At 39.2% G+C, this 72089-nt stretch overlaps 1 protein-coding gene across 1 annotated transcript; it reads left to right on the top strand.

Annotated features, from left to right (window-relative positions):
* Positions 1-3171: 3171 nt before the first annotated feature.
* On the top strand, positions 3172-34332 carry LOC148041699 (hexokinase-1-like). Its single transcript, XM_087681433.1, has 9 exons — positions 3172-4104; positions 4647-4797; positions 5138-5320; positions 5420-5494; positions 5589-5744; positions 5829-5927; positions 6011-6141; positions 33299-33380; positions 33531-34332. Exons 1-9 carry the CDS (start codon positions 3833-3835, stop codon positions 33882-33884), a joined length of 1503 nt encoding a protein of 500 aa, XP_087537559.1. The 5' UTR covers positions 3172-3832; the 3' UTR covers positions 33885-34332.
* Positions 34333-72089: the final 37757 nt, after the last annotated feature.

Below are 72089 nucleotides of genomic sequence, written 5' to 3' on the forward strand. Positions count from 1 at the left end.
TAAAACTTAATGACATTGTTATGATTTTTGGAGTTTCTAGATATTCATTGGAAGCTTTGAAACATGTCACTTGTTGCTTATTTGGAGATTAACTAAGATCAATAGGGTGAACAAGCAACCTTTCTCTATAGCAATTAGGTGATAACATAAATGTTGCTACTACAACGAGGGGGAACAATGGCCTTGAAATGTTGTTGGGATTGTTTTAAAATGTGGTCTATATTAACCATAGAAAATGAATATGATTTACAACATTATATGGAAGCAATGCATCAAGGTCCTTGCCTACTTATGAGACTTGGCTAGGTGGTTACAAAAGACCAAATAGATCCATGCCTAAGGGCTCAACTTCTTGACAACAACCAAGATATATTCGTAGAAGTTTTGTAATGTGTGCCTTTTGGCATTTTATTAAAGGATTGGGATGTTGTCCAAACCTTGTAAGGGGCCATCATCTTGAAGGATAGTACATTGGAGAGCAACATAATTAAGGGGAATCGATTCAAAGACTACATTTAACCTACACGTCCCCCCCTACCAATTGAGCTACCACTCCTTCACAATATTTTCGTAGAAGTTGGAGGGCCTTACCCCTTATGTTGCTAGCATCACTGTCATCACAAAGAGAAGGATCAATCTTTTGGTATTCATATGTTATTATAGTGTGGAATAATAATTTCATAGCTTGTAAGCTTGTAATGTTGTACAAAAGGAGAATAGCCACTATTGAGCTTTTGATTAGGTTGACTTTTGACATGTTGTGATATCCTTCAAAATAGAAAGACTATGCTACAGAATATGTTTTTGTTTACTAGAAAATGCATGCAATGTCTCCTAAAACTTGGGCATGGTTGGTAATCCTACTAAGAAATGGTTACATTAACATTTGGGCTTGCCAAATGATGTTTGTATGGATAACTCAAACATTTAACATGATTGTCTTTGGAATGACATCTTTCCATGTCATTCATGTCCCATGAACATGAATGCACATCCTAATGTGCAAATGAGGGAATGATAAGGTATCCCATGAGCATTCTATATGCACTACTATTTTCTATCATGTTGATAATCTCATTTCTCTTTATAATTCTAAAATGGCCATTTGTCACTTTAATGTTCACATTTTATTGGTGAGAAAGGTAAAAATTCTCAAGATAATGAGACCCAAAGTTCTAACTTTAACTTACGACTAATTTTCAATGTGTGTGGATAAATTATTTCAGAGATAAGACACACTATTAACCTACAACTATGCTTCTGTCTGTAAGTCATCTACAAAGGTAAGCACCTCTCCCTTTTAGAATGGGCGTTCACAAAAATCCGAGGCTCATTGAAGGTAACTAGCGTTCCACTTCCGTGTGCACTTCACGTACACAGAATGCTAGGCCGCTTCACGGCAACTTTGTTGCCTCAAAGCGGCGAGCGAAGTTCAGATGCTATCGCACGACAACTTCACTCAACAATCCATTTTTCATCTTTCTCTCTCATCTTTTTCCTCTCTGTTTTCAAATTTTCAAAATTTTTAAATCTCTCTCTTTCTCTTCCCCCTTCCAAATTCCCTATGTTTAATTCTCTCTCTTTCTCTGCCTTCTATTTTAGTTTATTTTTTCTCCTCTCCTAGTTCTCTCTCTATCTCTCTCTCATTTTTTATCTCCTCACTTTTCTTCTCTCTCTCTCTCCTTTTATTCTCCCCCCTCTCTCCTCTCTTTTCCTTCTCTCCCTCTCATCTTTTTTCCTTTTTTTTCTTCTTCTTCTCTCTCTCTTTATTCTCTTTTTAAAAATTTTCTATTCTCTCTCTTTCTCTCTCTCTCGTTATCTTCTCTTTGCACTTTTCTTCTCTCTTTCTCCTCTATTTTTTATTCTCCCTCTTTTTAAATTTTATATTTTCTCTCTCTATAATTCTCTGTACATGTTCCCTCCTTATGTATCTGTTTGTCTCTCTCTCTCTTCTTTTTCCTCTTCTTCTTTCACTTTCTCCCCTCCCCCCTCCCCTCGGTCTCTCTTAAAGTACGTTAATTTTATATTTTTATATTTTTCTCCATCTCTCTTCCTCTTTTTTCTTCTCTCCCCCTATTCTCTTTTCCTTTTCTTTCTTATTTTTTCTTCTTCTCACTTTAAATTTTATATTTCCTCTCTCTATGTTCAAATTCTTTCTCTTATTCTTATTTTCTCTCTCTATCTCTCTCCCCCCTCTCTCATCTCTTTTCCCCTCTCTCTTTTTTAAATTTTATATTTTCTCTCTCTATAATTCTTTCTCTTTGTTTCTCCCCTCTCTCTCTCTCCCTCCCTCTCATCTTTCTTTTTTTGCCATTTGTATATTTCTCTCTCTTTCTCTCCCCTCCCTTATTTTAATTAAAAATAAAGTTTAAATTAAAAAGTTAGATTAAACTCTCTTTTTTAATTAAAATGAGAGAGAGAGAGAGAGAGAACCTAGGCTTTACACACATAACAGAGAAAGGGAATGGGGAGAATAAAAATGTTTAATTGAAAAAAAGACTATTCTCTTTCCTCTTTCCCTCCTCCTCTCCCTGTCTTCTTCTTTTTATCCTTCATCTCTCATCTTCTATCTCCTTATTAAAATGTGTGAAATATTATGTTCGAATATTTTTTTTTAAAATATTTAATTAAAAAAATTAATCTAATTGAGAGAGAGAGAGAGAGAGAGAGAAAGAGGGGGGTTTTAATTTAAAAAAAGGAAGTGGAGGGGGGAGGGGATGCTTTAATGAAAAAAGGAGGGGGAAAAGAAAATGAGAGATTAAAAAGGGAATAGGTTTGGGAAGCCCTTTGGAAATTCGAGGTTTTTCGAACCTATAGTGAAAATAATATTGTAATAAAAAGTAAGATGAAATAAATATAATAGTAAAATAAAATTATTAAATTTGAAAAAAACCTTAAAATTTCTTTTAAAAAAGTTAAAATTTCAAAGTGTCGGGAGCAAAACCTACACAAAGAAGAAATTTACAAATTGTCAAGGTTGGACGTTCTCGATGAAACAAAAACCGAATTCTGAGATATCACCACGAGAGCATGAGGCACTCCCAGGGTGTAATGGGAACAGCCTCTAAGAGCCCTGGGCAGGGCAGGTTAAGTGCACAAAATTTCCTGATTTTTATTAAAAGCAGAGAAAAAAGTTCCGTTTATAGCTGCCCTTTTTCAGTGTCTTTCTTTCTCTCTCTCTCTCATTCTCGCGACTTCAATGAAACTGTGTGTCCATCTGCGTGTGTGATATCTACATGCTTTGCTGCGCCATCAGCCATCATCACCAGATAAGCGAGAGAGAGGGAGAGAGGGATAAGCAGCAGCTCTCCCTTCGAAGCTCTGCTGCCTCCATTGCCTTCTGCCTAATCTGAGGTAGCTGCAAGCTCTGTCTCTCTCTCTCTCTCTCTCTCTCTTTCCATTACTCCTTCCTCCACTTTCCTCGCATCTCTTCACGTGCTTCGTCACTGCATTGATTGCTGCGCCTGCATCTCCCTGTCCCCCCCTCGCCCCCCCTCTTCCATGGCTTTCTCTTGTTCTCTCCCCGTTCTGCATCCTCGTCTCGCCTCGGCTTCGTACTTTTAGCACCGCAGCTTCTCTCCGAAACTCGAGGCTTCATTACTGCGACTAGCAGCTCGTGGAAAACATTTTTGAACATATTGCTAGACATCCTGTTTTGGAGCATTTTGCCAGACGTTGCAACATTTTGCCAGACATCCTTTAACAGGAGCTCATATTGCTACATCACCGGGCTTGCGGAAATTGCAGAAGACGCACAGATTACAGTAGCTGTACACGCCGACACTGTTTCCCGGATAAGGAAGGAATTGCGTCGCGGCTTCCTGCGGACAAGATGACCAAAATAGTGGTCGGGGTCGCCATTGTATCCGCGGCAGTGGCATGTGCCGCCGCGGCCTACGTTGTCAGCAGGCGCATACGGAACCGTAACAACTGGAACCGGACCCTTGCCATCCTCCACGAGTTCCAAACCGATTGCGCGACCCCTCTTCCGCGACTGCGGCAGGTCGTCGATGCTATGACTGTTGAGATGCATGCCGGGTTGGCATCCGAAGGTGGAAGCAAACTCAAAATGCTGCTCAGCTATGTCGACAATCTACCAACAGGGTGCGCATTTTTTTAGGCTTTGCAGCTGGATTCACGGAAGGATCTGGGATTCATGTGTAGTAAATGCTCACCTTTCTCATGTACGGTTGTTTCTATAAAAGCACCTGAATACTGTCAAGCAATGATTTCTCTTGAATCCAGGTGTCGCAGCCTTAATCGGCTCAGATTAACTCCTTTGTTTGTCTGTATTAGAGCTTCTTTCAGTTTTCGTACTGCCATGCGTTAGAGCTTCCTTTTTTCTTGCACTCGAAATGGAAAAGCGTTAGAGCATTCGGGAAAGAATTTCTATAATATCACTTAACGTGTGGCTTGTTCTGCCGCAATCTGCGTTGGTCACATAGGCAGTTCTGCCGGCGGTCAAAATGGACAACATTTCCAGAACTCGCAGGACAGGACTGGATCGTTCAATATCTTGTTGTTTGCTCAGATTTTTGATGCGCGGACGTTAGTTATTATTTATATTAATAATGTTATTATTAAGGCAATGTTTTGTGTCTATCTACTTGTGTATGGACTCAAGCTTTGCAGTGATATGGCTACAGGGATGAAGAGGGCTTGTACTATGCCCTGGACTTAGGTGGTACCAACTTCCGAGTCCTTCGTGTGCAGTTAGGTGGTAAAGAAGGCCGGGTGCTTAGACAGGAGTACGAAGAAGTTCCCATTCCTCCAAATCTTATGATTGGCAGTAACGAGGTATGTGTCATCGAGGTTGCCTGTTCAGGCTGAAACACCATAGACTTTGATATAAGAGAGTCTATTGTTTATAGGTTCACATGTCTAACTGTATGGATAGTTAAACTATACGTATAGCGAAATCTGATTTGCTGTTACAGGGGCTTTGGTGTCTCCATGTAACTTATATTCGCCTGGTCAGGCTGAAACATCACAGACTCTAATATAAGACAGGTTATCGTTTTAAGCTTCGCGTCTGGCTGTATGAATAGTTAAACCACATGCATAGTGAAATCTGGTTTGCTGTTACGGAGCCTTTGTTGTCCCATGTGACTTATATTTACACTTTTCTGTCGTACAGGAGTTAATGGATTATATAGCTCAAGAACTGGCAAGATTCGTTGAAACTGAGGGTGATGGCTATCATCCTAAGCCTGGTCGAGTGCGGGAGCTTGGATTTACATTTTCTTTTCCAGTGAAGCAGACATCCATTGATTCTGGTTTTCTCATCAAATGGACTAAAGGTTTTGCCATCTCTGATGGGGTGTGTAAGAAGCAGTATCTACATATGAAGTCAATAAACTTTTTAAAAGATATATAAGTAGATGTTGTTACATTTCTATAAATTCTTTCTTGTATGCAGGTTGGGAAAGATGTAGTTCAAGCTCTGCATGATGCCATACGAAGGCAAGGTCTAGAGATGAGGGTTGCAGCACTGGTATTGAGACCCATTCTTATTTTGAGCAACTGCTGGTGCATGAATTCACTAGGTCTCATGAGGTGTTGAAACATTTGATAGACCTGTGCTGCAGGTTAATGACACTGTTGGTACTCTGGCTGGGGGTCGCTACTGGAATGAGGATGTGATGGTGGCTGTGATATTGGGAACTGGAACAAATGCTTGCTATGTTGAACGAGCAGAAGCCATAACAAAGTACCAAGGAGTAACACCTAGATCCGGTTCAATGGTAATCATGCGTTTTCCAGGCTGCAGTTTGTTCTCATGTTCCGCTTTCACAAGGTGGTAAGGTCTGTGTTGGTGTCTTAAGCAGGTAATTAATATGGAGTGGGGAAACTTTTGGTCCTCACATCTTCCAAAAACGCAATATGATGAGGATCTTGATGCAGAAACTCTGAACCCTGGGGAGCAGGTATGTAGGTTTGATTTCTGCTTAGATGCTCCAATAAAGGATCTGTTGATCATGTGACATTGACAGCGTAGTTTTGATTTCAGGGGTTTGAAAAAATGGTGAGTGGCATGTACTTGGGTGATATAGTTCGGAGGGTTCTCCTGCGTATGACTGAAGACAGTTGTTTCTTTGGCACAGAAGTTCCAGGAAATCTGTATAAGCCCTTCATTTTGAGGCAAGGATCCCATTGTCATTACATTTCTTTGTCTTCGTTAACAAGTTTGCCAGTGTTTATATCTGAAAATATATGTTTAGGCAGTCCTGTTGAATATAAATCAAGTTTTGATGTTCTGATTCTTGTGCCCTTTGTCCTGATTTGCTTCTTATGCCTGCATTAAGGGAGGGAGGAAGGGTAAACATCGTGCTTGCCTGGATGTTCATTCCAGAAGCATGAAGGGTAAGTTTGTTGCAAGTTATGGTGGTTCAATTAGTGTAGTGCACTGCCAAAGGAAGGTAGCATAGAGAAAATGTTTTCATCATGTGTTGGGTGTTCACGGTCTGTCCTTTGTCAAATAACCTTCTTTGTTATCAGCCTTCATATTGTTAGTTGTACCAGGCAATGCAATGCAGTGCTGATAATGTTTGTCAGTTGCTGTTAGAAAAGACTGGAATGCTAAAACTGACACTTGGCAATTGTGGTGCTGAAGTGGTAGTAACGATTTTCAGTATGCTGGCTGAAATCATGCATGTGCATGCCATCAACAGTGGTGTTACAGGGGTGAAAGGCTCATGCCTACTGAAGTGGTAGTAATGACTTTCAGTATGCTGGCTGAAACATGCATGTGCATGCCATCAACAGTGGTGTTACAGGGGTGAAAGGCTCATGCCTAATGAATTCTAGTTAATCAATTTATACTGGCTTGTGCACAAGTTTCTGATGCCAGCGGTCCAGGATACACAGTATACTGCAAGCTAAAAGTATGAGACGGGAGGGCTTAGCATGCATGCTAAATTACTCTTTAATCAAAAGCTTAGTCAACAAGAGCAAGTGAACAAAATTGACTCAAGGCATGACACCAGCACCAGGTGGGGCGTCTCTCTCCTTCTCAGATGGCAGGAAAGAACAAGGCATGTCAACATGCCTGGATTCTCACAACAGGAAAAATGGCTGGGTAGTTAGGTTGTAGAGATGGGTTACTAGTTCTTGGCAGCTTCTATTGTTGTAAACTTTCCAAGGCTTGCAGTTCTTGCATCCATCTTATCAAGAATAATCTGGCCAAGAGTATTCTATGCTTTTGGTGCAGCCTGGATCTGAGTCGGAATGACTTGGTATTTTCTAATATGGTTATGGTAGCTTGGTAGTTTTTGGTGCTGCACAAAGTTATTGCAATAGTTTCTGGGGCCACGATTCCTTTTTAGTAGCAAGATTAAAAGCAGTTAGATTGGCAGGGGAACTCAATGACAAGGTTCTTGGGGAAACCTTTTACCAGTGACTAGTTGTGCAACAAGTCCTAGCTGTGGCTTGGCTAACAGCCTAGATTGCTTACCAACTCAAGGATTGAGGTTTGCTTTTGATTTTCACTTTATGATTCCCTTGATTTTTCTGTTATTCCACTTGTCTTTTATGGCTGTGATGTGCAAAGTTTAAGAACCAGCTTTGTCAGTGTGTGAAGTTATTTTTCTTAAAAGCAGGGGATGCTGCAAAAAAGGGCAAAACACAAACTGTTGTCCTAGAATTTCATGTATGGTGACTATGTGTTCACCTATGCTGGAATAACCTTGTTTAGTAACAAGAATAAGTATACAATTGGAATGTTTTACACTTGCCCAGCTTTGCACAACTCAAATTAAAGAAATGTAGGCATGGATTAAAGGACTCCAGCTTTGGAATCTACTGCAGTGAGGGCATGGATTAAAGGACTCCAGCTTTGGAATCTACTGCAGTGAGGGTATAAGTGTTGGGAACTGAGCCAAAAAGTGACAATCACTATCAATCGTGACAAGAACAATGCTAGCACTAGTAGTGCTGGATAGACCTGCTGCTTGTTAGGATTGACAGATTTGTTATCTACTGCAGTGGGGGAACAAATGTTGGAATTGAGTCATAAGAGCTACAATTCTTACTAATCATGACGGGAACACTGCTAGTACTAGCACTGCGGGATAGACCTACTGCTTGTTGGGATTTTGTGAGAGAGGGAGGGAGGCAATTTAACAAACCACTTGTACATAGCCATCACCCAATTGCTCCCTTGTGCAATGCTCACACACACACACACACACACACACACACACACACACACACACAGAGAGAGAGAGAGAGAGAGAGAGAGAGAGAGAGAGAGTTGAGTTGAATGACCAAACAAGTGTAGCTCAGTTGGTTAAGTTGAATAGGGTGGTGACTAGACGGCGGACTTCACCTACATTCTACATGGTCATTTGGTATAGGTCTTACCGAAAGGGAGATTTGAATCTTGGTTGGTGGTTTAATAAAACAAGTGACTTATTGCCAGGATAGCAGCTTGATTACGAAAAAGAAAAAAAGAATAAAGTTGAACAAATTGCCACCATAACCAAGTTCCTCCCTTGTGCTTAGGCTTCATTGCCTCGTGTATGAGAGAGAGAGAGAGAGAGAGAGAGAGAGAGAGAGAGTTGAGTTGAGTTGAACAAACCACCTGTCCCATACCGTCGTAGAATAGTGCATTCTTTGTAAGACCAAGGTGTGCTAAGCTAAAAAAAGGTGCATGACATGTGAAACCTTCATTAGTTCATTAAACAACCCAAAACTCAAATTCACTTGGTGTGTTTTAGTGCCCTCATCTATGTACCCCTATATTGGCTGTTTCCTCATCTATCTACCCCAATTCATCATCATTTGGTTGCTAGATCCTCCTGCTGTTGCCTACTAATTTATCATCGCATGTTGCGTCCATTTCCTTGGACATACTTTAGTTGCCTTTGTAAACACTTTGAACACCCCAGTTCATCATCATTTGGTTGCTAGCTCCTCTTGTTGCTACCCACTAATTTATCATTGCCTGTTGCGTCCATCTCCTTGGACATACTTTAGTTGCCTTTGTAAACACTTTGAACAATGTAGCAAGCTCAACAATTATAGTATTCACTTGTTTTTCAAAAATAATATTTCAAGAAAATGAAAAAAGAAACTTAATTTGAAAACTTATGGCCATGGAAAAGGAAAAGCAATGGAGATAAGATTGAAGGTTAAAGATGGGCAAGATTGAAGGTTGAAGATAAAGCAAGAGTTTGAAAGTCAAGATGGCAAAGTATTAGTAATTACTTTAGTTTTTGAACTTTGGTCCTTCATGCTAGATCATGGCTAGGTCACTTGGTTTTTATACAAATTGTTGTCTTAGTATTTCCGTTTCATGCAATGGTTTTTTTTTTGAGCCTCATTGTTGATGTTCAGTGAGTTTGAGTTTTAGCTCTTGTGTTATGCAGTTGCATGACCAAGTCCACAAAGAATCTCCTTTCCATGTGGGGGGTAGTGGGGGACTTGTTCTCTACCCCTTTGAAAATCAAGGAGTGTCCAAAACAACAAAAGAAAGGTAAGTTGCAAGAAGGAAAGTCTCTCTTGGACTCTTCCTTATTGGAGAGAGTGAAACTATAGTAACAACACAGTGCTAAAAAGAAAAGGTTTTGTACTTAATGATAAATGTGTGACCATATTAATGTCGAATGTACTGAACATCCAAGGAAGCAAAAAAGTGAATCAAATTTCTAGCCTAAATCAGACCTTGGTTCTACCTTTAGGTAGTATGATAGCCCTTCATTGTTGATTGAGGGGTTCATGAATCAACTCCTCCTAGATATCCTCATTCTATACAGAATCTTGTGGTCATGCAAGTTATGGGCTCTCCCTTCGTGAATTCCTTGCATCACTCTTGAAGGCTTGATTGACTTGCTCTTATTGCAGAGAGTGAAACTATAGTAACAACACATTGCTAAAGAGAAAATGTTTTGTACTTAATGCTAAATGTGTGACCATATTTATGTCGAACGTACCAAACATCAAAGGAAGCAAAAAGGTGAATCAAAATTTTAACCTAAATCAAGCCTTGGTCCTACCTCAAGATAGTATGACGACCCCTCATTGTTGGTTGAGGGGTTCATGAGTAAACTTCTCCTAGATACTCTCATTCTACATGGAATCTTGTGGTTATGCAAGTTATGGGCTCTCCCCTTCGTGAATTCCTTGCACTACTCTTGAAGGCTTGATTGACTTGCCCTTTGCACTCTCTATATACCTTGGCCTTCAGGTCCATCTAGCTATTGTTGTATATTTATATGCCTGGAGTGCACATTCATATGATAAGATCTTAGTTTTCACCTCTAAGCTACATTTGGATCCTCCGCAATAGTCAGTACGATCCTATTTCACTCTTGTAGCTATCTATTGAAATGGATTATGTGAGGCTTTTCCCTAGTATCTAACTTGCACTCAAGACACGACACAAGCCAAACTTACCATAAGATGGATTGGACATCAGACTCACTTCCTAGCTGTAGAGACAAACAGGCTCACCCTCGAGCCTGGGAGCTAGTAACACTGTGAGTCATGATCACATTCCAAGGGTTGGTATCCCATACTACCAGCCCACATTAGCATACACTACTATCCTGTCACCAATTCTGTAGCGTAGAAATAACCATGAATTCCCCTTCTTTGGCTAGATCGCCAAAGTATCCCCTCATGTAAGCTCCAAACGAAAGCAACCCATTCTTTGTCATGTAACCAATCCATCATGAACTTGGATGTCAATCCCAGCTCGAGGATTTGAATCTGCAAGACTTCGATCGATGTGTCAAGGACGTCCCTCATCCAATCTTGTGCATTTGTATAGAAATATAGATGAGGCATGCTTGCCCCATCTGACCACCTTTTTTACTCCCTATCTAGCACTGGAGAGTTGTGAGGGATGACCGCATCAACACCACTAGAAAGCAGTTAAGGAAGGGGCTACCAAGCCCTTCCCACGATCCGAAGAAGAGGATCCCTTCCGCGCCTTGGACCTTGCCTTGGCCGGAGAAGCTGAGTCAGAATTTGAGGCAGATGATGACTCGTCATTGGAGTCCGCATCCCGCTTCGTCTTTTGCTCCTTGTTCTTCTTAGAAGCCGCTAACTCGTTACAGTCCTTCCATAAATGATCCTTCTTGCCACAGTGGTAACACTGGGTTTTCAACTTCTTCATCTTCGAGTCCCTCTTTGAAGCTGCAAGAGCCTCATCTGAACCATCCATAATATGATGAAAGCCTCCCTTGTAGTCGCAAAATCGCCACATGCTTAAGTAGCATCGAGGACATATGAAGAAAACTGGCAGGAGTCGTAGATGTCTACGCCCTTAAAGCTCTCGTGGAAGCTTGTAGAGTACCGTACCAACAAGATGTGCGTCTAATAGGGCAGACTGCATATGCGAAGCTGGTCTTGGAGTTAGGTCTTTGGGTTCAAATTTCAGTTGTTGGAGCTGGCCATAGAGAGTAACGACCCTCATGGTGGAAGAGCCTCGTACATCAATTGCAACTTTGATCATATGTTTGAAGCTGTCCTGCAAGAGGTGACCGCTGGTAGGACTTCTTTGGAAATGCACCGAAGTAAGGTCAAATAAGCACATTCCATGTAAGCATTGCCTCCTCATGGTTATCTTCATCAAAATCAGATGGAACAAGAGAAGGCTTCGGCATAGCTCCACCAATGAAAGCCATGAAGCACAAGTAATTGTCAAAAGATGGTGTTTGCAGGGACCGCAAACATCATTGTGTATAAGTTGTGGTTTGTCAATAGCTCTCATTGAACCATCTTTTGAAAATGAAAAACATTGCATTTTACTCAATATGTAGCCTTTCACAAAATGTGTTTTCTAGGTGCCTCAAGAGTAGGTAATGAAGACACGGTATTAGATTTTCGCAGGTGCAACAAACTTTGCACTTAAACTTGTTTGCGAAATTCAAATGACCAAAACACATATACTAAAGTTTTGCACTTAAACTTGTTTGCGAATCTAAAATTGTATATGCCATGTCTTTTGCACATTTTCCTTAGCTATTGAGCTTATATAGCTCACGACAAAGTGAACTAGGTGTAATAATTGTATCACCACAAGAGAGATCATGAAATATACATTTGTCATCAACAAACTTCACAATCAAGCAAATCTTGGCAAGCGTAAAAATTAATAGTGAATTCTTTTTGATATTTGATACATATAAAAAGTATCTATAAGTGTGAAAGTACTATCATTAAAAGCAATCAACATAATTTGCCAACTCCTTTGATAGGATAAGAGGGGTTATTGGCACATGTTACAGTATTGCCCTTAAGGGCAGACTCGAGAAAGTGAATAGATTGCGCAGAGAAGTAATATGCTTCTTGGCACCATTGTTGAAGTACCATGCATATCTAGATCCACAAGAGATATGCAAGAATCATGTAAGGGAGAATCATAATTGTATTGGGCATTAAAGATCCATTCTATATCTTATTCAACATTTGCAGATTTTGACTTAGAAAAGGAGGCATTTGCAACAACCATACTAGCCTCTTTCTTCTTAGTCTCTTTCATAGCTAATTTAGGATAGTTTTTAATGACATGATCTTTCGCCTTACAATACATGCAAAATATTGAACTCTCTTTTTTTCTTCTCACTCTTATTAGTCTTATTTGTCTGAGCAGCATTTGCAAATTTCTACTTACTACTAGAAAATAAAGCTTTTTGCTGATCTTTTTGACTAGCCACAAAAGCTTGGTCTACAATATGCATAATAGACTTGTTTTGTCTAGATTGTACTTCTTGCAATAAAAGAGAAACCGGCTCATAAAATGACAAAGCATTTGTATAGCCTTCATCATCAAATGAAGAGTAGATGGAAAACTTTGATAAGAATCAAGAAGACCATCGAGACTAATTTGTAGTGCAAAATCTCATCTACGAAGGGTGTGAGCAGAAGTACCCAGGTAATGTCCACTTCAAAGGTGTATTCAGCTGTAGAGAGTGTGCAGAGAGTGTGGAGATTCGAGATGGGTATGTACGAGTGTGGTACACACAATGAATAAAAGCATGTATTTATATTAGGGTACGGTACACTTACACCTGCGAGGGTGTGTTCACATGTGCAAGTAAATATATGCATAGGAGTAGCGAAAGGGTCTTTACACCCAACAACGTGCCACTTAAAGGTCCTAAGCGAACCTTGAACCAACTCCCACTAGCCGAACGCAATGCTCATGTTGAGCCTTTGCAAGACTTTTAGTGAGAACATTTGCAGGGTTATCTTGTGTTTTGATCTTAGTCAATGTGACTAGACCATCGGCTAGAACTTGTTTGATAAAGTCATACTGCACATCAATATGTTTGGTATGCGTATGAAACATGTCTTTCTTAGCCATGAATACAACACTTAAGCTATCACATCCAAGTATAGGTGTTTTGGTGGGCAGCCCAAAATCCTTGACTAGATGACCAAGCCAAACAATTTCTTTCGAAGCTTCAGTGGTTGAAATATATTCATCCTCAGTAGTAGGAATTGCTATTATCTTTTGCAATCTAGAGCACCAAGAAACTCCCCACCAGTCAAGGTAAATATGTACCCGCTAGTAGACTTGCGAGTATCCAAGTGACCTGCCATGTTTGCATCACAATATCCTTGCAGATCTAATATATCCTTTGTTGAGCTCAAAATGCATTAGCTTCACTTAAACAGCCCCAAAACATGCTTAATTAAGGAAAAACCTTGTTCATTCAAAAGAAATGCATTCCTAGAGAGTGTTTTATCCCATAGGCACAAATCTTGCATCACAATATCCTTGCAGATCTAACATACCCTTTGTTGAGCTCAAAATGCATTAGCTTCACTTAAACAACCCCAAAACATGCTTAATTAAGGAAGAAACCTTGTTCATTCAAAAGAAATGCATTCCTAGAGTGTGTTTGTATCCCATAAGCACAAACCCACTTGGGAGGGTCCAAACTTTCTATAAATAGGTATTAGCTGCCCTCCATTCATCCTCAATCTCGTTTTTGTAGGTTTCAGGTGTTTTCAGTGTACTGCCCACACCCCATTCGCGGAAGACATCGCGGTCCAAGCTGTCCGTTGCAGTCTTCACTCATTTGGCGCTTGTTTCCAGCCCTCCATCATTAGTTTGTTGTTGTTTCCAGCCAGGCCATTGCTGATGTCCGTCATCCAGCTGTCTTACAGCCTGCCATATCTGCATATTGCTACATTTGCAAGCCCTAGCTGCCGCCTTGCAGATTTTCTCTCTCTAGTTTTTGCCATCATCTCCTCGACTTGACATTGTTGTTTTCTCTCTTACAGCTTGTTGTTTTCTCTCTCCTTTCAGATGTGTTCATTTGTTTCTCTCTTCCTTGGATGTGTTTGCCAGTGTTTGACATTCAAAGGGTGCCTTGTTGCGATTTGGGATCCGTTCGGAGTAAGACACACTCTCCAGTTGATTATCCCTGCCCTGTTCCTTGAGTACATGAGTTCGAGGTACAAAATTCATTCGCTGCATAGTGTGTTTGCTGCATGAGCATTGCATATTCAATAGTTGTATCATTTCATTCATTCTTTGTGTTCATTGTCTTTGAGTTACCCTAATCCTAACTGTGTTCTTCTATCAGTCTGTGCTTTGTCATACGGTGTTATTGTGTTATTGTGTTAGGGTATTTTCTTCACACTCTTTCCATTGCAAATACATTTTCTTTGTGTACCCTTAAGGTACTAGAAGATGCATTTCACAGTTTCCCATTGTGCTTTGTCAGGATTTGACATAAACGTGCTCAAACTTACATTGCATGAGCAATGTTAGGTCTAGTGGCAACCATAGCATACATGAGTGATCCACAAGCTAAAGCATAAGGAACATCCTTCATAGTGTTGGCTGCCTTATCATCTTTTGGGTAATTTACTTTGCTAAGCTTAAGGTATGGTGGTAAAGAAACACCTAGTGGCTTAGCATCTACCATAGAAAAACAATCAAGTACTTTGTTGATATACTTTTCTTGTGAGAGAAATAAGAGTTGTTGTGCTCTATCTCTTGTCGCACGCATGCCCAAAATGTGTTTAGCTAGACCCAAGCCCTTCATGGAAAAGGTTGAACTTAGCTGTCTTTTTAGGGCATTGATCTAGCTTTTATGCTTACTAGCAATAAGCATATCATCCACATAAAGCACAAGTATTATAAGTCTTCCATGTGAGAGCATGAAGGCATCAAATTTCTTATACCACTATCTAAGAGCCTGTTTTCTTTAAACCATACAAGCTTCTCTTAAGCCTGCTTACCAAATGCTCATTTCTTAGCATAACAAAGCCCTCCAGCTATTTCATGTACAAATCTTCTTCTAAATCACCATGGAGGAATGCATTTCTAACATCCATCTGATCAAGTTCAAGATCCATAGATGCTATGATAGCAAACAATACTTGAAGAGTGGTCATTTTGACAACAACTGAAAATACTTTTTGAAAGTCAATCCCCTCTTTTTGTTTATAACCCTTAGCCATAAGTATTTGGGTTTGCCATCCACACACTTGATTTTATAGAACCATTTGTTAGGAATAGCTTTCCTATCTCTGGGCAATGGAACCAAATTCCAAGTATCATTTTGATACAAAGATTTCATTTCTTCTTGCATAGTTGGTTCCCACTTTTTCTTTAACTCACATTATAATGCCTCTTTATATGTGAGAGGCTCACCCTCATCTATGAGTAAAATGCAGTCCAAAGAGGGATCAAACCTCTATATAGGTCCCTGACATGTGTAGACCTTCTCACCCAATAATTTGTGTTATGAGGCAATGGATCCATATCCAAAGGAATGTCAATGATCTCATTGTTTAGCTGCTGAATTGCATTTTCAGGTTGCTGTAATACATTTTCAGGCTGCTGTAATGTATTTTCAGCATGCTGATTTTGTTGCCCAAGCTGATTTTCAGCATTCCTTTGCTTCCCATTGTCATTTGGCTCAATAATGATACATTGTTTATCAAAACCAACATCACATGGAGCCGAACTTTCAGTGTCTGATGGCAATCCAAATGGTTGATCATGCTGAAATTTTACTTTCTCTTTGTCTAAATCACTAGGTGTAGCATTTTCAGCAGCTTTGACTCATTAAATACCACATGTTGGGTGCGTAGTACCTTTTTCATGCTTGGATCCCAAACTCTATAACCCATTTCACCTTCATCTTCATAACCCATGAAGATGTCTCCGTGGGATTTCATGTCAAGTTTGGTTCTGCTATCAAGTACATGTACACTGCATTCATAGCCAAAGACCCTTAAGTGGTCGTATGAAGCAAGTTTGTCAAGCCAAACCTTTTTAGGAATGCCACTTTCAAGGGTATGATGTGGAGATCGGTTGCAAATATGTCCTACGGTTTTAAGTGTCTTTTCCCAAAACGATTGCGGGAGATTAGTTGTGGATAGCATGAACCGATTCTTCTCACATAATGTGCGATTCATTTGCTTAGTCACACCATTAGATGATAGATTATAAGGAGCTGTAAGCTCTTGTTTAATCCCATTGTCATCACAAAACTTATTGAATTCTTTAGATACATACTCTCCCTCATTGTCTATTCTTATGCATTTTTATTTTAAACCTTTTTGAATACTAACAAATGCATGAAACCTTTTAAAGGCATCCAATGCCTCACTTTTCTGCTTAAGCAAGTAAATCCATAGCTTTTTTAGAATTGTAATCTATAAAATACAAAAAATAATGGAAATCACTATGAGTTTCTCATTGGCATGGTACATACATCAGAATGGACTAAATCCAAAATACATGCCTTCCTAGAGGCTCCATGAGAGTATGAACTCTTACATGTTTTCCCAAAACACAGTCATTGTGAAGAAAACTGTTAGGGTTTGCACTGAGGACACACAGACTGTATGATCACGACAAAAACACAAAGAGACAGACGCAGACACAGAGAGCTAAGCTCAAACCCTAAACGCAAAACTCAAAACTCAAACACACAAACTCAAACACAAAGAAAAGAAGGGAGAGAGAAAATATAACTCTAAAGTGAATGAATGCTGTAAATGAATGTAAGAGTGTATAGTGTGCTCAAGGGTAGAGCAATGTCAGAGTATGACGTCCATCGGAGACGGATCCCAAGTCTGTGACCACCAATCGGAGTGAGGAAGTAGAGGAACTACAAAGTGATGGTACTAGAGGTTGCTGAAGAACCAAACACAAGCAGTAGAGGATGCAGAGGGAAGAGGGCGGCCGCAGAAAGTTGCAAACCCTGATGGAGGAGAGTATCAACCAGCAGTCGCCTGGTTGTGGAGGGCCAAAACGTAGGGTATTGAAGGTCCCGTGATGGAGAAGAAGGTTTGCCTACTGTTGCCAACAATCAGAAGCTACAAACTTAAAGAGAGCAAATGAGGGTGGAGGCGCTGATGATGAGGAACATGGCCAAATACAACAGGAGGGATGGTGCCAGACATTGGGCGACAGCTGGAAGAAGGCGCGAGGGCACTGCGAGGCTGGAAGGAGAGGTGGCAGCAGTTGCGAAGATTGGATAGCCACGTGGAGGTAGATTGATGGCTAAAATCTGCATTGGAGAGTGTGAAACCCGCACAGACGGAATGAAGGTTGAATGGGGGTAGCCTGTCTATTTATAGATATAGAAGGGTGTCCTAAAAATTAGGGTTTTTGGAAGGCCATTGAAACTCTCTCAGATCGCTTCCCTTTTTAGGGTTTTTTATTAATTTAGTGTGTTTTGGGGCTGTTTAAGAATGCTAATTAGTTGAAAAGCATGTTTCAGTTCAAGAGTCATCATAAAAGTCAAGCTTTGAGTTTTTCACATGAACTCTTCTAAGTGAGAAAAGCACCTATAAACCCTTTTGGCTCATGTGTCCAAGATGCTTGTGCCATAACTCCATACGTGATTGATTGCACTTTTGCAACTACAACAAACTTTCCAAGAAGTGCCTTGTAGTGAAGATAATATAGAGTTCCCTTTTTACTGCCTCTAGTGACTAGCATGGATCCTTTTTGTATCATTTACATTCCACCACCAAAGGTAAAAAAGTAACCCCTGTTGTTTAACTGCCCAACAGAAAGCAAGCTCTTCTTAATGCTATATACATACCTAACATCATGAAGAATCAATTTCTGACCATTTTCAAGAGCTAGGTGTATGGTGCCTACCCCTTCAATATCACATGTATGGTTATTTGCTAGATAGACTTTCCCAAGGTTACCTCTTGCATACGAATAAAAACACTCCAAAGATGGAGTTACATGAAATGAAGCACTACTATCACAATCCATGATTGTGACAAACCATCACGAGTAGACAAGGCATCTATCACATCCCTTTTAGTGATATATATGTTTTCCACTTTCATAAGAGCGTGGATTTGAAGATGCAACAAAAAAATCAGCATCTTTATCTTCTTCTATCTCCTCAATAACAACATTAGATACCACATTTTCCTTCTCTATTTCTTTAGGGGGAGAGCTGCTATTGTTCTCATTTTTTTTTTGCCTTTTGCATTAGCCCGCTTCTTGTGTTCTTGCTCCTTTTTATAGCAACTTTAATCAGGTTTTTTATGCCCTTTGTGGCCACATTGATATAGCAAGTAACATCTTGCTGTTTTTCCTTGCTTTTGTTGCGATTTTTGTTCTTATTTGCAGCATTTGATCTCTTTTTAGGTCGTGCTCTTACTTTGTAGGCTGATCCATTGTTTTCCCCACTTGCCTTGCGTTTAATCTCCTCATTGAGAATAGAACCATGCACACCATCAAATGTCAAGTTGGGGTTGTTGCCCAATGACACAACCAATGCTTCCCATGAATCTGACAAAGTTATGAGCAAGAAGATAGCCCTCAGCTTAGGGTCAAAAGCCGGCAAGCTTGCATCTTGTAATTGACTCAAAATACTAGAAAAAGCATTTAAATGCTCTAAGGCTGGCTTAGACTTATCAAGCTTCAAGTTGACTAACTTTTGCATGAGATGGACCTGGTTGATAGGAGTTGTATGAGTTGTATTTTCATACGTAGCCTTGAGTTTCTCCCAAACTGCATAAGCAGTGGTGAGTCTCTTGATATCAACCAAGATATCATTTGTGATTGCCATTTTGATGTAAGTAAGGGCTTTCTTATTCATTTTAGCCCAATTTTCAGATTGATATCATCCATGATTGTCATTTTGATGTAAGTAATGGCTTTCTTATTCATTTTAGCTCAATCCTCATCTGACAAAGCAACAAGCTTATGTTCTACCAAGGCATCATCACAATCCTTCAGAAAAAGTATACTTTGCAAACAATCTTTCCAAAGATCAAAGCCATTGCCATCAAATTTATGAATCTCAAAAAGATTCTGTGTGCCAGATGTAGATGCATTGTCAGCCATCTCCAACATTAAAAAATTGCAATAAAATGTTGAATACTTTCAGCCAGTAGCAAGGTTGCTGAATATAACAGCAAGTACAGACACTTGTACTTCCGAAGGTGTCCAAGGAGCAGATATTTGACTGCAATTTCAATCCCAAGAGCTGATTACAGCATGTACATGAATCAAATCTGATGCATATGCATGAATGACAACTCCCACTTCAATAATACATCACCGTAACTCCCAAATGCAATAACCCAAGTGTTGTATGTACCATTGTTTCACTGCATAATGGGCATTCAACAGTACATGTACAAAGAGAAGCTGCCCTTTCTGCAACATTTAATACATCCCAAGTCCAAATTTCTTCCACTCAACAGTGAATCTGCTGTAATTTCATTGTCAAAAGCACAAATCGGCTAAAAATGCATCACTGATGCGAAAAGCCCCAAAATTTTTGCAATAAGTCTGTCCCAATTGCATTTATACATCATCCTATGTGTCAAATATGGGGAAATGTTACAGAAATTTCACAAATTTTACAAAGCCCCTAAATTTCGTGGTCCAAATGTGCACAAATTGTAGTGAAATTGGCTCCCTAAGCAAACTTTCACTTGTATAAGAAAAGGCCTAAATTTTTGAAGCAAAAATGCACACAATGTTTGCAATTTGTGGGTCAGATGTCACTTCTACACATAAACAATATCAAATAAAGGAAAAGCCCCAAATTGTTTGATACAAATCTGCACAAATCTAAGCCTTGTGCTCATGCATGTGAACCCCCCGGTCAATGAGCAGGGAATAGATTGTAGAAAATAATAAACTAAAAAAAATTGACGAGAAAAAATTAACAAACGTGTTGTCGTTGACTTGTAGGCGTCGCTTGCTGTTGCTTGTTGTTCATGGCTTGTGCTTGGTCATTGTAGACCTGTTCGTGCCTTACGTCTGTTGCCGACAGTTGGTCAAACCTTAGCCGTTAGATTGGCCACGCTTGCTTGTTGCCTGAAGAATACACGACCTAGGCTTCACTCTTTGTCATTTGGTCAAATTGACCACCGATTGGTCTCTCCTACCTATTGCGTGTACACCAAAGTAATGACTGACTTGTTTGCTTATGCACTCATGTAGAGATTGGCTTGCATAGTTCTGGGAAAACATGCACACTCTTGTCGAAGCTCTGATACCAGTTTGAAGAGCCTGAGTGGAAGTACTTAGGTAGTATGTGCTTCAAGGAAGGTGTATTCAGCTGTAGAGAGTGTACACACAAAGAATAAAAGAATGTATTCATACTTAGGATACGGTACACTTGTACCTGCAAGGGTGTGTTCATATGTGCAGGTAAATATATACATGAGAGTAGCAAAAGGACCTTTACATCCAACAATCTACAACAACCAATTGCTTGAGATCTTTGATCTTTGTTGAAAAATTGGCTATTTAGACACCTTCATCCATATGTTCACTCTTTGATTGCTTATGTAGGTAAGCAACTCGAGCTTTATTTTTCCTTGATACAAATGTGCAAGAGTATCCAAAGCATCATTAGTTGCCTTACACGAGTGAATATGTTGGATCATGGTATGCTTAACAGACAATGTAATCAAAGCACGAACATTTACATCTCTACTATATGTTTAACAGACAATGCAATCAAAGCATGAGCCTGTACATCTCTCAAGAATAGGTGATCGTATTATAGGATTAATTGGAGCAAAATTGGAATCTCTATCATCCTCAATATCACTTGTTTCTATTGCTTTTGCTACACTTGTAGCTTTTGAAAAACCATCGAGACATCTTTCAATTCTATGTACAATGTTGCAAAGTCCCTTTGTAGCCAATATTCAATGCATCATATAAACCCACCTTAGATAATTGGTTCCATTCAACTAGTCCTCAACAACCAACATATAGAATACATCATTGTTGCCAGCCATGGCCATTGATTGTATTTGATGCAAAAGTTGCTTCTATAAAGGAAAATATTCCAAAACCAACTTGTGATATGTAGTACACTATAAAGGAGGTTGTAAGGGCTTTTATCTGTAGAATTAGCTAATGTAGAAAATTTTGCACAAAAGGACGAAATAGCTTGCACAATACTGGTAGTAGTGGGAACAAATGCTGAAATGAACTTGAATAAAGAATCTCATAAGATCTCGCTCCAATTTGAGAAATCAAGCGGAGGGTGTTAACAACTCTGCATAAGAGATTGAAGCTTGCTCTAATACCAGTGGTTGGATTTAGGGTTGTAGGAATGACGTAACATAGCTTGGAGAAGTAGCAGCTTGAGAGAGAACTTGAATTGTATTGAGAGAGATCAATAGAGAAGATTTATAAGGCTAAGTATGCCTTAAAAGTGAATAGGCATATATACAAGACCGGGGGATAAAAATCTCCTAAAGAGGGAAAAAGTACCTCAGCAGTCCTAAGTGTATTCTCACACATCAGTACCAAAATATGGTTATAGAAGTTTCGGATTGTCTTCTTGTGTTTGACATTAACATTGTCTAAAGTGTGTTCACACACATCATTACCAAAATATGGTAACGGAAGTTTTGGATTATCTTCTTATGTTTGACATTAACATTGCATCATTCTTGATTGTAAAAGTTTGCTTCAACAAGTGAAGAATCCCCCTATGAGAACCTTGTCCAAGTGGCACCTTGTCGCATGAGCATGTCTGTATTGCATCATCTCTTTCAAGTTTGCATTATGTCTTTATGTTGGGCCTTGGACACGATGAAAAATCACGAGAATATCTCTTCAAGGTAATAACTCATGCATCATGTAGCATGCCTCATCAACTAGAGCATTCACGTGTATATTGCTCACCTAGGATCTTAGGCTACTACCACATCGCCTTTGTTCGTTTTCTACACCTTTATACCAACATCCTTGATTGTGGTTGTGTATGATTGACTCTAACCTTTGTATGAACTATGGTGCCAACTTAACAAAAAAAAAAGCACAAGACCCATTTGGGTGACTAAAAAAAGATGTCTATTGCCTTTGTGATCTTGGTAGGTCCTTGGGCAGTCTAGAGTGATACCCTTTTGGGTTGAGGTCGAGCCATTTTTTCTCTTTCCTTGTTCTCTCTTTTTGGGTCTAAGAGGGGCTGAAACTTGCCTCCTTAATTATGATATTTTTCTGGCCTATTAAATTGCGCCAAACAAGCGTTTTTTACTTTTAAATGAGACTTTTCCATCTCCAACATGTTTCATAAAAGGAAATTAGTGTGCACACTAGTGACCACTTTCATTCTTGTACCGCTTTTCCTCTTCCACAACTGCAGCAAGTACTTAGCTTGCCACATGGCACTCAACTGTTTCAATTACATGAGGTATAGGTGATTTAGCTCTTGAACATCATTTTCGGATCTGCATTTTTGCTGCTATTGCATCCATGAAATTAAATTTCAGTGTTCTTCGGCATTAACTAGTCCTTGGCTGCTGCCTCTTATCATCCTCAGCTTCAGACTACTTTGTCTACATCATTCTTGCCCCAAAGCTTGGTGCCCATTATGGTGTTTCTTAAGATTATTGGAGTTGTTCATAATGTGTACAAAGTAGTAGATCATGCTTTGAAACTCTTAAGTTTCAGCCAATATAGCAATCACTAACTAGCAACTTGTTCTTGTATTTGCTCTTTATAGATCGGTCTAGTCTTGCTTGCTCACTAATCACAAGTTGCGCTCACCAATTGTGATTAATAACATCCAATGTAGAATGTACTTACAACAATCTCTATTTCCTTTGCAGAGAGAGAGAGAGTGTTACATACAACTTGCATGCAACCCTAGATAGTAGGTCTAAATTGAATAGAGAAGCTTTATGTTGATGCCAGTGCGAGGCGCTTCAACTCAAGTTTTGTCCCTTGCTAGAGAAGGGAGAATATGACCCATCTTTCATGAGAAACTAAAGGAGAAGAGAGAGAGGATGTTGGTGATGCATGAAAGATAGCCACGATTGCTATTTCCATTGCTACAATTGCAAGGAAAGTTGCCACTCTTTCTTCAAGTTTGCTATGATTGCTGAAAATGGATCCATGACTCATGCAAAAGTGTTAGCCAGTCATTTCCTAGACAGTGAGTACGACAGTGCCACGTCAACACCTGCAGTCGGATAATTTTTTACTGCAATCAGCTGAATTTAATGTAGCCAACTTGGTGAAGTTATTTCCTATTTTTTGGCTATTTATAGCCAGTTCGTGGCACACTTAAGCATTCATTATTTTAGATTCTGATCTTGAGATCTGTTGGCCGAGACAGACTGTGCTCGGGCTGATGGAGATCGAGGTCATCAAGTTGGAGATATACGCAGATATTTCCCCTGCCCCCTTGTGTATTTCTGCACTCTTAGACAGCATACTGTACCACAGATTTTCTGCGTTTACACTGTCTCCTTTTCTCTCTCTCTCTTCTCTCTTTGTTCACTCTCTCTTAGTCTTTGTCCTACGCTTCCGTATCGCTGCACTCTCACATGGTATCAGAGCGGTGAAGATGGATTGATTGAGGGCTGAACCTATCTGAAGAGGAGATTTCAGCGCGACACAAGGCTGTGTTTCCAGGATTCGAGGGTGAGCGGGAGGGCTGCATATCAGATCAAGCCTGAAGGTGAGCGGGAGGGCTGCACATCAAATCAAGGCTGAAGCGAGCGTGGGTGTGCAAGAAAGGAGTCTAATTGGTGAATTTGATGTAGGTTATTGCTGTTCGAAGGGGAGGAAGGTTGCGTTTGAGGCCCTCCATTGCAGATTTTACCTTTTCATCGCCCTCGGCGGGTGAAGAAGGTTTGGGTAGCGGAGGAACCAGCCCTAGAAGGCTGCGTTTTCACAGTCAGAGGGGGCTGATTTTGCATTGGTGCAGGTATTTCAGGTTAATATGTCTACAAAGACTGATTTGGAGTTCCAGGCAATCATGGACGGGAAGGTGCTTGTCCTACTGACTCTTTCATCGGATCAAAAGCTTGATGGTGACAATTACTGCATCTGGCGGGTGATGATGTTGGCCATGTTGGAGTCTTACGATTTGGCAAAATTGATAATGGAGGAGATTAACAGGTCCTCGGTGAGGGATGAGTCCAAACTCTCTTCCAATGCTCGCGCGGAGTTGACCAAGGCCCAGTCTCATTGGGACAAACTGAATGCCAGGATTTGATCTTTTCTTTTTTTGTCTTGTACCACAACCGTGATCGCTCACATTGAGCACTTGATAGTGGCTCGAGAGATATGGTTGGAGCTCAATCAGATATTGGTCTCTTGGTGGAGTTTGACAGTGATATTGTTGGAGTCCTTGATCATGGATCGAGAAAGGTTCTCTCTACAGGGTATGAGGAGAATGGCGTCTACAAATTGAAGTCTTCTTCAGCTCTTACTTCTCTTCTTTTTACTTCTCAGACACAGTCCGAGCTATGGTGTGCTCGGTTTGGCCATCTGAACTACGAGTACCTTCGGAAGGCGTCGCGAGGGTCATTTGTTCGAGGATTGCCGAAGAAAGTGGTGAGCCATCAGCCATGTGTCTTTTGCATTGGTGGAAAACTGCATCGGGGTGCGATTCACAACAAAGCTTCTAGGCAGTCTACTTCACCCATGGAGCTTGTATCCATGGATCTTTGTGGCCCGATGAGGATTGAGTCTTTGAAGGGGAGCTTGTACTTCATGTTGATCGTAGATGACTACAGCAGGATGACTTGGGCCTATTTCTTGACTTTGAAGTCGGAGGCTTTCTCTCACTTCAAGGATTGGCTTCTCTTTGAAGAGAACCGTTGTGGTCGGCGGCGGAAGACCTTGCGTTTAGAGAAGGGAGGTGAATTTATGTCTAATGAGTTTGCTCTTTTTTGTGCAGATAGGGGCATTCACCAGCAATTTGCTAACACCAACACTCCCCAAGAGAATGGCATTTTGGAGCGGAAGAACCGAAGTGTGATTGAGATGGCACACAACATGATGGAGCACTGACAGACACCTCAGTTTCTGTGGGCCGAGGTAGTGGCTATTGCAGTTCACATCCTTAATCGATCTCCCACTTCAGCCGTTGACAGGATGACACCTTTTGAGGCTTACTTCGGGACTAAGCATGATGTCTCTTATTTCAGGATCTTTGGGTGTGACGCTTATGTGCACATTTCGAAGACGCAACGTGATAAATCTGTGTCAGCTTTCCGACGACAGGTTTTTGTTGGCTATAGCTCCCAATCCCAGGGTTATCATTTGTTTGATCCCGTCAAGCGGGATATCTATACGAGCCAAGATGTGCGGTTCGTGGAAGTACCGGCCACAGAAGGGGGTGAGGAGCACCCCATCCTTGGAGATCCAGGGGAGAGTTGGGCTCCCGAGACACTTTCTTTGGAGCCAAAGCCTCTTGATGGAGATTCTTCTTCTGATTCAGAGTCTCCTCTTCCACCGGCCACCCCCAGGAGTTTCCGCCGGTGGATGTTTTTGAGTCTTTAGTAGATGGAGAGCAACGGGGAGGGGTTTGTCCACCTCCTCGTTGGGTCCTTGACACACTCCGAGATTCAGGGATCGAGAGGGTCTCCGAGGAGTGGGAATTGCAGGATGGACTGCGGAGGTCACAGAAGACCCAGGCACATTCTTCGGAGCTTGTTTGCTCCAACTATTGTTTGCTGACCCGTGTTATGTAGGATTGTGAGCCCACTTCAGTGAAGGAGGCTTTGCAGTTTGATCATTGGCGGAAGGCCATGGAAGCCGAGTTGGAGGCTATTGAGAGGAATGGCACTTGGTCTCTTATGCCTCGTCCTTTTCATTAAGAAGGTGATTGGTGTCAAGTGGGTCTTCAAGTCCAAGTACCTTAGCGATGGTTCTTTGGATAAGCACAAGGCTCACCTTGTTGCTAAAGGTTTTGCTCAGCGCCTAGGTATTGATTTCCATGATACTTTTGCCCCCACTGCTCGTATGGAGACTATTCAAGCTGTTCTTGCCTTCACTGGCCATAGGAGATGGCCTGTCTAGGCCTGTCTATCAGTTGGATGTGAAGTCGGCCTTTCTGAATGGTGACTTGCAGGAGGAGATCTATGTTGAGCAGCCTCTTGGCTTTGGATCCTTGGATGGGAAAGTTTACAGGTTAAAGAAGGCCTTGTATGGCCTCAAGCATGCTCCGCGTGCATGGAACGAGAAGATTGACTCGTTTCTTCAGTCGAAGCCTTGTATGGCCTTAAGCATGCTTCGTGTGCATGGAACGAGAAGATTGATTCGTTTCTTCAGTTGAAGTTGGGATATCGGGCTCCAAGGCTTTATGTGCACACTCTCGAGGTTGGTTGTGTGTTGTTTGTGTTATATGTTGATGATTTGATTCTGATAGGGCTCATGCACAGAAGGTCCGAGAGACCAACACAACTTTACATTAGGTATTCAAGATGACAGATTTGGGGCTTCTACATTTCTTCTTGGGTCATGAGATCTATTAGCCTCAGAGGGGGATTTTCATCTCTCAGCAGAGGTACTGAAACCAGCCTTCCTTCTTGGAATGGGTGGTGATAACCTGATTTAAGAGTTAATTACAACAATAAATAAATGCACATAAAATGAAATATACACTTTACCATAACATTCTTGGACAGTAGACACCCTGTTGGTCCCAAAATTGGCGCCCCTTGAGATTCTTCAATCTCCTCTTGCTAACCAATTGCTCTTGCTGTCATAAATGTCCAGCAAGCCTTTTAGGTCATTTGCCCCTTGTTTCACCCAGGACTTCTTTTCCAATTTGACCCTTGGCTGGCCAAATGCTGCCCCAAATCAATTCGGGATGTGCTGGCTCTTGAAATTCCTTGATAATCTTCAATTATCAGCTGCTAATTTCAGTCCCCTGAGCCTTCAATCTTTGGAACGGATCTCGAGGTGGCTGCTAAACCCTAATTTCTGCTGTGAATTAGGGTTTACTGCAGAAATTACAGATCAGCCCACCAAAAATGGTTGAGATCTCCTTCGAATGGCTGAGAATTGTTGAGAATGGTTGAGCATATACTGAAGATGAGAGAATGCTGTAGAGAGAGAATTTTGAGATTTGTCGCGAAGAATTGATCAAAATCAGCTGTTGCCCTGCTGTACCAGCCCCAAACGGATGCACCAACAACAATAGGAGTATTAGAGACTGTGATCTTCAGGAGAAAGTGCATCAGCAGCAATTGTTAGCTTCCCAAGGTCAAGAATATGCAATCTCCATCACCAAAATGGTCTCCAATGGTTGGGAAATGGCCCCAAAAGCTGGCCGCAACAATCCAACACCTCTTTCCAACAACTCCAAAATGAAAAAACGAGATTTCCCTCTCCCTTCAGCCCTATTTAGCCTTTCCCCCACTTGCATGGGAAAGTTTTGCCAAGTGGCAGCTTTCTTAATCCATTTTCAGCAATTTGCAGCCTTTTAATTAATTTTAATTCAGCCTTTAATCCATGCCCAAAAAATTGACCTTGCCCATCCAAAAATTAATTGGCTAGGCCATTTGCAACCCAAACTGGTCCCATGCATTAATTGACCCTTGGACAAGCTTTAATCCATTAATTAATGCCTAGTCCCTAGTGTCACCACTGACACTTAATGGCCAATTAATGGTCCTAGGGGCAAACTGACACCAAAATTCACCTAGAATCTAACAAGTGTAACTTGTTACAACTTTTACCTTTGACACCCATCTTTTTCACGAGGTCCTTGGGCCTTCAACTGTGAAAAAGTAGCTTGCACCTCAGATATGCAACATGTGTGCATCTTTTAATTGCATATTTGTTTAATCCTTTAATCAAATGTCAATTAAACATAAGCAAAGCATCAAATTTTCACGTCCTCGTGACAGGTACATTTAGGATCTCTTGGTGACTTTTGAGATGGAGACTTGTCGGCCCATTACTACTCCTATGGATCCGAATTGGAAGGCCACTTTACACTCAGACTCTCCCTGATAAATGCTTTACACTACCGTCAGTTGATTGGATCCTTGATTTGGCTTTTCAACACTTGTGTTGATCTTTGTTTTGCTGTGGGTCTTTTAGCAAGGTTCATGATTGAACCCAAACAGGTGCATTGGCAAGCTGCCTTGAGGATTATTCGGTATTTGAGGGTGGCCTCTAACCTAGCGATTTATTATCTTGCAGGTTCATATGCTTCCGATTTGGTTCTTGCAAGTTGGAGTGACTCGGATTGGGCTGGTGATGTGGACCATCGATGGTCTACTACAGGCTACTGTTTTACCTTGGGTACAAGTGTTATCTCTTGGAGTAGTAAGAAGCAGCCCACGGACGCCCTTTCTTCTACTAAGGCAGAGTATTGGGCTGTGTCTTCCACCACATGTGAGGTTGTGTGCCTTCTGAGATTGTTGGAGGAGCTTGGCTGTCCCAAGACTCGTTCTACTCTTTTGCGGTGTGACAATGAGAGTTGTATTGCCTTGGTACAGAATCTTGTATTCCATGCCTGGACGAAGCACATTGAGATCCACTATCCCTTCATTCGGGAGAAGCTTTTGGATGGGACCATTGATGTGGAGTATAATCTGCAGATTTGTTTACGAAGGCTCTTCCCCAGGATCTTCTTCGGCAGCGTTCCAGATCCCTTAGTCTTTTGACCCGTCCAGGATATGAGAGGGGGTGTTAGCCAGTCATTTCCTAGACAGTGAGTACGGCAGTGCCACGTCAGCAAGCGCCACGTCAACACTTGCAGTCGGATAGTTTTTTACTGCAGTCGGCTGCATTAAATGCAGCCGACCTGGTGCAGTTATTTCCTATTTTTTGGCTATTTATAGCCGGTTCGTGGCACACTCCAGCATTCATTATTTCAGATTTTGATCTTGAGATCTGTTGGCTGAGATAGACTGTGCTCGGGCTGAGGGAGATCGAGGTCATCAAGTTGGAGACATACACAGATATTTCCCCTGCCCCCTTGTGTATTTCTGCACTCTTAAACAGCATACTACACCGCAGATTTTTTGCGTTTACACTGTCTCCTTTTCTCTCTTTCTCTTCTCTTTGTGTTCACTCTCTCTCAGTCTTTGTCCTACGCTTCTGCATCGCTGCACTCTGACAAAAAGGTGCACAATCTCTTTACTCATGTTTTTGCGTAAAAGGTTATTAAAAAAAAATGAAAAATTTTATATTTAGTTGTTCTAGGCCCAAATTGTAAGGAAATACTCAACAATAGAAAAAAAACATAATCGTATGACAAACACAAAGACTGATATGGAAACACAATTAGGGTTAGGGTAACTTAGAGACAATGAACATGATGAATAATGAAATGAATGAATCTGAATAGAATACAATGCTTAATGCAGCAAACACTATGGAATGATGAGTATTGAATCTTAAACTCCCCTTATCTTAGGGACTAGGGCAAAGATAATTAGGCTTGAATTGCTTTCTAAGAACTTGCATACTAAGCCAAAGTACTATATGGTATCATCAAACGATACAAACAGTTACAAATATTAAAAACAGACCTTATGTTGACGGCCAACCAAAGTGCAGGCACTTATTTTGTTAGTGCATGCCATTTATGACTATATGCTATCAGCAAACTATACAAACAGTTATAAATATAAAAAACAGAACTTATGTTGACAGCCAATTGTCAATAAAAGTTATTGGAATGTGCTGTTAGCCTCTTTTTTTAAAAAAGACTAAAGTGAACAAAATGTAAATTAATCGGCCATATATGAGAAAGGAGCTGGAGAGTGTGTCATACTCTTGACTGATCTCAAAACATTGCAGGCTGCCTCGGAAGGTGTTTAGTAGCAGCATATGCAGCTCAAGTGTGATTCGATCAGTGATGATAGACGAGCAAAATCAGGGCAGAATCAGCAAAATGCAGATGTTGTGATGATGTGGCAGCACTAGTGACTAGTGGTGTAAGAAACAAATAAAATGCTGAGCTGGCAGGTGATGTCAGCATCAAACGCAGGCTGCTCTGCAGTAAATGCAGGCTGCACAGGGGTAGACAGCAAAAAATGTGGCCTTCTAGGGCTGGAGGCAGCAGGCAGCAGGCAGCAGCTGGTACCACAGTAGACAGCAGTCGCCTTCCTGTACAGCAATGAGAGAATAGTTGGAAAGAGAAAAATGGTGAGAAAAGGCCGCCAGCAAGCACCAATTGATGGACAACAATGATGGGCAGCTCCTATTGAGATCTCTGTGAACGGGGTGTGGATAGCAAAGCTCTAGCACCTACAATATGCAAAAATGAGATTGGGCTGAATGGTGGGCGACTTGTCTATTTATAGAAAGTTTGGGCCTTCCCAAATTACGGTTTGCATGTGGGACACTCTCTCTAGGATCACGTTTCTTTTCATAAAGTTTGCTTAAATTAATTAATTAAGCATGTTTTGGGGGTGTTTTAAAGAAGCTAATGTAATTTTAGCTCAACAAAAACATAGGCCAAGTACCCAAATTTAATAATTTTAATGAAACATCTCGCATTATTATTCAAAAATCCATGAATTATTTAAATGTGCACTTTCACTTGTACATTAACTAATTAATTAATTATGTGGCTCTCACTAGTAAACCTCGACTTGTCCATGTCTTGCACAACTTATGTATTGCATGGCCAACTAGTCAAGAGTTAATCACCTATTAATCCCGAGCTTGGAAAAACTCATCTTGGTGATATATCTCCCTCTTGAAAAACTACAAGTGTTCTGGATTGTATGTAAGTATGACCGAAAGGCATCTAAAACTAAAATTAATTGAGGTAAGTTATAGTTGTAACATTGGTCATTGTTGTTGCCATTTACTTGTTCATACATGTAGTCCTACTACAATTACCGAAAACTACAAATTACAATGATACACATGCTAAATACCACATATAGTATTGCATGTGAAGATATGCTAGGGTTTGCATAGAGAAAACACAAAATGTATGAGCACGGCTAAAACACAATAACTTAGACAGTAATGCAATAAAGGCAAACCCTAAATGCAAAATGCAAGAATACAAAAAATGCAAATAGAGAAGAAAGATAGCTTTGACTACTGAATGAGAGAATGTAGAGAATGCTCAAGGGCAGAGCTGTCCAATAGCTGATGGCTTTCATGGGAGTATGTTGAGGGAGGTGTTGATGTGTGTTGACCATTGGAGACGGATATTGAGTGCAATAACCATTGGTTGGAGTATAGTTTGATAAAGAAAATTGCTAGAAATGGAAGGGTACAAGGTTGGAAACCACAATGTAGTAGTCTGTGGGGCTAGAACTAGGAAACACAGTAATGTAACCTTTTGAAGATGATAGTAGCTGATCATTGGTAGTAGTGGGAGGCTAGGCGATTGCTGTAGAACACATAGCAACAATAGCTGGGGGTTTGGACAACTAGTGGAAGAGGACTGATGGGCCGAAACTTGCAAGATAGGGATGGATTGAATGGTGGGCAGCTTGTCTATTTATGGATGTAGAAGGGTCCTCCCAAATTAGGGTTTTGCTTATGGGACACAAAAACTCACTCGGACCGCGCACTATTTAATGAATCTTTTGGTAATTTACGTGTGTTGGGGCTGTTTTAAAAAGGTAATGCATTTTTAACTCAACACTGCATATGATACTTGGTATTCGGGTAAGCTTCCATATAGTAACACCAAACTAATGTGTGTACATCACTGAACATAGAAGTCCCAAACAAATATATTGTTAGTAAATAGTACCTTGAATGGATGTATAGGATTGATTAGTGACTTGTAGATCTTTGAGCCCATCTCTACTAAGGGTGAGATGCTACCCTCTTGTTGTCTTAAGTTACCTTCCTCCATTCACTTCACATGCATCTTTGGTAATTTTGAAACTTCACTAGATATTGATGGGAATTTAACTCTTATCTTCCTTTCCTTATGTGTGAAGATTTGTTTTGGAACTAGTATTCAATGTAGTTCCTCAACTTTAGGTTGAACCTTATCATGCATATCCTTTGGTACATTACCTTGAAGGCGTCCCAAAAGACTCATATGAAAGGCATCATGGATCCTCCAATGGTTTGGTAATTTCAACCTGTTTGGCACATCATTGATCTTCTCTATCATCTAAAAGGTCCATAATACATACTTTTTGCCTCAAAAGATCTTATCCTTAGTATGCAAGATAGGTGGAACTTTCTTTCCTCCTTCAACTACCCCCATCAGTGATGACAAAACGAGACATGCTATAATACTTACTATAATACTTAGAAGATGTTCTGCATGAACAACCTTGCCATATGATTTGCTTTTGTCTTCTCCTTGACTAGAATGATGTTTGCTTGCTTGCTGAACCTGCCAATGACTATCCAGATACCAAAAGTGTTTTGCAACACTTTTATTTTATTTTTGGGACGGGGCGGGGGGTAGTCCATAGCAACACTTGCCACGGCCTATCAAGAATAGGTGGAGAATGTAACAATCTTGGTGATTTTAACTTTTCTGACTAACTATGCATGTACGCACAAATGCATCTACATCTTGTCGTAAAGCTGGCCAATAAAAGAAAATCTCCATTGCTTTAACTGCAGCATCATACCTCAAACCCTGCATATGGGGTGCATGACTTTCAATTGTAGCCTTTGGCCTCAATTGCTTTGTTACACACAGATGACTATGTGAGTAAAGGGCTCATTGCGTCTGACCATCAGACAGCTGATCAGAGACGCTAGCTAAATCCTCATTCTGAGCATATTGTGCCTTCACCTCCTCTATGATATGCAATGGACACTGCTGAAACCTGATGTTACCTTGATGCAACCATATTTATCTTACCCTCCTCATGCCCCTTCTGAAAGTGAAACATGGATAATAAATTTTCAAGTAACTTAGATGGGGATGGAAGCTTTAAAGGGAATTGCGCCTGGTGCAAAATAGTCCTTTTTTTGTAACAACCTTGTGTAAATAGAAGATACTTTTGTTTCAGCCCTTTCTTCTGTAGTTAGTTTGTCCTTTTCTGTGAATAATGCAGTGAATGAGTGATTATACGGAACCGAGTGAAGCTGATCTGGTTGTGCTGTCCCTGAATTCTTGATAAGTTCCTTTGTTGAAAATGAGATTTGACTTCAGCTTTTTGAATGCAGGACTCCTGATATGTCAGTTATGCATCAAGATGAGTCTGCTGATTTACAAGATGTGGCAAGGATTTTGAAGGACATTTTGGGGGTAAGAAAAAGGGAGTTTTAAGCATCAACTCTTATATTTGTGATCCAACCGATGTTGGTGTTTTCTGAACTTATTTCTGTATGTAGGACTGAACTCATATAGTTGTGATTCTGATACATAGTGTACCCATCTCACTTTGGTGGTTAGCAGATCCCAAATGCACCATTGAAAGTTCGGAAAATTGTGGTTGAAGTTTGTGACCTGGTTTGTGAGCGTGGTGCTCGGTTAGCAGCAGCAGGCATTGTTGGTATACTTAAAAAAATAGGAAGGGATGGTAGTTCAACAGGTGGTAGATCAAAAACGGACAGGAAACACACTGTTGTTGCTCTGGATGGGGGCCTTTATGAGCACTATCCGAAGTTCAGGAAATATATGCATACAACAGTATCAGAGCTATTAGGAGAGGAAGCAGCGGCATATGTTACAGTAGAGCTATCAAAAGATGGATCAGGGATTGGAGCTGCCCTTCTTGCGGCATCTCATTCACTTTACTTAAACATGTGAAGCATATACTGGAATTTGCAGCAACAAGCTGAGCTACAGCTATTGACTGTTGCAGTGGAACAGCAGGAATGTATGTATATGTGATATGAGTCAGTTGGCATATCTCCTCCCTTGATCTGTTGTAGCAGGGGAAGATCCTCATATCTGTGGATTCTATTCAAATTCCAGACTTGACTAGTGAATAATATATTTATTGCGGTATTTGCAGCATGAAGAGTGGAGCTTACAGCAGGGCTGTAATTGCTTACAAGACTAATGCTAACAAAGTCGTCCATTTTAGTCAACAGGTAACTTCAATGTTGCTCTTTTCATATCAAACTTGAAATTTAGTAGACAGCAAACTGCAATTTAATGCTGCTGGTTTATGGTGAGGGAGCAGTGCATGCCTCACTTGTGTTGGAGTGTCCTCTGAAAGGAAATTAAATGGCTTGTTAATTACATTCCTGGGTAGTGCATAATGGAGTTTTATCTGAAGTGTCTTAACTTTGTTAAAGCTACTGCAGTTTATTGCCACTATCTCAATGTAGTTTGTTGCCATTCTATGTCAGTCCACATAGTTGTGCAACTTTTAGTGGCCTGTTTAGAGCCCCATGTGCAAATGGCACGCGGGAAATGTTCCTTGTTCTTACGGTACCAACTAACCAAACTAATCGCTTTCACAAATGCACATAATAATCTCTTTCATAAAATGGCACCGTTTTTGATTAATAGTATTCATTCTTCTCATATTTTCAATTTGAAGAGCTCTCTCTTTGACACATCCACTTACCTACTTACCTTCACTCTTGATCTAGGTTCATGTTTTGTCATGCCATACCGTTTCTTTTGGCTTATGGGAATAGTACTAGAATATCATCTTGATGCATGTTTTTACATGGTCCAACACTAGCTTGACTTGAGAGTTAATTTAAAGCTACGGTTGTAATACTCGACTTGGGAATAGTACTAGAATATCATCTTGATGCATGTTTTTACATGGTCCAACACTAGCTTGACTTGAGAGTTAATTTAAAGCTACGGTTGTAATACTCGACTAGTAAGACAAATGATCGATTACGGGCCCTATGGATTACGGGGATTTTCCCTTTGGCTAAAAATATAGACCTTTTTTAGGACTCCATTACTTTTAGAAAAATAAGGAGAGTCTACAATTATATACATCCTTGTTCATTGCTTGTTGGGTTAAAATTGAAAGTTAATTATCATCTTGATTGGGGATATGCCATTGTCTTAAGAAAGCATTGAGCATAAAAGTCTTTAAGAAACCTGAAATTGATGAAAGAAGGAAAGACTAAAGATGATATGCCTTAATGCATTTATGATTGCCAACTTACGGCTTGATACAATGGTTAGCTAGACTAATGCATTTATGATTGCCAACCGACAGTTTGATACAATGGTTAACTAGTAGGCTAATGCAAGTGCAAAGGTTTAAAATCCTTCTAAGGTTTTATAACTTTAATCGATGAAAGAAATAAAGAAAAGATTATATGCCTTTATTCATTTGTGATTGACAATTTGTGGCTTGATGCAGCAATCAGTCAAGCATGCATAGTCATTTTATAAAGATTATATGTCTTTTATTCATTTGTGATTGACAATTTGTGGCTTGATGCAGCAATCAGTCAAGCATGCATAGCCATTTTATAAAGATTATATGCCTTTTATTCATTTCAGGCAAGCATGCATAGCCATTTTATAAATGCCTTTTATTCATTTGTGATTGACAATTTGTGGCTTGATGCAACAATCATCATGAGTGGTTATGAGGGAGGGATTACATGGTTGTGATCATGGGCATCCCTAGGCTAAAACATCATGATGTTCAATACTTCCTAATAAAAGAAGATAAGACAAGAGCTCCTTTCCTCATAGAGAAAATTTAAACACACTAGAAAAATGTATTGTAGAAAAGTATACACAAATTAAGGATAGGTGAATTCTCAAAATTGGGGAGTTATCCCATTTTTCTAGGAAGTTGAAAAAAGAGCAAGATAAGAAAATCAAGCCACAAGTTAAAATTGTATCTTCATAGCTTTTGATTGCATTGACATAGATTGTAACATCTTTTTCCTTTGTTTCAATAGCAAGGAGGTTGGAGTGTATCAAATGAGGAGTTGCTTGCTTGCTCTAGAGAGAATTGGTGATCAGAAGAAGGGATAAAATTATTTCTGAGAGTGAAGGCTCCTCTTAGGATCCAACAATTGTGGCCAAAATAATCACTACTATTTCAACATGGTCCACATCTTAAAATTTAGTCCTAACTTGGAAGTTTGTTGGAGATGGTACTCACTAGAGTAAAGGTATCGGAACAAAAGGGCTTTGAGAGGGTGGTAAGGAAGGTAGTTGATAAACATGAGTTCAGAGACACATTTTGATAAAGGTTGCTAGCTTCATTGCTTTGCTAGATACCACACTTTGAAATAACATAAGGTGAAGCATCAAACACATTGAATTTCCAATAGTAGTGGAAAAATATAAGATAAGGAGCTATATTACCCTACAACTTGTAGCCATGTAAAATGGGGGTTGCTTGTTGGGTCCAAAATCCTTTGAATCATGTATGGTTAAAGAATTGGATGCTAAATAGTAGAAGTGTGCTAGTGTGTAGATACTTTGGTCAAGTTATAGATACTTTGGTTAGCTTGGTAAATACGCTAAACAATATTAATTCGCTAGCTTGTGGATGCTTTTTTAAGCTTGGTGAATATTGGCTACTTGTGTATTTCCACATTTCATGTTGATACTATAACACAAACAACACATATCTCATGGAGTCCATGTGGCATGACCTCATTGGCTTGAGTTTGTAATTGATGTGTGGGAGAACCATGAAGTCCATACAACACATGCCTCCATAACACCACACCAATGTGGGTCACTAGCCTTGTTTTTTAGTTGCTCAAACCGAGCTATGCGAGCACAAGTGGGATTTAGGTTGCTAGGCAAGAGTCCTCATGTACATTGCATGCACTTTTGCCTTGTATTCTTTCTTCTCTTCTTATGTGCATGCATATTCATTTCTATCTCATATGTGATACAATTCTTGTTTCTAAGGCTAGCTTATATATATGTTTGAGCATACCAATAGAGTTCCACAATGTAAAATTTAAGGTTCTTGTGATAGGAGAGAAACAAAGAGAAGGGAGACAAGATTGAAACCAAAGTTAGGAAAGAAGATGTAGACAAGGAGAAGGATGAACATAAAAGCAAATAGAAAGAGAACTACTCAAGACAAAGACTCTAAGCATTGAGGTGAGACTTTAATATTATGATGAAAAGGTGAATACAAGTTGACATTCATTAGAAACTCTCGGAATCAAGATGTGTAATGAATACCACATGGACTTGCAAGTATAATTTCAAAAAGGATCAAAGATAATCGGATTAAAGGTACACCTTGGCCCAGTTTAAGAAGGTCTTCATCATGCTTGGCAATGTTGTCAAAGAGGCCCCACCACCATAGCCTTCATGGCCATAATTTGGATAGCAAATCAACATGCTTAAACTTGACTCCATGAAAACATGCTTACAAATCCTTGATGAAATTGCTCTCAGACATTTGATTTATACTTAATTTTTGGCTTGAATGGATTGCCATGAAAATTGCTTACAAAGCCTCAGTGAAATTACTCACACATTTGATTTATACTCAAATTGTGGATGCTAGTCATGTTTGATAGTGGCCTCAAGGAGGCTACATAGACATAGCCTCCTTACTAGCACTAATTTATTGGATTGGTTGTGTCCACAATCTACATTAAAAAATCAACCTCAAAGTGACTCCTACAATTGAATTTCACTACACACAATAGTAAGAATGGCATCATGTTTAGGGTTTGCCACAACATAGAAGAGAAGCATAGAGCTTATTTGCCAATGGCAATGAAGAAGGAAGAGCTTCAGGTTATGGGAATGCTTCAATTTTTATTATGAAGTCGAGGAGGAGGCAAGTAGTGCGTTGGAGTTGACATAATAGTAAGAATGGCATCATGTTTAGGGTTTGCCACAACATAGAAGAGAAGCATAGAGCTTATTTGCCAATGGCAATTGAGAAGGAAGAGCTTAAGGTTATGGGAAAGCTTCAAATTTTATTGTGAAGTCGAGGAGGAGGCAAGTAGTGCGTTGGAGTTGATCTTCCAAGCAGCATTAAGGAGCAACAAGTTTGTGAAAAAGAAAAGAAAACTTGTGGAGTAACAAGTTTTAACTAATTTTGGAAATAGAGACAACTAGATCTATTTTGCAACTTGGGAAAAATGCATAAATTGTTTCATTGAGCACAATTATTTGCACAACGAGCTAGTGTAGAAGATTTTAGATAGTATCGCTAAATAGTTCAGATGCGTATACATAATTTTTTCGGCTAATGCAATTAAATATGAAACAAGGTCAGGTATGTAATAGTTTACTTCCAATGCCATCTATGGCGAAGAGTATCATAGAAAGAGTTAAAAGTGATGGAAGTTTTCGGTGAGCCTTTCCAGATCAAAGCTAGCTTTGAGGACAAGAAAAAAGAGGTTCTTTTCAATGGATAACATTTTTCTTGGCTTGCCTACTCTACAATGCTTGATGATCAGATTTTATTATTTGCCTCTAGAAGAGGGAACAAGGAGTAGTTGGTTTGTGATTAAACTTGATGAGAGTGAGAGTATAAAATTAGAGAGGGTCTTATACCTTAATGAATTGAGCATTTTTATCAAGACGTAGTGATTCAATGATATTTATTGTTCAATTTGAACACAATATTTGATGATTAGGAGATTTTGAAGTGGATAATATAAAAGTTAGAATACAAATGAATATGGTACTTTAATATCTTCATTCTGTAAGTCCATCCTTACTTGATGTAGTGTGCATTGATGATATAACCTTTAGGATTGTAGTAAATCCTCATTGAATCAAACATAAAGATCCACTATAGGGTAATTGCTAAAATCATTAAGATTCTGATCCAAAATAACTAGACTGCCACTAAAATAATGCCATCTATTGTAATACAATTTGAGGATGAAAATTTGAGTAGCAACCATGCATTTACAAGCAAAAAATTCCTGATCTATCTTACAAGTTACCTTCCCTTCTATCATGGTATTCCATCATCAACAGATTGTAAGACATGATCATATGCCAATCTGTTCATTGAGAGTATGCCCTTTGATATTCTTATCTTAGCATTGAAAAAAAAAACATTAATAGACATGAAAACAATAATCTTGCTTAGCCTAGTTGAGAGATTAAGTTTTAATGCTCTCTGTCTCTCAAAAAATATTTTATACTTGTAGCTTTTGCTAGTGGCTAGACTTGGCAAAGGCCACTCAAAGCTTGAAAAAGCTTGTGAATGAAGGAGGGATATTACTCAGTTGGTAGTGCTGCATGGGAACAATATAAGAATTGTCATTAAAAAAAAATCAATTCTTTACAAATTGTGTGTTTTTTTTTCTTTACACATTTCCTCTCCAATCAAACCATACATAACATTCATAACATCAACAATAAACTCGATCGGTTGCCATTCCTCAAGATTAGATAGGCAGATATGTACAAGACAAATAATATTTATCATAATAAAACCAAATATAATGTTTAAGAAGAGAAAAACATTGAGGATTCAATATTTACAATTTAGCCTTTGCATTAGAAGGTTTGAAGTTTTGGGTTCCAAACATAACTCTCTTTGCTTAAACACATGTTGCATTAGTATCTCTTTTATTTTATGCTATTCTTATTTGCTCTTTGAGTTGAAATCTCTAATTCTAACCTTCCAAGAGCAGAGATGAGTGAGCTCTCACATCTCTCTTTTTTCTTACATTTTGCATACTACATGGTGATCTAGCTATCTTTGCTGATGATCCATCTTCCATCTATTTAAAATGAATTAAACACCAATATGGATGTGATTTGGGAGCTTGGGCATCTTATTGAAGGCCAAATTTCTATATTCGTGGCAAAGAGAGAGGGAGAGAGGGGAACAAGCCACCATAAAAGAAAAAAAGAGACGAGGAATAAAAAAAAGGAGAGAAAAAAGACAAGCACTAAGCTTTTGGTAATTTGAATTTAGATTCAATCATCATTATCATAAAATCCCAAATATATCATCAATGTAAAGTAGCCAAGACCTTAAGCCATTAATATAAAGGATATCACAATCACAATTATCGGAGGCTAAAAAAATATACTCATAACAAAAATGAATAATAATATTATATTTATATATTTTTGTAAAATGAAAATTTAAATTTTCAAGGAAAAAATATTAAGGAGGGTTTACTCCCATTGGTCTAGAGCACTCTCTCTCTACATCCTAAAAGGCACTTTCAAAACCTCATTACTTCCCTAATGAAGATTTTTCTAATGATATGAAGAATCCAACATTTACGCTAATACATGATTGCATGTTGAGGGCTAGGAGGAAGCTTTTAGGTCCTCCTTTTGGTGGCATTCTTCATGGAGGTGATCCTTGTCTCCCATGGGATCAATCGTATGAGGATCATGTGCATTAGAGAATTGCTCTAGCTGCCTTCACATTGGAAAAATATGGCTAGTTATTGGTTATGGGATCCTTTGTAGGTATTTGCATTGGTGATGACTCCCATTCTTTTGTCATTGGTGATGAGACGCATGAGAGAGAAAGTGAAAACCTTTATGACTAGTGAGCATCTAGTCCTTTTCGTTCATGTCACATATTCTATGATGTCTCTTTTGATTTCTTTAAATAGCCATGTCATTGGGCCATGATCAACTAATCATGTTGCATGTTTAACCAGATTAATATATCCATTATGCTTATAATGAAAGAGAGCATGATGATAAAAGTTACTTTAGGGCTTGTCACAATTATAATTTATGGAAATTCAGGGAGACAATTTAGTGTTTGCCTTGGGTTTAAAATTACTACTTTTTTGCTTGGCTTTAGACTTTAAAATAAATTATCTTTATATGTGTTCTTGCTCTATTTCTAGAAGCATGTTCTCCATATATGGGGAAGAAATGACAACAAGAATGGCCGATGAGCCATGTTTAGATGTGAACTATCCGAAATCCATGCAAACTAGATTGAAGTTGTAACTATTGTCACTTTCTTTGATTTGGAGCTCATTATAAATATATGAAAAAATAACTTTCATGCTATCCTTATAGCATTTTCCAAATATGATATTTTTGAAAATAGAATTTTGTTGCTATTCTTTTGGAATTTGCATTAGCCAAAGTTCTACTGATTATCTATATATACAAAATACTTTGCTTTTGATACTACATCTTTGATAAGAGTGAGCAAGAGGATTTAGGTCATGCTTAGCTCTAGCATTACTAATGAGAATAAGAAAACGTGGTTAGTTTTATAAGCCAATGAGTGATGCTTTGCCACGTGTTGCTTGGTTTTCTAGTATTGCCCAAAAAATTTTGCTCAGAGAAAGGAAAAACCCTATTTGATGTTTGTAAGAACTTTGGAACTATATTTTGATGTCCTTGTGTAACTTGACACACTGGTTTTTAAATTTAAGTATGGCATTGGTTGCCCACTTGACTCCCTAGACTTTAATCATCTAAGAACTCATAGTTATAGCTGTGGATGCCACTTTATTTGAGTAAATGATATGTCAAGGTAGGTTTTAATGCATATGGCAATTTGTACATATGATCAATAGAACCAAAAATTTAGAACTCAAGACCTTGAAAGAGACGTAAAAGGGGAAGGCATCGAACAATTCAATGGGAAACATAATAAATAAATACTTCCCTCTAAGATATTATCTACATGAACCACTTATGATTGAGCTTAACATCCTTATGAAAGCCATCACAGTATCAAGGAAAACTTGATATGAGCAGATCAAACAAGAAGCTAAACTCGCTTGACAATCTTATTTAGCCCATGTGAGTTATGCGTTATGAACTAGCACTTCAAACTTCCATATTAGGGTCACCATGAGGACCTAGTCATCCTTTGTATCATACATTTGTGCCAAATTGACTATGATGAAGGAAGTCAAAGCAGATGCTTTCATAGACAAAGGCTTTGACTTTAATACCTTACCATATTGACACAAACTACACCCCTATGGTGGCAGGCCCTATTCTTTAGTAGGAAATGTAATCTCATGGTCACAATGGATATAGAAAGTACTCGTCCACTCTTATACATTCTCCTAGACTGCAAAGATACGGAGAAAGAAATCCTTCTAGGTCTCCCATTTAAGTATCAAGTATAACACAATATTAACTATGTCAGGTAAGCACATTCGCTTGATATTTCCTAGGGCCAAGGTGATTTTTTCCTTTCAACTTAGAACTCAATGTGAGAAGCACTCAGAAACTACTAAGCCAACACCACTGCTTTTGAATAGGAAGGGGGGGGGGGGGGGGGGGGGAGGGGGGGTGATGCCTTGCTATAAGAGCACTAAAAAACTATTAGGCCAACACCACTGCCTTTGAATAGCAAGCGGGGGGGGGGGGGGGGGTGATGCCTCACTATAGAAGGTATTAGATGCTCGAGTTAAAAACTTGCAACTAATAAGTCAAACTAAGTCCACTTACAAAATAAGAAAAATGGCAACCATCAATGCCATGCTATTGCAATTGTTGGACATTCAAGCTAAAAACTTGCAACAAATTAGCTTGACTAAGCCCACTTCACAAAACAAGAAAAATGGCAAGCATCACCATTAGCAACCTTAGAAACAATCTAAGAAACTCAAGGATACCATACTATATGTACAAAGCCAATCTAACAAAATAGGAATCATAAATGGGCAAGTGCCTCATTTAGATGGGTGCCCAAAACCTTGCTTATGGCACAAGGATATTACAAAGGAAACCACTGACTCTAAATTTCCAAATGCACCAATGCTACCCATAAACACTCCAAAACAATTACAAGACCACACTTCTCAGACCCACACTAGCTTCTGAAAGATCTTAGCTCATAACACCTAATATTGTGCATAAGACAAAGGATTCAAATCCCACCACTAATCACTACTTTGCCACCATAGCCACAAAAACAAGAAAATCTCTTGACCATGCCAAATGTAGAACAATACTAGTTCTTGGTGGATGTTGCCCATAAAAAGGAAAAGACATCTAACATGGTGACAACAAGTTTTAGACCTATAAACATAGAAGTTAAAGAAGCTTTTTCTACAATCACAACCCCAATATTCCACTAATCACTAAAGGAGGAAAGAAGAAACCAAGGAAACACTTAGAGAACTTTCTAGAAACCAAGGATAAGAGCCAATACCAAAACAAAATGACAAAGCCACTTTCCTGAGTTGACCCAAAATGAATAGATCACAATAGATGATGTGTTTATAAAATGGCAATTGCATTAGACATGTAGATGAATCTCCCCACTATTGAATGCTTTGTACAACTCAACACAACATTCAAAGCCCTTGATTGAGCCCACAAAATGATAAATATGGGTACAAATGATCAGATGATTGCAGTCATCTCCCACTAGGACACCACATATGAAGACCACGAACACGTTTGGTAAAAGCACATCAATATAGTAGAATACGACCTTAAAAACCTTAACAAAGAAAGATGCAAGATTTTTGTGCCTCGTCCCCAATTAGGTTCTCATTGTCACTAAAGTTTAGGACCAATCTGAGATTATGGAGGTCAAATAGAAAAGTGACTTGTTGTGCCTATTCTTGCCAAAAAGATGTGCATATAGGGTTAAGTTCACATGTGCTAGCAATGATCTCATGTCAAAAGTCCAATAGCGCTCTGTCATAAAGACATTTCGATATCACCCCACCCAATGTGAAATGATATCTTTTTGATTAATCTCATTATCTTGAAAAATCTCAACTATCTAGCAAATATACAGCATCATCCTCTCTTGGATACAATTCTACTCAAGGAGTTACATATTGCTAGCCATTTTAAGGAATTGTCATTGCTTTATGACATGCTTACCTACATTGCTATGATAGCTCATAGAACTTTTTGACCTAGACCCTCTAAATATAATCCTTAGTTCTACGATTTATGGCTTTCCAAACCCCCTAACACCTATATATAAATAGCTTTAGTAACTTTCATGTACATAGCAATAATTTTCATTTTTACTTCAAAACACTATGCACACATAGATAGGCGAAACTTTCTCATTCTAGTGTTAGGAAGTTGTGCAACTCTTTTTCTATGGGAGGGAGGGGGAACACAAGATGAATGGAACAATTAGAACTGACAAAGATAAATGATAATAGAACATAAGCTTCATGGTTTTGTTTGACAATTCAATTGAATTTTCTATTTAAAAAGACATTGTCTTATGTCTAGATGGTAGGACAATGACCAACCCCCATTAGAGACACCAAGAATGAGGACAAATTTATATTTACCATGGAGCATTAGCTTGAGTTCAATATTTGACCCCAGATGTGGAGCATTGGAGATCTAGAGTTTTGCGTATTGACTAATTTGGACATAATAATTAAGAGCAATGTCATGACAAGAGGATTACTGGAGCAATGCGGGCTTACAAGTTATGTAAAAGCAATTTGTGGGGCCAATCTATGACATGTAGCTCTCATCAAAACCTTCAAACCAAGATCCAAGCCTATTTTAGCTAGGTTCATAGTGGGCAATGATAGAAAAAGGTGTATAGTTGCACTCATGCCATAGTTGGTGGAACATGCCTTAAGATTGAAGCAACACAAGTCGATAAGTATGATAAGACCAAGAAAGCTCAAACTATCTCAAGCATGTAGTAAGATAAACTGAAAAGAAACCAAGATGGCTTGTTCTTTAGTGATATTCTTGAGGTAGACTTGTGGGTTACAATGCAAGTTTTTCATGCCATGTTTATCTACATCAAACCCATCTTAGATATGCCAATACCATTTCAATTAGAGGAGGATTCGACTATTAATTTAATTTAGTGACTTCAGCAGCAATAAGCCACTATTGTTACACTTGTACAAGAAATATGGTATCATCCAATACCATTGAGCTTTTGAATAGGATTCAATGCTCCATTGGGAACAAATTGAATTCCATAGTTAAGTTATATTCCAATAGGTGAGTTCATTATTTAACAATCTATGCTTATATTATACCCAAGATAAAACTATTTAGCTTATCATGTCCCCTATTATGATGTGAAATACTGATCAAAAGTAAGGATATGCTATAAGATCCATTAGCTACTCAGCCAAAAACCTTTTGTGATAGAGAACCGTTATTATATGCATAGGAACCTACTTTAAGTATCAATAGCCAAAAATCTGTTTTGATAGAGAACCATTTCCATATGCTTTCAAATCCTTCACCTACTCAATAGTGAAAAATATTTTGTGATAGACGGTAAGGTCTAAGGTCTTTGATATTTCCTTTATCAAAGGATATTTGTTGCACATGTTTGTCAAACCAGGCCTTTTGTTAGGCCTTTTTAATGTTTGACACATGGTAGTGAAGAGGTGTGGTTTAGTTAGTCCATCTAGTTTTGTTAAGATATTGGTCCAAAATTTATCAAGTAGTGATGAGATGTGTTTTAGTGAGTTACTCTAGTTTTGTTAGGAAATTGGTCCAAGATTTATTACCTTTTCATTATTTCTACATGGCTATGCACAAATTAGGAATGAGAGAATCCAATGTAATGATAGAATTTTTCTGCATGTTAGCATAAATGGAGTTTGGTTTGTTGCTATTTTGTATGCTATTCTATATTCCATAAAGTTACCATGAGCTTGTTCAAATTAGTTCGACGCGAAAAAACCATCTTGGACAAGATGCTTATCAACGTTTTATTAGCGGTTTCAACTTGGCCATTTTCTCATGGTTATTATGGGATTTATTTCCTACCAATGACCAAGACCATCGAAAGAAAATGCTCTACCACTTCATTAATGAAGTGAGTCCCATGGTTGTTGAAAATTTCAACGGGGCAATAGAATCAAGAGGTGTTATTCTTGTGAGTGGATCTAGTCTTTGTCTAATTCATCATATAGTCAATCACAACGAGTTTTGGTATCATTCTTGCAAGTAGCTTTGGACTTTGCCTACTTTGTCATATAGTCAATTGCAATGATAATGCATTGTGATGTACTGGGATACAAGGCTAATGGGCACTATGAAGTAAATGCCCCATTTTTTGAAGGATTTATGGGAAAGTACCATGCCTTTAAATAGGATAGGCGACCAAAGCTATACTCATAATACCTTTTGAGTTGTGGTATTGGCATCAAAGTGGATGCTTGCTATCCCTTTGTGTGCTTCTTGTAGCACATCCTTGAGGCATCTCATGCTCACTCTTATTAGTAGACAATTTTTTTTGGGATCTCAATCGTATGTTTATGAAGTTTACTTAGAATGGCCAGTGAGTAACACTCAATGGCATAGAGAGGAAACAAATGGAAATAATCAAGAAGAAGAAGATAAAAAGAAAATCAATGCTATGTCTTGCATTTTCACACTTCTCTTGGATGAAAATTAGCAGTCTTCTTCACCCAAGAAGTAAGATCCATGTTTATGTAATGGATGAGTTTAAGGGCATATTTCAGCCTCCTACATCATTACCTCCTAAGCGAGAGTGAATCATCCTATTGAATTGGCACCTCACACTAAACCTATCAACAAGCTATCTTATAGGTTGTCAAATTATGAGAGAAAAGAAGTTGAGAAATAGGTTAAAACTTGCTAGAAATGGGATTTATTTAGCCTAGTTAGTCACCTTTTTCTTCTCCCGTATTACTTGTTAAAAAGAAACATGGCTCCTTTAGGATGTGCATTGATTGTAAATATCTTAACAAGAGCAGCGTAAAGAATATGTACTCAAACCCCTGTATTGATGCTTTATTGGATGAACTCTAGGATCCAAAAATGTTCACCAATATTGACTTTAGGTTAGGTTACTATCAAATTAGGATGAAGGAAGGTGATGAGTACAATACAATTTTTAGGATAGAAAGGGGTCTCTATCACTTCTTGGTTATGCCATTTGGGCTTTCTAATACATCTGCAACTTTCCAAGCTCTCATGAACAAGATTTTATAGTCATTCTTGTATAGATGAGTCTTAGAGTTCTTTGATGATATCGTTAGAGAAGTCCTCCTCACGTTGAGAAAACATAAGCTTTTTGCAAAGGAAAGCAAGAGCACTTTTATTGCTAGTGAGGTAGAATATTTGGGTCACATAGTTGGTGAGAAGGGGATCACGGTGGACCCAAAGAAGGTACAATGCATCAAGGATTGGCTCATACCACAAAATTCTACTTCATTGAGAGGATTTCTAAGACCATCCTCTTTTTATGAGAGATTCATCAATAATTATGTGCATGTAGTAGCTCCTCTCTCACTGATAGATTGAAGAAAGCAACTTTCTCTTGGGATGCTATAGCCACAAAGAGCTTCAATGAGCTAAAAAGTCTTCTTATTTCAACACCTATTTTAGTGTGCCCAAACTTTTCCAAGGAGTTCACCACATTTGCTAATGCTAGTGGTCGTGGTATTGGTGCTGTTCTATGCCATGATCATGGTGTTATTACCTACTATGAAAGCACAAAGTTGGATGATAAAGAAAAAGAAATCCATGTCTATGAGCAGGAAATGTTAGCCATTCTTCATGCCATTAGGAAGTGGCATCCCTACATTTATGGCAACCATTTCAAAGTTAAGTGACCATCTAGTGCTAAATTATTTTCTTTCATGGACTAATCTTTCTCCCAAATAAAGAAGTTTTTAAGCTACACTACAAGGCTATGACTTTGATATTTTCCATATGGCAGGCAAAGATAATGTACTTGTAGATGCATTATCTAGGATGTGGGCATGTTCCATTTTTACTATTTCTATCTTACATAAATATTGGATCCATGATATTTAGGAAGAATATTTGCTGGATGAGCATACTACCAATATAATGAAGAAATTACAACAAGATAACAAATCTAAATTTCTCAAATTTAAGTGGCAAAATGGAATTCTTTAGTTGAAAGGAAGAGTGTACTTGACTTCTTAGACATCACTTAAGCAACACATATTATAAAAGATGCATTCTTCTTCGTTGGTAGGGCATACTAGATTGTTTAAGACCTTTGATAAGATCCATAGATTATGTGATATAGTGCTTACCATGCTAGTAGAATAAAGACTCCAATTGGTTGCCTACTAGTCTACTTCAGCTATTAGCCATTCCACATGGTAAATGGACTAATATAAGCACGAATTTTATTACAAGACTTCCTATCACTAAGCAAGGTTGGAATAGTATTTTTTTTGTGGTTGATCATCTTACCAAACCAGTTGACTTCTTATCTACCAACGTTTAGTATTTAGCCAAACAAGTAGCAGATCAGTTCATGGAAATAATTTTCAAACTTCATGGGTTACCTATGAAGATGATCTCTAACAGGGATAGAAAATTCATGGGAAATTTTAGGAAAAGCCTCTTTACTTCCATGGGAACCAAGTTAACTCCAAGCACTGCCTATCATCCAGAGATAGATGGGCAAACTAAAAGGGTCAATAAATGTGGCTAGAGGTTTATCTATGAGAGTTTTTTCATGATACACAGAATGCATGGAATCATTTGATTCATCTTACAGAGTTTTTTCACAATAATGCTTATTACATGAGTTTAGGTGGTGCCCCCTTTTGGGCCATTGTATGGCTACAAGGTCCAAGTACCTTTAATTTTGTTTCATGATGAAGTGAACCCTAGATGGAGACCTTATTGAAGCAATGCAAGTAAAATATAAAAAAGGAACAAGAGACTGTGAGATCCCATGTGGATGATAAATGAAGTCATGTGGATTTTGAAGAGGGAGAATGGATATTCTTAAAAGTACCTAAGTCTTGTTATGCATCTCTTAAGGGAGGATGTAATAAGCTTCCTCATCGTTATTATGGCCCATACCAAATCACAAGGAAAGTTGGAGGATGGGTTGATCATTTATGAGCCCAAAAGGATTGTTTGGCAAGAGGGAGAAGGTTTTAAGGAACCATATTGTCATGGAATATATTGTTAAGTGGAAGGTTTGTCCATGGAAGCATCTTTTTGGCAACATGCTTCTTATTTGGATCAATTTTCATGGTTTCTTCAAGAAGATACTTAATTTAATGAGTAGTGGACAGCTTGTTGTTATACGTTTTTGTGCTGCAAATAATTGGCGTATTGACATCACAATTGAACTTTGATAATGTGGATGGATACCTTATGAAGTCTATTTCATTTCTATATCTCATATGCACCAATCTGACATTTCTATCCATAATTATGGGTTATTTTCTATTGCTACCCCATGCATGACATCATTTCAAATTTCCACTATTTGAACTTTTAATGATGATTCTACAAGGCTATTGTAGCATTGGAATCTCACTTCTTCATTTTCACCATCCATTTGACATTTGAGTCTTGAAAGGTTTGAGGACAAAACTTTTGGATAGGGATGGACTATAATAAAACAAAATTTTCATACCCTTTTTGTTTGGTTAATTTGCTTATTTTAGGCTTGAGAATAAAAGGCAAGGGTGCGGGTGCTAATGTAACACATCTTTCACAATCATTTATAAACTTCTCCATTCTTGGAGCTTGAGGGTTTCATACCTCCTCACTATCATTGAGAGTGGATAGTCAATGCCCACATTGCAAGAGATGGATTTCTTGTAGTAGCCTTTCAAGGTTGATTCTTATTTTATTTGATTCAATTTAGCTATGGCTACCTTATATTGTAGTTTAATGCAAAGTTCAGCTATGGCATGGCTATGGCTAGTTGTTTTATGTGTGGTTTCTTGTTTTTCTTAGTTTTGAAGAGTATTTAATTCAAGTTAGATATGGTTCATTTCATTGTATCTGTGTAACCATGCAAGTGCAATGGTACATCTACTACAAAGAACAAGGCACAACATAGTGGAATGTGTATAGCAGCATCCAAATGTTGCTTACATGAAAACTTCATGAAATGACTCCAAACTAGTTGTGTAGTTTAGATCTAGCCTAGTGATCATCAAGTAAATAAGGATACCCTTTCTATGCATAGTGATATCCTCAATCACATCATCATCATGTGCATTAAGCTTAGCATTGACATCCAGAGGTATTGAGATTGGCTTACAATTAGCCGTGCCCTACTTTTTAAACATATCCAAAGCATATTGTCTTTGTGACAACCATATATCCTTTGGAGTTTTGATTATCTCTATACTAAGAAAAGAATGCAGCTCTCCCAAATCCTTTATTTCAAACTCAACCTTGAGAAGATATTCACATGGTCAAATCTTTATCTCATTGTCACTCAGAAGAATTGACTCATCTCCATGTATAGTAATGATTACAATACCACATCACTCTCACATACATAAAATGAGTGATAAACATGTACTTTGAAAAATCCAATGCTGAAAAGATATTCAATAATCCTATCATGCTATGCCTAGGTACTTGCTATAGCCCATATAAGGCCTTACAAAGCTTGCAGACCCAATCATGATAACTGCATTCACGTAATTAGAATAATTGTCATCCACATAACCAAGTGGCTACTCAATATGAGCTTCTTCTTGCAATTCCCTATGCAAGAAGACATTTGTAACATCCATCTAATGCATGACCTAACCTCTTAATGCAACCATTACTATGAAATTCCTCATAGTAGCCATTTTTGCCACTAAAGGGAGAAGTCTTCTCATAATTGAAACTATGAGTTTGTACATATGCTTTGGTTAACTAGCCGTGCCTTCTAGCACTCAAATGATAAATCAGACTCATGTTTCACCTTGTAAACATATTTGCAGCTAATAGCTTTCTTCCCTTTTGGTAAAGGAAAAAAATCCCATGTATCATTTGTCTGAAGTGGCACTATTTCTTCATTGATAGCATTATCCCAATGCTCTTTAACCATTGCATCCTCAAAATTAGTTGGCTGGGTTTTCAAAAACCCGAGAGGTTATGGGTGAATAAGGCTTATGGAAGCCTTATTGGAAGCTTCCAATTAGAAGATTCTAAGCTTATGTTACCAGAATGACGTGGAGAGAGAAATGATTGGTAGAGGAGGAAGATGACGATGAGTACGAAGATGATGATGATAACGATTAGATGATGATGGTTGTGAGGATGGAGCTAGCGTAGCAGGCTAGCGGTAGCACCGCGACGATGGCGGGCAGCACGACAGCCTGGCGACGATCCTTTCTCTCTCCCCTCCCTCAAGCTTGGGGAGGGGGTGTTCTTATAGTGTGGAAGGGGGGGAAATAGCCACACATGTGGCTAGTTGCATGCTTCGCCCCCCCCCCCCCCCCCCCCCCCCCTTCCCCATGCTCTCCTACTCCACACCCACTCCTCTCACACTCTCTCTCCCCCGCCATGCAATGGCTGAAGGGGAGGGGGTTATTATAAAAAAATTTCCGAAAATTTATCCATTATCCCTCTTCCCCCCCTTGAAGGGGTGTTCTTGCGTAGGCCTACGGTGGCTCGTGGTTTTCAAGCCACGGCTTCTACACACGATGCGGGCTTGAGTTTGCTAGTACACGTGGAGGGAGTACTTAGCCAAAATTTTTATTGTTGTGGGAGATTACTTTTAGTTGCTATTGCGCAGGATGTGTGGGGTCTAGGATCATTAATATTTCATGCGGAAATATTACAATACAGAGTGACCTCTCACCATTGAGGTCGGTCCAAAACCTCTCCATGTGGTGGCAATTTGTTTTTCCCTTGGGAGAAAGGACCCACACCTAGCTTTGTGGGAGGTCTAGTGTGCTTTCCTTTTTATCCTATTTGTAGACTTAGTGTATTAGGATTTTTTGATTACTCAATCAATTTTCTAAATGTGTTGAGTCAAAGTTGTATGCATTGCTACAAATACAATAAATTTCCTTCAAGTGATTTCTTAACCAAAAGGGAAATTGAGCATGATCTTAACTTGGAGGCAACCCTTTCCAACTTGATTTTTATTCCAACTCTTAAGTTTTTCCAAATTTCCATCGGCTTTGATTTTCTAAATTTCCTTTCCCTTAACCCTCACTTAATTTTTCTCTCTATGATCATTTTTCTTAATTATCATAGATCTTTGAGTTTGACGGCCTTTCATTCATAATTCTTGTTAAGGATTGGTCGTTAATCCCATCAAGAATTATAGAGATTATTCTAAATTGGAAAAATTGATTAGATTTTTATTTTTATAGTAGGGCTTAGGTCTCTTTTCTTGTAAGAAGTACCCTAGTCGATAGGCTTGATAATCTATTTTATCCTTCTTAATTCACATAACACATGCCAAAGTTATTCTTCTTTGTTTATAAATACTAAGGGGAGATTAAAAAAATATAGTTAAGAATGTTGTAAGCATAAAGAGTGTTGGAGATATATATAGCTCACCCTATGTAGACTAGGTCTCATATGTGTGTGTGTGTGTGTGTGTGTGTGTGTGTGTGTGTGTGTGTGATCAATATGAAATAGTCTTTGGGAGTGCACATGGTCTCTCTCTCTCTCTCTCTCTCTCTCATCTCTCATCTCTCTCTCTCTCTCTCATCTCTCATCTCTCATCTCTCTCTCTCTCTCTCTCTCTCTCTCTCTCTCTCTCTCTCTCTCTCTCTCTCTCTCATCTCTACTACATATATTCTCTCTATACATCTCAACATGGTATCAGAGCTATCACGATTGACTACAACCAATTCCTTGAAGAAAACAACCAGGGAGTATACTTATGTAGTGTCTCTTCAATTCTTGATTCATGTTCTTTTCATGCTTAAATTTGATGTATTGTGTATGTTATGAGCATCTTATGTTATGAATTTTAAGCATAGAAGAAGTTTAGTGTAGAAACTATTATTAATGGAACCTTCACTTATCCTAGTTTTATGAAATTTATAAATATAATTTTTTTTTCTCAATACAGCTTTTATCTTTCTAATGTTTTCATGCAAAAGGAAATTATTCTCAATGCAAGTTTTTATCTTTCCAATGTTTTCATGCAAAAAGAAATTATTCTCAATGTAACTTTTTATATTTCTAACATTTTCATGCAAAAAGAAATTATTCTCAATGTAATTTTTATCTTTCTATGATTTATACATGTACAAGAATTAAGCTTAATGCTACTTTCATCTTTTCATGATTTTTAACATGATTTATAACTAAGATAAGAGCTTTATTCTTGATGCAACTATTTGGCTATAAGGAGCCTAAGATAATTGTTTAATATGATATTATAAATTTACCCTAGCTTCGAATTTTGACTTAATAATCCTTATCTATCCTATTTTTTAAATTCTTACCATGTAATTTATTTGAACGAATGATCTTCACATAATGAGCAATGAGCATAAAATTACAAAGAAACGTGATCTTGTGCCGTGTGAGGTGGTGTGTCAACCACATTTGTGATTGTGTTTATAGCTTCCACTCTCCTCACTCCAGAATATCTCCTCTTGGGGGCCATTGTGGGAAGGCATCCATAGTACTAGTCCCGAACTTGGGTAGTCTTGAGCTCCAAATGGATTTTGTGGTTCCTAATGGGATCACAATCTTGTTAGGGAGGAAGGACTTGTGTCAAAAATGTTAGAGTGGTACTCCTCTTGTGCTTCAGGGATGTCTTGTTTGTTCTCACTTCCCCTCTATCTTTACTCTCCCTTCCCTCTATCCTTCTCTACCCCTTCAACTCCCTTCCTTCTCTTCTTTTCTCCTCATCTCTTCCACTTTCCTTCTTCTCTTATTCTTTTCTACACCTCTTCTACTTTCCTCCTTCTCTTCTTCTTTTCTACACCTCTTCTATTATCCTTCCTTTCTCCTCTCTCTCACCCCTCTCTCACCCCTCTATTCTTGCTCCTTCCTTCTTCCCCTTCTCTTCTCTTCCTTTTCACTTCTTCTTCTCTTCTTCTTCTTCTTCTTCTTCTTCTTTACTCCTCCTCTCTCTCTCTCTCTCTCTCTCTCTCTCTCTCTCTCTCTCTCTCTCTCTCTCTCTCTCTCTCTCTCTCTCTCTCTCTCTCTCTCTCTCTCTAGCACAATAGTAGCAACTGGGTGTAAAGAAGAAGGCTACGCATTATTCGAGAAGGTGGATTAGTAGCTCCCAAAATATTCATTATTTTATTTTTATCTTTTCATTATAAGGTGTAGTCTATCCCCTCACAACTTGGAAAGACCAAGAATATGTTTCCTTGAAAAATATTCTAAAGTAAGAAGGATTCCTCAAAATCTTGACCAAGAATGAGGTAAGAAATCTGTGAATAAAACCTATGTATAGATCTTTAATGAATATTAACTATGAATCTAAAATTGAGGAGCTAAAATGAACATTGAATTAAAAAAACCCCTTCATAAAAGAGTAATATAAACATTAGGTGCACTTGCACAAGCAATTGTCTCACAACCAATATCTAGTATTGAAGGATCATTAAAATGCCTCAATATGACCCCACATTTGTGTACAACTACTTCTCTATGGTTCAGTATCCTCACTTTAGATATGCTCTTTCTAGTAGTATTTCAGTACTATGCTTTACTTGACAAGATCCTAATGGAAGAAGAGCTTAATATCATAGGTCATTTTGGTGGATCTAAATTTATATCAGACATCATAACATGTCTTTGTGTATTAGCGTGCCGACCATTCAACTCATACTCCTTAGCAAAACTTCAATACAACCCACCCATGCTTCTATTTTGACTAGTGGATGCCTAAGGCCTACGATGAACAATTTTTAATACATAAATAAAAGCACCCTTATGACCATACATAAATAGCTTTTAAATAAAAAAAAGACATTGCACATTTACAAAGAGAAATCAAGCCATCAACCATGCCATGCCCTTGCAATATTAGGAAGCATTGCAACCCCTTTTATGCATGGGGAGTTAAGTAGTTAAAGGTAGAGATAAAATAGCTCAAGTTTTTCATTCTATATTTCTTAAATGATAATGTTTAATTCTTTTTGTGATGTGAGAAGATTTTCCAATACATGGGGTTTGACGAGCTAAAATACCAATTACCTAGATAAGGTGATTGAGTGTAACATACCCACCCCTAGCTAAGCCATGAGAGGGAAGCAAGAGTGGATGCGAAGTAGAAGTAATAGAGTGCAAGAGGGTTTAGAGAGAGAGAAGCACACAAGAGAGTTTAGTGGGAAAAATCAATGATACCCTTATTCTTTATTATCTTGGCTTTTATATGTTAAATAGTGTCTACTTATACAAGAGGTGCCCACCTAGTTATTCTGCAATAGCCTTTATCCCAATGACCTCTCACCACACACTTAAAGGCCAATGTGCCTTTCTCCAATGTCTACTTATACAAGGAGTGCCCACCTAGTTATTCTCCAATAGCCTTTAGCCCACTAACCTCTCACTTAAAGGCGAATGTGCCTTTATGGGAGTATAATAAGAAAGGGAAGATATTATGTGATGTTTGTTAGCACTTTGCAGTGTACAATGTGCTTGGAAGGTAAACTCTTCATGAGAAGGTATACATGGTTATCATTTTTATAGACCTTGACAAACTCAATGCGCTTGTGATGAAGTGATACTTCACCTCGTTCTCTTTGCATGAAAGGCATAATTTTGTGCCGATTGAATGGCTTTCTTAGTAGCACAATGCAATGTAGGCACCTCTCTTGCAATATCCAAATCCCCCTAGATGAGTATTCCATATAGCTTCCTTGCAAGCCTTTGTGGCTACAACTCAACCTAAGTGGTAGATAAAGAGATACATGGTTGGCTGTAGCCTTTATGGCTATGACATACTCAGTAGCATGAGTGCTAGATAAAGCAATACATGGATGTAGACGAAAGACCCATGAGATTGTACCACCTATGAATTTGAAGGCAAATCTTATCATAGAGATTATAGAGTCTACATACAAAGTCAAAATCTACATATCCAAGAATGATACATCCTTCATTTTGAAGCATATGTATATAGCTTTAGTGCCATTCAAGTATGTTGTGATACTCTTTACTATCTCCCAATGCTTCTTGCCAGGGTGTGTCATATATTCTGTTAACCACTTCCATTTCATTGGAAATGTTTAGATGTGTATCAACCATGGTGTATATCAAGCTACCAAGAACTACAGATGCATAAGGAACCTTGGCCATTACAGCTTTCTGCTCATCTAACTTGTGGTTTTCCTCTCGGCTAAGTTTCAAATATGGAGGCAATGGAACACTAATTTCCTTTCCCCTCTCTACATTGAAATGATCCAACAAAATGTTTCATGTGACCTTTTAAAGCTATATTCACATGCATGATTGACTTTCCAAACTAGTAATCAACATGCCGTCCCCATAAAGAATCAAAATCATAAGCCTATCATCCATAATGTTCCTAGTATCTAGGTAGTAATCAAAGACATCGAACTTATGATAAATACCATTTCTTGGTATCCTTCTTATAACTATATAAGGTCTTGTGTAGCTTACACATCAATTATTCCTTACCTTACATAACAACCATTCATACAAATGTCCTCATGCAAATCTCTATGCAAGAAATCTATCTTTACCTCCATCTAAACAAGCCCCATGTGTTCCTTTTGGCAAGCAATGAAAATGTAATACAAAGATAGGGTGGTCAACTTGACTACCACACTAAGAATATCACATCTCCAATTCCCTTCTCTTGCTTGGATCTCTTGGTTACTAATCTTTCTTTGTACTTAGACAATGTATCAAATGGGGATACCTTCAACTCATAGACCCCACCAAAGTATCCATCTCTAAATGCATTGCCTTCTTCCACTTATGATTGCCATTTCTACTCATAACATTGGCATAACAAGAAGGATCATTGCAAAACATAGCCATGGCATAGTCTAGAGATGGAGAATATCGATTTGGTGGTCTAGAAACCATCTTTCTACAAGATTTTTCACCAATAAATACCATCATCAATCACCATCTATCATAATACTGACAACATCATCTATGCCACCAACATGAACAACATCATCTTCATCATCAACACTATTCAATACTTCTCTATTAGGAGTACTTCATGAATCATCCCAGCACTTTGTGTCTACCTTTGGTATAAGTGCTGTGGAATTGACACTTGTCTTGAAGGGGGATGATCTTAATAGGAAATCTAGAAGCTAGAGTTAAAAAAGTCAAAGCAAAAGTGTCAGATTTATTTTTGGTAGAATATTATTTTTTGAGCACTTCATTATATTGTTTTTGGAAACTTGTATTACTTCAAGATCATATTGTTATCATGGTTATAATATTTTGTGAGAATTGGATTCACACATGTGCACATATTCAGTTATATTACTTGTAGTTCTATTTGTTACACCCACAACTATTGTGTGGGTTGCACATATGAATTTGTAATTAGACTAGTGTGGGATGGGTCTAATTAGGCTAAAGTAGAAGCATGATTCAAGGAATGACTCTTCAAGAGCCCAACAAGTGGGTGGGATGCCCAAAAAGAGGATGCAAAACCTAATTCATAGTTGTGAATACTCTAAAATGCAAAAGGGGTATAGACCATTAAATGAAAAATGAGTGAAAATCCTAAAACATTTAAGGGAGAAAACCCTAAAACATCAATGGGAAACCATCTCAGCGAAGAGGTCTAACTCTAATCTTAATTTTGGTTTCTACAAGGGTGGGAGGTCTCAGTTGTAATCACCCATTTGACACATCATGCTATAGAAGCTCTATCAATGTAATTATTATGTCTTTTTGTTGTCTTGTTTTATTCTATCATCTTCTCTCCATTTCTGAGAGAGAGAGAGAGAGAGAGAGAGAGAGAGAGAGAGGTGTTTGACTAACAAAATTGGGATATAAAAGCTCTATATCTTCTTCTCTTAGTAAGAGCACACTTGGTGGTGGATGTGGAGGAGTGACAATATCATGTTGATTGGGTTATGGAACCATTTTTGAGGCTTCAAGCTTTCAAACTACAATGAGAACAGTTAAGCTAGTGAGTTCATTACAACTCAAAGCTAGTATTATGTTCATTCTTTCTAGGGATAAAGAGAAGGGCGTAGAGTGAAGTGTTGAGAAGACAAGGTGAGAGATTGTCACCAAAGCAAGTTGCAATTTTGAAATAATACAAGTCTTTCCAATATGTCAAGTATTGTGGTTTTAATCAACAAAACCAAAAAATCCTAGAAACTTGGAGTCTCAAAGATTTTGAGTGATTTCTCTATATAGTAGATAGGGCTATGCATTTGTGCACCTTGGACATTTAAAAAAAAACCTCCAACAAAGGTGAAGACATAGCTAGGGGTGGAATTTCTAATGTTTATATGTCCTACATAATCAAAGGTAGTGTATCCCATAACTCCTGTATCTTGTTCATGATAACATATGCATATAACTACTCTTCCCTTCAGGTACCTCATGATATCCTTGCCGGAATCTCGATGCCATCTGCTAGGTGTAGGCATATAACATGCCACAACTCCCATTGCAAATGCATCATGGCATACATCAAACTGCCCATTGCAGATGCATAAGGGATCTTGACTATCTCAGCCTTCTACTCATTAGACTATGGACAATTGGCATGACTAACCTTCATGTGAGAAGGTGAAGAACAACCAATAGGCTTAATATCCTATAGATGAAACCACTGTAGTCCTTCTATGAAAAGTAGAGAAACCCCCTAGAGTGATTACACATAATATGCATCCAAAGAATATGTGAGGTTTGTCCCATGTCCTTCATCTCAAAGCTCTTCTTGAGCTGACCTTTTAAGGCATACAACTCATCATGAGCACTCGTAGAAATTAACATATCATCCCCATAGAGGATCAAAATCACAAGGCTGCCATCATGAGCCTTCTTCGTTTATAAACACAAATTCATATCACTGTGGGAATATCCTTGCAAATTATAAAGGCATCAAACTTGTGATACCATTTCCTAGGTGCCTACTTAAGGCCACAAAGGCTCTTTCTCAATTAGCACACTAGGTGTTTTCTGCAAAGGTTTGTAAAGTCCCTAGGCTGCTACATGTAAATCTCATAATGCAAGTTCCCAATCATGAAGAAAATTCATCTTGACATCCATCATTTGATAAAGATCCAAGTTAAGTGGAGCAATCAAAGCCACTTCCAAGTGTAGGGTGGTCATCTTCACCACATGAGAAAAGACTTCATCAAAGTCCACACCATGTTATTGCTTGAAGCCCTTAGCAACCAATCTGGCCTTGTATCTTGGCTTGGGGCATCCAAGGGTGCTTTTAAACTTGTACACCCACTTGCATGGCAAAGCACGCTTGCCACTAGATAAAGAAAACAAATCTGATGTATGTTTTTTCTATAGTAAGTCATACTCTAACTACAAACCCCTCTCCCAAGAGTGACTATCACCTCTACACATGGCCTTATCATAAGTAAGAGGCTCACTAGTGACTATGACCATAACATAATCCATAGAGGGCTCAAACTACACAAGCTCTCATCTATCTCTAGTAGACCGCCTCAAAGCTGCTTGTGGGGTTGTACATCTTATGGAGCATCAGGGACCTGGGCCATTGGAGGATTAGCCACCACCACTGTTGTAGGCTATTCAGCGGGCTATATAGTAGCAAGCGGCTCCTCCTGAAAATATCACCCTGTGTACCTCAATGACAGTCTCAGGTCTACTTATGCATTTTCTCCTCATGGAAAACAACATCATGGATGCTGCTACAGATAACCTTCAAAGCCTATGGATCCCATTAGTGATAGCCCATCTCATCTACATCCCCATAATTAAGAAATATACATTTTCTAGAAGTAGGATCCAACTTATTGCGCTTGTTCTTGGGTATATGGCAGAAAGCCTTAGAATGAAAGACACACAAATGGACATATGAGGAAGGTTTTTTAGACCATATCTCCTATGTAGTCTGATAGTCAAGAGTAATATATGGGGACCTGTAATGTGCCCGCCTGAGCTTTCCTTGGCGATACGTTCTTAGTAGTCCATCAAGAGATGTCCTAGGAAGTGCCATTCGAGATTTTCATGAAAACCCTTGGATTTTGCTAACTAGGCTCACGTGAGTCTACCTTTTAGAGGACGTTGCAACCGTTCCCATGAGGATCGATCTGAGTCTTTCTGGTCAAATTTATTACTAAAAATTGAATAGTATTAGTGGTTCTAGATTCCATCTCCTATAGGAATTTTTGATTGAAGAAGACTTATGTTGTGCTGGGTTCAAGAGAATGGGAGAAGTATGACACTTTAATCCCTTTTGCCTAGGGTCCTAAAGTGATGCGAGGAGTCATGCTCTTTGATCTCTAATGGGCCATAAAAAATGTGATTTTTATTTCTTCTTTGGAAAGCTCTCAACTTACTGAGACCACCTAACCATAGGTCTAGATCTACCACCCTCCCGCTTCCATCGAGAGATTAGTTACCTAATTATCTACCACTTTAGGTTCAACATATAAAAATAGCTTCTTTGCCTGATACAAATTTGTTACATGCTATTATGGGATTTTATGTTTATAGTGTGAATTATGAAAATGCTGTGGATCATGTAGGTCTGTATACTTGGTCTATAGGAGCTTCATGACAGGTTTACAGGACATAATACAATGACTCTTTAAGTTCATTTTTGCTTGGAAGTCACTTAGTTCAGCAAGTCTACTAGGTTTGAGCACGGGACATGGTATATGCCCTTGTTTAGTGACTTAGGTAACATAAGTATGCTGTATGTGAACTTTAGAGTGGAGACAACATGACCTTCAACATGATTTGCATGAAATCATGGGTGTGGGCTACAGGGAGAATGCTGGATCATAGGAGGAGACTCCAAAGCATGCAATTGGAGATCAAGGGGAACGGTCACAAGAATAAGGGGGAGAAAGGTAAAGTGGATCTTTGTATGCATTTTGGGGGAGAGGAGGAGATTTATGGTGCTATCTTGAACAGGGAAGAATAAGGAATCCATGACCATCAAGGTCTCTTCTTGCTTCATCTTCATTCTCAGAGCTTATCTTAATGCCTAAAGCTTGGTTCTTGCTCCCGGGATTTAGTGTACCACTTGGTAAAGCCAAATGAGTGATTTTTCTTGGTCTAAGGGTTGTTTTGGACTATTCAAAATTGTCATAAATAGGACACATCCCACAGTCCACTCAAATTGGGAGAGCTTGCAAGTGATCTAAGTGAATGTATGTATTGAATATGGTCCCTAAACAGTAGGGCAACCTTGGGCATTCATTAGAGAGGCTTATGGTTGGATTTGTATGCATTTTTGAGTTTTGATTGAGGGCTAGAATACACTTTTATTGATATGACTGAAGTGCTTCTTTAGCTTTGATAGGGATTTGACAGAAGTATTTGTTATATGTCTTAATTGTAAAGGCTTCTACCACTACTAGATTGAAGTTTACGTGTAATTTTGAGGTGAATACTTATAGCAGTCAATGAATGGTAGTAGCATGGATCATGGATTATGATCATGGGTTATGTTATGTATTTGATATGAGCTGGGCTATTGTTGTAAGAGAGGGGGATTTAATAATGAGAAAATACTAGCTACACTGGGGCTAGTATATAAGGTGTTAGGGACTTGATTTTTGCATCAGATTATAACACAAGTCTCCTTTCATCTTCATCTCTCTCTCTCCTAGCTTTCATGGCTTCTTTCTCTCTCTTTCTGTCTTTCTCTCTCCTTTTCTAATCCTTCTCTCTCTTCGTCACGCAGAAGAGGAGATCTCGGACTGAGAGACTTCAGAACACGTGAGTAAACCAAGGGGGAGATGCTGCGATGAAATTCACTACATAAATGGCTCCGAAACAAAAGTCACGAGGCGCACACGGGAGAGCTTCCAACTCGAGTACAAGAGTGGACAACGCCCCGACTCTGAATACCCAGGTTTCAAAAATTAATTCTACATGTAAAGGATGCATTAAGCATGATGAGTATTTGCATGGTCAAGGTAGTTGCATTCTTGAACGCATATTGCATAAGTTAAAAAGGTGGATTTGTCTAAAGGCATCCTTGTTGCCTCACGAAAAGAACAGCGCATAGTGCACTTAAGTAATAATTTCCTAGCTGTGATTCGCGTATAAAATCATCGTAGATGCCCATTAAATGATGTCCAATGCATGGAAAGGAATTATGAACTCGCAAATTGCACGCGAAGATGGTTACATTTTAGATTGGGTTAAGTGCTAAAGGAAGGAATTAAGTCAATGATGGACCCATGGCATTCGCTCATGCGTGGAGTTCTTTATCAAAGTTTGAATGCATCTTCATTAAAAATATTAAAGCTTTGATTTCGTTGCATCATTATAGTTTAGGGCAAGGAAAAGAAAATATCATTGTAAATCTTATAGCTGCATAGAAGGAAAAGGTCTATAGTCTTGAAATCGCAAATTTGCATGGAATGATACATCGCATACATCTTGCAGTTCCTTGCATCTTTTAGGGAAAAGTACTTGCTAATTTAGAAGGAAGTATTTGCATCTTTAAAAGGGATGAGCGTCTCTAATCGTGGGTTGGTTAGAGCAACTAAGTAATCCGTATGAAAATCATAAAGGTACGATTAGATTGCAAATGACGATCACCTCAAAGTGCTAGGTAGGGTTAAGTTACGTTAAAATTCTGCCTAGTATCGCACTTAGGTTGCCAACCTAATATTTCCGATCCCAAAGATCCTATCCACATACACGGAATGTTAGGGTTAGCTATACGCCCATTGAGAGCGGAGTTTTGATGCCGATAAGTGCTTAAAAATAGCTAAAATTTACGAATATCAAGGGAAAAATATTCAACGTCGAAGGCGGTGGCTCTAGCTAGCACGATTTTAAGCACCAAGTGAAATACGACTCTTAAAAGGCGCCCGAGCGACACTTGTTGATTTTTGATAATTTTTTAGACTGCCATGTGGGTTGTCAGGAGTTGCCAACCAATGCGGGATGTCAAGCAGGATGCCCAGGATATTTCAGAACTCGATTTGGACACCGGACGGGGAAATGGCCAAGGAATCGATCAAGATGCGAAGAGGTGGACAAAACATTGGTCAAGTGGCTAGTGACCTTTCGGAGCCCAAATTTTTGATGTAGCATGAAACTTTGGCAAAAATTGTGGTGAAGAAAACGTGAGGGGAGCGTAGCCAAACAGGCGCCGAAAAATGCGCCATGGATGGAGGGGATCATGATGCCTGCCTACACACAACCTATGCAATCGACATTACCCGCGAATTACTCCTTCCCTCTACTGATCTTATCGCCGTGCTTCGCCCGTCCAATGGTGGCCTGAATGAGAAGAGCCAATTCTAGTCTTTCTCTCTCCTCCCTCTCTCTCCCTTAAGGGGCTATTCTTGTGTGGAAGAAGACAATGAAGAATGATAGAGGAAAGCTTGTACGGATGAGACCGGATTGCTTCTGGATGGATGAAGACATGAAGAGTGCTGTTCTTGAAGATGCTGAGCATTAAATGCATGCTGAAAATCAGTCCCGTAATCAAGACCAAGAAATCGAGACCTGAAAATAAGTAGTAATGCTATTTTTATGAAGAAAAATGATATTTTTATGCTATTTGCTTTATGAAACCTTGTTCATATGGGATGAAAGTTCTTTATGACATTGTTTGCCATGAGTTTCAATTGTTTGCAACCTGAAAATCAGAAAATATAAGGCTACATGGCCGGAATTAGTGTCAAAATATATGAAAAATACGCGTTTTAAGGGTAAAATTGGGTTTTTTGCTATATAAATGAGAAATATGATATGTCACACCAACTAAATCTGAGTTTTTTGCTATCAATGAACCTAAGGGCCATAGCCCACAATCAATTTTTATTTTTAGTCATTATTTATTAAAGAGAAATAGGAAAAAATGGCCAAAAAATAAGAAAAATGGGTTTAAAATTGGGGAAAAATGGAAATGGACTGAGAAAAATTAGGAAAATTTATATCTATGTTTGTGCAATGTATAATGATGGCAAAGCACGAGGTTGGCCTTGGTTTGTCCCCGATTCTATGTTTTGTGCGTATTTATCGTTCTTTTAAAAGAGGAAAATGCATAGAAACCCTATCTAACTGATCAATGATGCAAAATGCTAAGAGTTGGATGAAGAGGGGCTGAAACACTGAAAGATAAAGAAAAGATTTGATTTATGCATTGCACTTGGCATATAGGAAATGGTTTAAATAAAGAGGATGGTAGCATGAGCATATGGCTTGGTGCCTCCTTTCAACGCAGCACGTGCTAGTGAAATTCATGGAAAGAATGTTTTATGCACCATGCACGATGCTGATCTTTCTTTTGTCTGAGCACATAGCCATACATGATTTGCATTAAGCAGAATAATTAAAAGGTATCAGAAAAAATCTCCTGGATGCATGGCACCTGTCTTCCTTAGGTTGGGGCCAACGATGAGCGTGAGAGGATGTCCTAAGCTATAGGTTAGTCGTTGGGTCCTAAGGGGAAAGTGTAGTGAGGAATGGTACATCTTGGAACGTAAAATATTGGTACCTTGAGAGGAGTTTGTGTTCGTTTGTGTTATATGTTTAGTAGCGCATCAAAGGGCCAATCCTTGCGATGTAGGAGAGCTGTAGTGGGGCTTTGACTATTAGTCGGTGAGGTTGCCTCCATATGTGTGTGATCGTGGCATTGCCAATGTATAAGGGTTCTCCCTTTGAGGAGTTTTAGGGAAATGTTGGACTATAAACTAAAAACACAGAGATTAAGCTTTAGGGCAGTTTGTCCTTTAGCATTAGATTGACGCTCCTGGTCCGCGAGGCCGTGAGGGTGTTTGTGTGTCATGAGCATGAGGTCCAACTAGTGCCATAGCCAGTGCCGGCCCATTTCACGTCCCATCAGTGGTGGATTTGCTGGGAGCTGCCGATAAGTGGTGGTTTTCGGATCTAGGGTTTCTAGGGACCAAAAGGAAAATGGTTTATGTCCTCTGACAAGGACCGTCAAGCCGAAATCCAAAAAGCAGAACGTGCTGAGAGGGCTAGACAGCGGTTAGAGATCGTAAGTCATTATTCTCCTCAAAGGAGTATCCCGGTATGTATAAGAGGCAGTGGTCTTAGTAATCCAACTGCTCCACATAGTCCCTTAGGTGCAGGAGGAAGCGTAAGTTCTTTCTCTTTTCCACCAAGTCTGCCCACTTCAAGTGGGGGGGTGAATTCACCCGTTCAAGCTCCTATTCCTAATCCGATTGTCACCATGGCACAGCCTATTGCAATTCCTGTAGGGATGCCGGATTTACCAGCCTTAGGAGTTCCCTTGCCCATTTTTAATGGGTTAGCAGAAGAGAATGCATAATTTTACATTTGTGAATTTCAAAGATTGATGTTTAATTATCGCATCCAAGACGAGGGACATCTCATGATGTTCTTCAATATGACATTAAAAGGAAGGGCTGCGGTATAGTATCATAGCATAGAGTCTGGAACCATAACCACCATTGATCAATTCTATGCAGCTTTCCGAGCAGAATATGCCCCTGAAAGAGGTGGCCAATATTGGTTGCGGGTCTTGAATGTAGCACGCCAAGATCCTCACGAGAATGTGAAAGCATATGCCTAGAAGCTTAAAGAAGTATTCCGTAAGTTACAAACTTACATTCCCATTCCGGCGGCTGCCCAATTGCAATACTTTTTGCATGGGTTGGATTTTAACATCCAAGTACAATTGAGCAGTGTGGCCTTGGCAGATATAGACACCGCTATTACATGGGCAGAGGGAGTAGAAGCACGATTACAACCGGCCTACTTCTCTCGAATGAATGTTAATGGGGGTTTAGTAAATGGCAGAAATCCATCATTGACGAATGGAAGTCAAGGGATGCCTATGACTAACCCTAATGGGAGAGGGAGCGTGGTTCAGAATGTACCTTTGCTGCCAGCGCCTCCCAGTGTGACTATGCCTATGGCAAGTCAGTTGGCTCCACCAAATGTTGGAGGCCAAGGTTTGAATTCTAATGTTGTTCCTATGGGTCAATAGCCAATGCCAAATCAGATTGTTAGGCCAATGGAACGACGGGTTGACGATCGAGGCTATGAGTCGAGTGCATCTAATGTCCTTGGCAAAGTCAAGGATATGATGTGAAGCATTATACTGATATGATTTTCGAACAATAACGACAAATAGCCATCGACGTTAATTTCTTGAAGAAGCAACAAAATCTGATAGGAAGTCAACGCCCTGAAGAGGGTGGACCCTCTAGATTCAGTTGTAAGTGGTGTGGTGGGCAACACTTCCCCAGAAACTGTCCAAATGTGAAATGTGACATTTGTGGGAAGTCGGGCCATTTAGCTGCTACCTGTCAGAGTAAGATTATCTCCCTCCAACAAGGGAGTAAATAGCCGGGCCCAGTGAATCATAGAGCGCAAGGAAATAACTTGCAGCAGAATGATGCACCAAGACAAATATTGCAGAGGGGAAAGACCACTGTAGAAGAGTTGCCACAAGGCAACAGAGTCAGCCTTATTGAGGTTGTACGAGTCAATGATGCTGAAACCTCTAATTTAAGAGCCATGACAAGAGGCCAAAAGGCCAAAGAGTTTGATAAAGATCATACAAACTGATTGAGAAAAACCCTAAACAAGGGAATAAGGGGACGCAAGTACAGAATCCTAGCATAGAAGGGGGACTGCTAAAGCCAGTTGACAAAAAAGTCGACCCTAAAAAGGATGAGGAAGTGCCAAGAAAGAAGGCAAGAGCTAAGAAAGAAGCACCAAAACCAGTCCAAAGACCAAAAGAGAGGATGGTGTGGTGAGAAAAGAGAGCTTTGGCTACTTATCACGACTTTGATTTAGCAAGTTCTCTTTGTGAAGTTAAACCAGATGTGAACCTCTTGCAATTGATTAAATTATCTCCAGGAGTACGCAAGGAATTTAAGAAGATCCTGCGTATTGGGTATATTGTAGAACATATGGGCATAGCACGAGTAGGGGAAGATTGGTTTGATCATGCTAAAAAGAACTACCCTAGGGTTCTAGCTTATGTGGATGGAATATTGGTGGAACATGCCATTGTAGACACTGGGTCCTCCGTCAATATCATGAGTTCAGAATTGATGGAAAGACTGGGTCTAGGCATCCAGAAAGACAGCTCCACCCTTCTGAGAATGGCTGATGATAGTCTAAGACAACCAGAAGGTTGCGTTACTAAGGTCCATGTTACAGTTGCGAGTGTAGAATGTTTCTTGGACTTTAGGGTGATCAGATTTGCAGGACGTCCTAGCTATCGAGTTTTGCTAGGGAGACCTTGGATCTTACGAACAGACTGTTAAGTCGATATACCCGCCGGTCGTGTGGTTCTAGGTAGAGGTGCTAATCGAGTAATAGTTGATGCTTACCCTGAGTCTCCTCAAAGTGAGAGAGCTCCTTTATCTTCTACTGAATTAGAGACAGCAGACGATCCATCTGGTAGTGAGACATCATCTAGTGATGAATCTAAAGAGGGGTCCACTACAGAGGATATTTATGAGATAACTCTAAATGAGCCGATAGAGCTGCAAGATAAGATAAGAGACGCAGATGTGATTGAGTTGGACCTTGGCACGCCGAATGATTTGTGGCCAATTAAATTAGGTTCCATGCTCAGTTCAGCAAAAAGGGAGGACTATGTGTCCTTGATCCAAGAATTCCGCGATATCTTTGCTTGGAGTTATGATGACCTAAGAGACATTTCTCCCAGCGTGGCTGTTCATACTATTCCTGTAAAAGAAGGCAGTCATCCTGTGTGTCAAAAGGTAAGGTGTATTCCTTTTGAATTAAGGGACGGGCTGTTTGAAGAGTTACAGAAGTTACGAAAAGCTGGTTTAATCTTCCCTGTACAACACACAGAATGGTGTTCACCAGTTTGTTATCAGGAAGAAGAAAAAAAATCAGATCCGATTATGTGTGGACTTTAGAGAGCTGAATAAGCAAACGATTAAGGATTACTACCCGTTGCCGTTTATTGATCAGATTTTGGATCAATTAGCGGGTAGGAAAATGTATTCATTCATGGATTACTTTGTAGGATATAACTAGATGGCAATTGCAGAAGAAGACAAATTGAAAACGACTTTTATTACTGTCTTTGGTACTTTTGCATACCATGTGATGGCCTTTGGTTTGTGCAATGCAGCTGGATCATGGCAACGAATAGCAGACAAGACTGTTGGTGACATCTCTCCAGATGAGCTAAAAGTATTTATTGATGACCTGGGGGCAGCCACTGTAAGGGAAAGGATGTTGGTTATTTTAAGAAAGTGCTTTGAGCGTTGTAGACAATTTTATATCGCTCTTAACCCACGGAAGTGTGTCTTTGGAGTACCTTATGGGCTATTATTAGGCCATGTGGTCAGTTCAGTAGGGATCGCAACTGACCCTGAAAAGATCAAGATCATAGTTGCTATGAGTCCACCACGCACTCCAAAAGAGGTGCATAGCTTTCTATCATCAATAGGGTACTATCGAAGGTTTATAAATGCCTTGGCAGAAAGAACGTTGCCATTAACGAACTTATTATCCTTTAGCTGTTCATTTGAGTGGAGCGACCCTTGTAAGGTAGCTTTCGAGGATGTGAAACAGGAGCTAGTAAAAGCACCCATTTTAAAAGCACCTAAAAGAGGCAAGGTGCTCTATATATTTTCAGCACAGCCACCATGCATAGTACAAGCTGTTGTTTAGCCCAAATCTGGGAGGAAAAGTGGTATCATCCGATAGCGGCATTTCAGATATCAATTATACCTACATGGAGACGTTGTGTCTTGTGATGGTCTTTGGAACTAAGAAATTCAGGCACTACATCCTCTATAAAAAGGTAGTGTTTTATACGAAGGGGGAAGGGCTTCGATTGCTTATGAACAAACTGCAACTGCCTGATCATTTGGCAAAGTGGTTAATCACTTTGCAGGAGCTCGATTATGAGATTAAGAGTAATCCACCAAGGTTGTAGGGTATTGTGGAATGCCTTGTGGATTTCGGGGAGCCAAAAGAGACTTTGGCTGAAGGAAGTGATATTGAAGAAATGTTTAAAATTGATACAGCTTCCATTCCATCTTGGTATGCTGCTATTACGCATTATCTATCAACAAGAGAGACTGGAGCTAGTTTGTCAAAATCAAAAAAGAGAAAAATCAAACAATAGGCTTTGAAGTTTTCCTTGATCATAGGGACACTATATCGGCAGGGTGTTGATGATATCTATCGCCGATGTGTGATGCTTGACGAGGTTCCTTTCATCTTGGAGGAGTGCCATGACTCTGCATGTGGAGGGCACTTTGTGGGATGATTAATGTCACAGAAAGCGTTAAGAGCTGGATATTGGTGGCCATCCATCTTCCAAGATTCCTTTGAGTATGTAAAGAAATGTGATACCTGTCAAAGACATGACAGCCGAGAGAATAGGAAACGGCCGCTTATGCCTATCATGGCTATCCTTCCATTTGAGAAGTGGTGCATTGACTTTGTGGGTCCTATCACCCTGTCGTCTACTATGCAAAAGAGGTACATTATAGTAGCCATTGATTATTTTACAAAATGGTTAGAAGCGCGGGCGATGAGGTAGGACAATGCAAAAGAGACTGCAAGTTTTCTTTTAGAGCAAATTATCTGCCGTTTTGGCCACCTAAAGAATTAGTGTCAGACCGTGGAACCCATTTTCTGAACAAAGTGATTAAAAGCTTGACAGAAGCTTAGCAAATCAAGCACAATAAAACGACCCCTTATAATCCGCAGGCAAATGGGCAAGTTGATAGTACTAATAAACAGCTTGTGGGGATCTTGTCTAAACTATTATCTGAGAAGAAACGAGACTGGGACAGGAAGTTGTATGTGGCAGTATGGGCGTACAATACCACGTTCAAGCGAGCTACCGGCCATACTCCATTCAAATTAGTTTATGGGGAAGAGTGTGTTTTACCCCTTGAAATTGAGTTGCCAACCATACGGTTTGCAATTAACCATTCTTTGGGAGATAAGGATTCCCTTTTTGAACGTTTCACGACTATAGCCCACCTGGATGAATTGAAATTGCAAAGCTTATTACACCAAGAGGTAGCTAAACATCGGATGAAGCAGTTGCATGACCTCAGGGCAAAGAAGTATACCTTTAAAAAAGGGCAATTAGTCCTATATTACGATGCGCGTAGGGAGCTGTCTCCAGGAAAGGTGGAACCTAAATGGGATGGCCCCTACAAGATTGTTAGGCTAGGGAAAAATAGGTCTACAGCTCTATTAGCTGATCTACAAGGAGTAGAATTTAAAAATAAGGTTAATCTTAATAAGATTAAACCTTATTATTTCTAAGTATGCTAATATAGAGAAATGCATTGCAGGTCCACACTAGGGATGATTTGAGATTTGCAAAAGAGCTTAAAGCTGGTTGATGGGTTGGTTAATTCCTTATTTGGAGCACCCATATCTGGAGCAGAGATACCATCAGGGGAAACTCATTTGGTGGAGTAAAGGATACAAAGTGATTGAGCAAGAAGATGAAACCTTTGTGTGGGAGATCAAAGTCTTCTGCCATCACTGCTTACAACTATTGACAAGTATCCCTGTTGAGTTCAATGAAGAAGGTGGGATGGAGCCGTCAGTTCATCCTCTTAACATGCTAAATTTTGACTATCATAACTACGAGTAGAGGAGTTCGTGATGGCAGGCTATGTAAACCCATTACGGACGTACACATTATATTTTGATGGAGCGTCCAGGGGCCCTAATAAAAAAGGGAGTGTGGGAGTAGTAATCCGAGATCCCCGACGTAGAGTTACGATGAAGTTAGCTGCTTATCTCGGGGTAGGATTCACTAACAATATGGCGGAGTATAAAGCCTTGATTATGGGACTACATATTGCCAAGCAAGGTGGTATTCGTCGGTTGTTAGTAGAAGGGGATTCCTAGTTGATCCTGAATCAACTAGATGGGACATACACGGTGCGGAATCCCATTCTTTGTATGTATCATCGAACTGCGATGACCCTACTTGAAGAGTTTGAGAGAGTGTCTTTTCAGCTGATTCCATGTTACCGGAAAGTTTGCGGACTCATTGGAAAATCTTGCTTATGAAGAAGACCTTTTCTTTAACTGTGGTCCTAGTTTGGATATTGCTATCAATGATGACACAGGACCCGGTCGCTTGTGGGGAATGTTATCAGAGCATGCAATATATGGCAGACGATGGTTGATATGGGTGATGCAAAGAGTAGCCGAGACCAATCTACCGTTATTATCTTGGACCCATAGGCTGATTAGACAACATGCTATGCGTACACCTCTTGCTATATATGCGGGAGGGATGGGTCATAACCTTATATTGCTTCTCATTCCTGTACAGCACTGTCTGTATGTCTGAAACTGCATATTTCTTTTGAGAGAAAGCCCGTCACTCTAACAGCCACCAGTGAAGCACTCTCCGGAAGCAGTATGTGCCTATATGGATTCTGATTCTGAACCATCCACACTTGGAATAGGTATCAAGGTCATGTTTCACACTGAGAAGGAATACGACATATTGAAATTTCTGAAAGTCTAGATTCAAGCAAGGTAGAGAAGACAATTGATATGTCTGAGACAACTCCAAGCAGCAGCCTGATTCCCATTACCTTATATGAAAGCTCATTGTTGCTCCTAACTCCCCCACCGCCTTATATGGAAGCTCATTGTTACTCATAAGGCCATTGTTAGTAGAGATCCAACTTTTAGCAATTACAATAAACACTCTCTAAGAAGAGGAAAGGATGCACGGGCAAGATTTGTTGTTTCCATGGGTACTGCAACTGTTCCAGCAATCGATTCTGGTTACCTTTGGAGCCTATTGTTATCAATGAGGTGTGCACTAGTTCTGTAGCACTTATAAGCAACTCTTCATTCAAAATAGTTGATTAATAGCAGGGAAGATGCTGTTGACAACTTGCCCGCGAGATAACAAAAGTCCTCTACAACAGTCCAAGCAGAAATAGGCTACCAAAAGCTTGACCTCAGACCAAAGCAAGTCTTTGTCATGTTCAATAGCCCATTGAATGCTTGCTTCTGGCCTTCTGAATGCTTGCATCAATGAACATCACTTGTAGATAACATGACTTCTTCAACATATACAGATTCTATTTCAATAGCTTCTGTATACAGATTCTATTTCAGTAGTTATTCCTCCTTGCAAAGGAAATTTCAACATTTCCTCTATGTCTATATGCAGTACCAGCCCTATACAATTCCTTAAAGTTGAGTTTAAGGGGATAGATTATCACTTTTTTTTTTCCCTAAGATTTACTCCAAGTATCCTGTCAAGTTTTGGTGATGATTTGATGTCTTGAAGAATGCTTACATCGAACTTCAATTCAAATGGGTTTAAAGGTGGAGAGAGTAGATCGTGAC

The sequence above is a fragment of the Lygodium microphyllum genome, chromosome 1 (genome assembly GCF_053477565.2).
Source record: "Lygodium microphyllum isolate KBCC chromosome 1, Lygodium_microphyllum_v1.1.10, whole genome shotgun sequence".
In the NCBI taxonomy this organism is placed as follows: domain Eukaryota; kingdom Viridiplantae; phylum Streptophyta; class Polypodiopsida; order Schizaeales; family Lygodiaceae; genus Lygodium; species Lygodium microphyllum.

Coding starts and splice junctions, on each gene's coding strand:
- LOC148041699 (XM_087681433.1), top strand. CDS start 3,833: ATGACCAAAATAGTGGTCGGGGTCGCCATTGTATCCGCGGCAGTGGCA. Junction 4,105..4,646: donor GTCGACAATCTACCAACAGG/GTGCGCATTTTT, acceptor ATATGGCTACAG/GGATGAAGAGGGCTTGTACT. Junction 33,381..33,530: donor TTTTGAAGGACATTTTGGGG/GTAAGAAAAAGG, acceptor GGTGGTTAGCAG/ATCCCAAATGCACCATTGAA.